General features: G+C 36.6%; 1 non-coding gene and 2 pseudogenes across 1 annotated transcript; 1 reads left to right on the plus strand and 2 right to left on the minus strand.

The window, feature by feature from the left end:
* Positions 1-20,300: 20,300 nt before the first annotated feature.
* LOC136120154 (uncharacterized) lies at positions 20,301-39,243 on the minus strand (annotated as a pseudogene).
* A 17,073-nt stretch (positions 39,244-56,316) lies between these two features.
* On the minus strand, positions 56,317-56,390 carry LOC136121761 (small nucleolar RNA SNORD28). Its single transcript, XR_010655773.1, has one exon. It is a non-coding gene; the product is annotated as a small nucleolar RNA SNORD28 (small nucleolar RNA).
* Positions 56,391-69,022: 12,632 nt separating this feature from the next.
* LOC136121577 (HIG1 domain family member 1C-like) lies at positions 69,023-69,315 on the plus strand (annotated as a pseudogene).
* Positions 69,316-72,089: the final 2,774 nt, after the last annotated feature.

The following is a 72,089-nucleotide window of genomic DNA, read 5'->3' on the forward strand; positions in this document are numbered from 1 at the left end:
TTGCATGTATATATAAAATGTGTGTGTATGTGTGTGTGTATATATATATATATATATATATATATATATATATATATATAATGCCAGTGTTTGTATCACAGTGAACTATTGATGCAGTGAGAATACCAGTTTATTCTCTTAAAACTCAAGGAATTTGAAATGTTTGTCTTTTTTTTTTATGAATTGGTTCCTTCCCTTTTTTCCTACCCTTGATTTCCTCTTATTAATTTTTGTAAGTCAGATATCATCTACTGACTTTGAAATTGTACTACAGAAAGGAACATCTCCACGGTGTCTTCTGTGCTCTCTGGCTTCTCACAGGCATACAGACCATCTTGCTCTTGGCTCATAATCTAAGGCCCCTTCTGCCCAGTACCTCAAATATAAATATTTTTATTAAAAGACATGAGAAAATTTCCTGTTCAAAGTACTTCCTCAACAGTAACAGTGTTTCAAAATATATTGGAAATATTCTATAATTTATAAACATAGCAATGTGAATTACTTACATATAAAAATGAAATTCTTTTTCTAGAGATTTCCATATCCCTCTTTCAAGCTGCTCTATTTTTCTTACTTTTTAAAAACTCAGTTGCAGGAAATTGAGTTAATTTTACTCTGAAAAGTATTATCAGCACAGAAAAGGCCTTCTCTTGGTCTGTATTCATTTTTTCCTATGAGCTCTGGGTCCTGCCTTTATCACCTTTCCCACCGCACCACCTAAGCACTTTGCTGGATATCTGGTCTTAAATTACCCTTGAAGGGCAACAGAATATGCCACTCCAAAATGCGCCACTTTGCATAAGGATTATTTTGAGCTAAAGGTAACTGAGAAGAAGCAAATATAAGAATAGCTCTCTACTTTCCCTTTATTTGCCTAAAAGTGGGACATAAACTTATAAACGCATCTCCCCTCCCTCTGTACCAGGAAGAAAAGCAGTTAATCACAGGAGACAACTCTAAACCCTTATCAGCCTGAAGACAGAACCAGAAGAATCTACTTAGCAAACCTTGCCATAAGAGGCATTATCTACCATTATTTGTCCCAAAATATTTGCCTTCCCACAATTCGTGCCCCTAGAAACTCAAAGTCCTTTGCTTTTTTCTTGTCACTTCTCTAAAAATGTATTGTTCTTTTGTTAAGATGCTATATAAACCCAAGTTCTAACCACCTGCTCCCAAGATACTCATCACTGGGTGCTCCCATATGTATGCACAATGCATACATTAATAAACTGCTTTTCTCTTGCTAATCTGTATTTTGTTAGTCTAATTTATAGGGCCCAGTCAATGAACCTAAGATGGGTAGAGGGAAAATAGTTTTTCTCCCCTATACTCTGAAAATTGTATTGTATTTGGGGAGTGTAGGTGTTTTGAATTTATTAACTAAATGATTGTATTCTATTGGTCTGGCTGTTTTTTTAAAAAATATTTATTTATTTATTTATTTTTGGTTGCATTGGGTCTTAGTTGCGGCATGCAGGATCTTTCGTTGCGGCGTGTGGGCTCTTTGCTTCGTTGTGGTGCTTGGGCCTCTCTCTAGTTATGGCATGTAGGCTTAGTTGCCTCACAGCATGTGGGATCTTATTTCCCTGACCAGGGATCAAACTGGCGTGCCCTGCATTGCAAGACAGATTCTCAACCACTGGACCACCAGGGAAGTTCCGGTCTGGCTGTTTTTTACTTTTTTCCGTTAACATTATTTAAAAATCTATCCATGCTCTTCAAATACATCTAGCTCAGTGCTTCTCTCTGCCACACTGTTATTCCTAGTATACCTTGACCATTTTTAAAATTTATTCTCCTGTAAGAACAGCAAGGTTGTAACATACTTCTTGCTTTCAAAACAATGTTGTAATGAACACGTTTTCATACATGTCTCCTTATGGATCTGGGTAGAAGGTTCTCTAGGAAACTCCCAGGAGTAGGATTACGAGGGCATAAATTGTACAGTTTTAATTCCACTGTTTGGTCTCTGCAATGGCTACACAGGTTTACACTCCCTTTTCCATTGCTTTACCAATACTTGGTGATATCCAGCTCTCAACATTTTGCCAAACTAATGGGTGAAGTCATATCTCGTTGTTGATTTACTTTACCCATCTTTGTTTACAGGGAAAGTTGAGCAACTCTCCACAGAATTCTTAGCTGTGTAGTTTTCTCTGGATGGAAATTGTCTATTATTCTCCTTTGCCCATTTTTTTAAAACTGGAATACTTGTCTTTTTCGTGTTGATTTTCAAGAATTCCTTGCATATTCTAGATGCCAATCCCTAGATTATTTCATACATTGCAACACTTCTCCTAGTTTATTAACCATTTATTAACTTTGTCTCTGTTTTTTCCTCACTGAAATAGCTCTTTAATTTAATGTAATCAAATCCATATTCTCTCTCTCTATCAAACTCTCTTTCTTTCCTTTGTGGTTTGTCCTCCTTGAGTTGTTTTTATTTTTATTAATATTTATTTATTTATTTGGCTTCACCAGGTCTTAGTTGCAGCACACAGGATCTTCATTGTGGCATGCAGGATCTTTGTTGCAGCATGAGGGATCTTTTAGTTGCAGCATGTGGGAACTTTAATTGCAGCATGCGAACTCTTAGTTGAGGCATGTGGGATCTAGTTCCCTGACCAGGGATAGAACCCAGGCCCCCTGTGTTGGGAGCGTGGAGCCTTAGCCGCTGGACCACCAGGGAAGTCCCTAGAGTTTTAATTAATATGATTTTCCACTGCCCCAAGGCAACATATATATTCTTCTGAATTTTTTCTTACTTTTTAAATTTTACTTTTCATTATAATGTTTAAACACACCTGGGGTAGCTTATTTATGGTACAAGGTATGGCTCCAACTTAATTTTCTTGAATTATATCAGTTTCCTAATGCCATCTACCGAACAATCTATCATTTTTGCACTCACTTATAGTTCAACATTATCATATAGAAAATTCATGTATGTGATTTGTGTGTGTATATATATTCCTGAGCTTGCCATTGTGTTCTGTGGTCTTTCTATCTGTGATGAATTCCGCACTGGTTTTATTATTATCATATCATTATTATGGCTTTGTACTATGTCTTGTATCTAGCAGGATGTGTTCCCATTCTTTGCTTTTCTTTAGATAAAAATGACTAAATTATTCATGGACCTTTATTCTTCCATGTATATTTTTGAATATAATTGCTAAGTTCCTCCAAACCTGCATGATTGAATTTTAATTGAAAATAGGATAGCATCTCCTTGAAAATATTGACCATGCATATTTTAGACCCTTATTTTGCCTGGTCCCTTAATCCCGCTGACTTTAGTTTATTGGCTTTCTTTTATAACACCGATATGACAGTTTCCTAATTTTTCCTGGGCATTGGTATTGAGAATCAGCTACCTTGACAAGTCATATGTGCTCAGGGCAGGTTTGAAATTTAGGCCCTAACTTGCAATTGACTGGTGAGTTTAGAAATGGGATGAGTACAGAGAGCTTGTGGTTTAACAATCGAGGCTCAACCATTCTATTTTAATTTGCACCCTTCTCCACACAGCACCAGTATGGCTTAAGGACAAGCTGGGGTCTCTGGTCTTTCTATACCTGGTATCATTCAGTGTCTACCAGGAGAGCTCCAGCACTGTCCTGTATCACTCTGCTGTGTTTAGTTAATACAGCGACTCTTCCATTCTGGGGTCAGCCTCCCCCTGACACTGTTAATGTTACCATTACAGGCCCTGCTTATTAGTTCAGATTATCCAGAAAACTTAATAGTTCACAGCATTAATAAAACACATTTTTAGACTTCTAAGGTGTATATTTGAGGCCAGCCACAAAATTCGTGGCTTGCCAGATAACGCAGTAGAAGCAAGTTAGGAAACTTATCATGCTAGAAAAAAAACTACTTGCTCTCACAGTTCAGAGGATGACTGTAATAAAGTACACACACACAAAAAGAGATTGTCACCCATGAGGAAAGGTAGTGAGTGTGTGTACAGTCTTGGAAGTAAAACTGACTGGATTTGAATCCAGTGATACCTTTGGGTTACTACATGACCTTGCACTACTCAATTTAACCTCAGTTTCCCCCATCTACCAGATATCTATCTCATAGGGTTGTTGTGAAATTAAATGAGTTAATTTCATATATATATATATTCACATTTCACATGTATATCTTAAAACTGGGCCTAGTACATGGTAGGCACCTCATAAATGTTAACTGTTGTTATTATTACACTTGTTTTCAGAGATTCCAGGAGCTTAAAAATTTTGATTGTAGAAACCCAATTATTTATCCTTTTCCCCCTGTTTTCTGCCCTCTAGTGGTAATTTTAAATATGAGTTCTTTGATTTTATATGAAATTCTTTTTATTGAATATAAACCTACTTTGTTTCCCTGATCTTATTAAACCCAAATTATTTCAAGTGCAATCTTATATATGTATGACTACATGCAATTTGCAACCATCTTTTATGGATTTGGTAAGGAATAGTTTGGGGATTGTATTGCAAAAGAAATTTTCTCTTCAATGCTTTTTGGATTCATTTCTCTAGGAAAGCTTTGTCTGAAAGTAATACCTTTCTCTAGAAACAAGAACTCTTCCTTTGGGAACTCCCTGGCGGTTTAGTGGTTAAGACTCTGTGTTCTCACTGCCTGCAAGGGCCTGCATTCAATCCCCAGTCAGGGAGCTAAGATCCCACAAGCCCGCATGGTGCCGCCAAACAAAACAAAACAAACAAAACTCTTCCTTTACCTGACATTCCCCTATAAACTCTCACCCCATTTTAAGCCCTGTAAGAGTAGCAAGGCATTTTTACATTAAAGGTATTATTTCCCTGTTTCCTGAAAAATAAGCATTTATCTACAAAGGTAACAGTGTCCCAGAGATAAAATGGTAGCATCCATAAGCTATTGGAAGCTTAATCAAATAATGATAAAATACTTACTTGAAGTTATTGGTTGCCTTGAAAAAATCTGTCAACTTCCTTCCCTTCTCTTCCTTTCCTTATTAAAACCTTTACTTATACTCACTCTGAATTTAGAGATGAAGCAGAGTATCCTTTCTTCCAGCTTTATTGAGATATAACTTCATATAAGTTTAAAGTGTACATGTGGCAATTTGATACACATATTTATTAAGAAATGATTGCCATAATAAGGTTAGTTAACATCTCCATCACATCACATAATTCCCATTTGTGTGTGTGTGGTGAGAACACTTAAGATCTACTCTCTTGGCAACCTTCAAGTATATAATGAAGTATTGTTGACTCTAGTCACTATGCTGTACATGAGATGCCTAGAACTTACTCATCCTGTAACTGGAAGCTTCTACCCTTTGATCAACATCTCTCCATCTCCCCCATTTCCCAGCCCCTGGCAACCACTATTCTACTCTTTAAAACAGATTATTCTTAACTGTTTTATGGTGAAGGAGATTATTGTCAATTGGTATAAACAACAACTGACCAGTTGCCTTCCTATTTCCCTTTCCGCACTATCAGAATATAAATAATAGCAAAGACCTAACTGGCACTTTTCTTTTTTACAGACAATTTTTTAAGGTGTTTTTTGTTTCACAGCAAGATTTAGAGAAAGTTACAGACATTCCCCATACGCCCCTCACAGGTATAACCTCCCCGCTAACTGGCATTCTTAAGAACAGATCTTAGGTGATTTTACAACATAGCTCTTTATATAGAATTTTAAAATATCGGGCTTCCCTGGTGACGCAGTGGTTGGGAGTCCGCCTGCCGATGCAGGGGACACGGGTTCGTGCCCCGGTCCGGGAAGATCCCACATGCCGCAGAGCAGCTGCAAAAAAAAAAAAAAAGAAAAAAAACTATCATCTTCGACCATACAGCTTTAGCAAATAGACATATCATAAAGAGGGCTATATTAAACTATAAGAAATTAATTGAGTTATTTGAAAGCCCTTGTATTTTTATTTATAAATCAAAAAATGGAGTCAGAAAGGAGAATTGAAGAACTATACTCGTAATAAACTACACGATTTAGTGAGTGGATCAAATATTCAAAAAACAATCTTGAGCTACTTAATTTATTCATAGATTATTTTGTCCTTGATCGGGATAGGACAATAAATATAAGAGAAGGAAAGAACTTCCTGGCTTAACGAGTCTGTTCGGTTTGACTGATAACATTTATTTCAAGCTCCCTAAAACTTCCCTCTTTGAACTTGGAGTGAAAAAACACTTACTATAAAGAAAGTTTTATTACCTGCCCTTTCTGAGTTAGTGAAATAACGAAGACATGTAGATGTCAGAAATGCAAGATGTAAGATTATAATCCTTACCGTAGAGTAAGAAAGATAAGAGCAGAAAAAATGGTAAGACTGACTACTCACTTCAGAAAAGAAATATGAGAGTCACTTTAGGAAAGGCCAGCAAGGGCTTTTCAGGAATAGACATAAACCAGATACATAAGCCGCTATTTTGGGGCAACAGCACCAGTATTAGAAATCAATTTTTAGTACCAGTTCTTTTCAACTTTCTCTCAATTCCAAATTCTACATGCATAATCAGTATAAGCTAATATAGGTGTGTTAAATTTATATTAAATATTAAGATTTATTTAATACACTTAAGTTATTGTAATTCCATTGGATGGAAGAGTTAGCAAAAGCAAAATAAAATTAAAAAGAGGAGATTTTAAAAATTAGTCAAAGAAGAGACAAAGGTTGTCTCCTTGACCAAACTCTAGCCAAGCTCCTCCAAGCCCTCCTCTCTACTAAAGCTAAACCTTGGCCTTTAAAGGCTTAAACAGTAGCATATTCTCTAACAGCTCAAGACCAGAGAAAACTCACAGATGCCCCCCAAATTTACTGTATTCCAGCCAACACCTGAAGAGGGAGCCCCTGTCTGTCAGCATTGATGGAGGATAGGAGCTTAATTAACTTCAATAAGTAATAAAAGCCAGTTAGCAAACCCAGATGGCATTCACATGGGCCAACCCTTCTACCTGCTTTTTGTAATTTTTCACTTCCTTGACTCTACTGAGCCCTCATTCACTTCCGTCCCTATTCACTCCTTTTAAAACTCTGTGTAAACCATTCCTTTTAAAACCAGTCACTTCTATATAAATCGATGTTGAGTTCAGTTCACATCAGACTCTTTTCACTTTGCAATAGTATATTACTGATTAAAGTCTGTCCTTACTACTTTACTGTCTGGCTTCGTTTATCTTTGACAGAGGAAGTGGAAGAAACAGAAAAAAATAAGAAGTGCCCCATACCCACAAAAAGCAGGTGCCCAATCTAGTAAAAATAATAAAACTAAAGGGAAATATATGAACTCACTGATTGAAACATGTTTTATTAGTGCCTATCATAGTAATGTACTACGCTAGGTACTGGAGACAAAATAATGAACAAAAATTTCCTTCTAAAAAAATGGCAGTATGGTGGACTACCCACTTAAAAATAATGTGTAAGGACCATGAAGGGGTCGAGAATAGAGTTCTTCAGAGAACTTGTCTTGGAGAGTCAGTTAAGATTTGCCCATGGAAATAACATCTAAGATGAATCCTGAAGGATAAGCAGGAGTTAGGAAGAATTGAGAAAAGAGTGCTCCAGACAGAGAGAAGAGCAAATGCCAGGAAGCAAGAAAAAGAATCTGCCGGCACAAGTGAATGAGCAGGTTCAAGGAGCTGAAAGAAATTCAACACAGCTGGAGAGTAGAGCTGTGGGGCAGGGAAGAGAGTGATGGGGAAATCCAAAATGGAGGAGGAAGACTGGAGCCAGCGTCTAAAATGTCCTCTTAGGGTATGTTAGAGCTTATACCTTATCACACAGGAAGGGGAAATATGCAGGAGTTTCAAGTTATGGTTAACATGGCTTTTTTGTTGGAAAATGGATTGGAATAAACAAGATAGGAAAAGGATTTATTCAAGAATTATTTAGGAAACAATATATAGGGATTGGGGATTACTTGGCTCTAGGGTATAGGAAACAGAAGGGAAGAAACCAAAGTTGAAATTCCCATTTGGGGCCTGGGTAGTTCAGTGACTGGTGCTTCCATGCTTGTTAAATATGGAAAGCTGATTTGTTGGAAGAATGGGGCAGATGTATTCTGTGATTAAAGATCCACTCCACCTTACCTTACAAGTGAGGAAACTGAGATCTTTATTTTAGTTGAATAAAAAAGCACCACACTAAGATCTTACTATATACAAGGCTTTAGTCAATGAATGTACCAGAGGATAGAAGGTAATGTATAAATCAAAATGCACAACATAATTATTACAACTATATACATTTATTTTGTACAAGACACAATGAAAGGGAGGGAAGGAGTCTAGAAAAGAATAAAAGCAAACAACAAAGACAAGAGAATTTCACTCTATGAAATAAGAAAGCAGATAGAAACATCCAAGAAATTGGATAATCAAGAAGTTAAAATATGTAAATAGGTAAGAAGTGGACAATTGGAATTTTTCCATTATTCTTCAGGAGCTACATGAAAAAAGATTTAGCAAGACAACCATTAAGAAATATCATACCTTAAAAATCTAACCACCAGACATACTCATGCAGATTTTACTTTAATTTTTTTTAAGTACTTTACTTCTTCTCTACACTGTAATTGAATTTTGCAGTCATTTACATTTTTACATATTTTACTTGTTTGGTAATTTTGAAGTAGGAAAAATCTTCATTATTTTCCACCCAGGTTAGAAATGCTGCTCTGAAACCTGCAAATTTATATCAAACATAGGCAATGAGGAACTTCTAAAGTTTGTTTGCTTTCTTCCTCTCTGCCCCAGAATCACAGTTTCAGAAACTTCTTGTTGTTGTTTTTACCACAAAAGTGCATAAGTTCTCTTTTAAAAATGACAATGGAATTATTGGAAATTCTCTTAAATTATCAGTGCTAAATATGACATGTTTTATATTTAACAGTTAACGGGAGTTGTTCTGTTCTTAATGAGATTCTATATTATAAAAAAAAAGTTTCACTTAAGGTAACTGATTCCATTAATTTTCTTCTGATAAATATATATGTATTAAAAATATACATATATGTATTGCTTTAGGTGTATTTAGAAACCTTTATCTTTATCTTATTCTTAATATTACCTGTAAAGTTTAGGTAGTGTAGCAAAATTTTACAAATTAAGATTTTACTCAGATCTTACCTTCTAATGGAAATCTGCCTGGACAGACTCTGCTGAATTCTTTTGGCACACTATTTTGCCATGTATTCACCCGTAAAATTTTTTGATGGTTTACAATAGGCCGGGCACTATTTTAAATGCTGAAAATATAAGGCAAGCAAAACCAGAACGGACCCTTACTTTATGGAGCCTGTGTTCAGTCCAATGACCTAAGGCAAAACTGCAAAATACAGTGCAAAGCACATTGGAAGCTATATAAATCAAGGGCTCGGTGCAATAGAGAGATGAAGTAAAATAGTAATAATGATACTATAATCTACTGTTCCCTTTAAAAAGTAAGCCTCTGCTTCAAATTGTATTACAATCAAAGTACAAGAATGCCACTAGAAAAACAACACTTGAGATCAAGATGGGAATGTATATTAAACTGTTCAAGTTAGTGGGATGGAAATAATCATATTTTAAGATTTCTTGTGAGTGATATTTCATTTTTTAAAAACAAGTTGAATGTATACACTATGCATATACTCCCATAGTATCTTCAGAGAGAGTAGGCTAGTACATACTCATATCTTAATATGCCCACCGTAACTAAATGTTTATTCCTTCGGCTTTGTGAATGACTGTCTTAAAGTATTTCTTTCTCTCAAATTTAAATTAGATAGAATACTGTTATTCATGCTTATAGCTAATTTTCTGGGTTTTTTTTTTTTTTAAGTTCTTGTATGTATCCTCCCTAGAGTATAGCTTAATTGTAGGTCTTTTAACCATTTGATTTTTCTTTCATTCTTTTTTGTTTGGTTGGTCTTGGTTTGTTGTTTTTTGTTTTGTTTTGTTTTGTCTTGTTTTGTTTGCATGGAGATTTAAGAGTAAGTAGTTTGTATTTGAAAGACACTGACAAGAAGCATCCTAAGGGACATATATATATATATATATATATATATATATATATATATATACGAATTTATTATTATAAGGAATTTGCTCATGCCATCATGGAGACTGAAAAGGCGCAAGATCTGCAGGGTGAGTAAGCAAGTTAGAGACTCAGGAGAGCTAAAGCCTAGTTCCAGTCCTTAGGCCAGTGGGCTTCATACCCAGGAAGAGTTAATCTTTCAGTTCGAGTTCTAAGACAGGAAAAACTGATATCTCAGTTCAAAACCAGGCAGAAGAAGTTTCCTCTTACTCAGCCTTTTTGTTCTATTTAGACTTTCAACTGATTGGATGAGGCCCATCCACATTAGGGAGGGCAATCTGCTTTATTCAGTCTACTGATCCAAATATGAATCTCATCCTAACACTGTCACAAGAATATTCAAAATAATATCTCACCAAATACCTGTGGCCCAGTCAAATTGCCACATAAAATTAACTATCATAAGTGACTTTAATTAGTTTCCTTTGTTTTCTCAACCTAACAAATAATGCCATAGCATTCAGAGGAAGGAGAGAGAGTTGACACAAAAACCAAACCCATTGACAACTATTTACTGCATACCTACTGTGTGTTCACAAACTGCCTTTAGACTGTAAATCTAATCCATGTAGTAGGACATGAAGATACATGTAGCAGGAGGTTAGGATAGAATGAAGAGTTTTCCTGGGCAGTCAGGTAGGGTTAAAGGGGGAGAAGTGAGCAGATAGAATGGACAAGCAGGAATAAAGATAGGGATCGATATGACATGTTAGGACAGAGAGTTTAATTTACTTAGCGCAGACTATGCCTATACATCAGTGATGGGAAATAAGGTTAGACAGGTAGGTGGTAGTCCATTTATGAGAAACCTTGAAACTTACATAGTACACTATTCTATCTGTATAGTGCTTTACAATTTTAAAACTGCTTTGAGATACTTATCGTTTTTGGTCCTTTAAACAAAACCACTTTTAACAACTTTGTGAGGTAAATATTATCATTATTCATTTTTATAGTAGAGAAGGCTTATTATTGTACAGATGTTGGAGCTACCATCTGATTCCTATGTCAGTGCTTTTTTCCCATTGGAGTGGCAGTAGAGGACAATTTATGATTCTTGAGCAAGGGATGTTACTATAAAAACAGTATTTTAGAAGGCTTGATCTTGGTTTATGAGATCAAGAGTGACACCTGGGAAGTCAGGAGGCAGCAATAATGCCTTGTGCTTATCCAGGCATTAAGTGTTATCACAGAATAAAGGAATGAAGGAAAATTGACATGGGTGGAGTCATTTTGAAAGGAAAATATGACAAACACTTATATATGTGATCTATGAAAATGTATGTAGTAAGATATACAATAAAGACATAGAGATAAAGAGAAAGTAGATCCCCACTTTAACAATTTAGAAAGATATATTTTATCTATTTCTAAGTTTAAATTTAGCTTAGTTTTAAAGCTATCCAAATGTTCACTGTCATTTTTGACTTACATTATCTTGTGGTGTCCCCCACATTTAAGGGGAAAAAACTCTCACAAGATGTTTTTCTCATAGATTTAAAATCATCTCATGGAACACTCAGCAGATCAAACAACTTGAAAAAAGGTAATTGTTGAAAGTACTTCTACTATGTTGACAGTACTTTTTTTTTTCAGTTCTCTCTGTTCTCATGATAATGACCTCATTATAATACTGCTAAATATATCTCACAAACACCTTTGGACAATGTTCATATATATAATATGATTTTTTTTTCTCTTTTGCGGGATACACAGAAAATTGGAAAATAGGCCCTTAGCTAGAAGGGATTGAGAGAGAAGGCTATTCTGAGAATCTAAAAATGAAAACAAAATAAATCATTAAAATTCTACTTATTTTTAAGGTACATATTGAAAACAAACTTTGCATTTAATTCATTTGACCTCCTCTGTTTCATTTCTGGTTTGATACACAAATACATTTCTCTTAGGATAAGAAATTCCCTAAGCAAATAAAATAAATGTAGTTCTTGTAGATTCAGAGCAAATCCAGTCATTTAAAAGACTCTGTCATCATCCTTAGAGTAATAATCAAAGAAAAATTGGCTTTTACAGGTAGAGTTTATACTGACCAATTCTCTGTTTTATTTGGTTTTGGACACTTTATCTATTAAAATTTAGAGAAGAAATAAAATACTTGTTCTTTATCTTACATAAAGATTCAGGGAATGGAAAAGAAAACACAAAATAAATATAACATAGTTTCTACTCTTTAAGAGTTTTTAAAAAGATTTATAAGGTGGGTGTAAGAAGAATTTAGCTATTGTTGTTTTAGCCAAACACACTACATATGAGGAACAAGTAAGTACAAATTAACAGTTTATCTAAATTGATGGTACAAGTACTGGGGTGACTTAGAGTAGTCATGACAGATATCAGGTGGGTTTAGGAGGGAATGTGCTTAATAAAGCTTAATATAGAGCTGTCCTGCAGGAGGGAACACATCTGAAATGGCAATGAGGAAGGACAAACAAGCTGGGTGAGTGTGAGAAACACCTTGACTGTTGGGAAGTGTGGTGTCAAGGGCCCTGCATATTAATAAAGATTCTCAAACTTAGTGGAGGGGAAAATTTTTTTTTAAAGCGGCATGGAAATATATCATGAGACTTTAATAAAATCAAGATACTTCAAAATGAAACTGGCCAAAATGCCAAACCTTATGTATTTTCCACCAGAGTACAGAAATGGAGATTCTTTCTAAAAGTATGATGTTTAGATTTCTTTTTAAAAGAGAAAGCAAGAAAGAAAGGAAGGAAAAAAGGAAAGAACATTTTGTCGGGTTAAGTATTTTCTTACAAAGCTTAAGTTCAAGATTAGTGGTTATTAGAGGGGAAGGAGTGTGGGGAGAGAGCAAAATGGATAAAGGGGGCCAACTGTATGGCGATGGATGGAAATTAAACTTTTGCTGGTGAACACGCTGTAATGTATACAGAAGTCGGCATATAATTTGTGCACGTGGAACTTATATAATGTTATCAGTGAATGTTGCCTCAATTTAAAAAAATCAGCAAAAAAAACATGTAGTTCAGCCTCAGAGTATCTTTTTTGTTTCCTGTTGGCAGAAAACATAAATAATGCAACCACAAACAAACCTTAATATAAATTTTATTTTCTTCCTCACTTCTTTGTGCATAGTTTAGTCACCTATGGATCATTTATTCCACCTACAAAGTTGCAGAAAACATTTTAAATCTTTTCCCAATATATTACAGAACTAATATCCTATGTGTGCTTCATAGTTGATTGGCTGTATTTATGTTTATTTTCCTTTAAAAAAATTACATATCAACATGTGAAAAACATCCCCTACTCCACTGCAAGCTATATTTAAAATTGCCCAGGTGGTGCCATCATCAGCATTCTACCTGTTCTTTATGCGTATATGAGAATCATTATTCTGTGTTTCTTACAAGTCTTATAAATTTTCCTAAAATACTGATTTCCTGCTGAGATGCTTCAAATGTGAATACACAATATTTTTGTTCTCTTTTACCCATCTGCTAATTGTGCAGATCAAACTATAATTCATATCTAAATAATGAGAAGCAATGTCTGTACATAGTCAGAACTCAGTAACTGAAGATTAAAGGAATGAATGACTGAATGAATGACGAATGAATGAATGGTAAATGCACCCGTGGTGGGAGAAGGGAGATACTGATTATATCTGTATTTGTATCTGAAAAAAGCTCAAAAGATAAAATAAATATCCTTGGTAAGATAAAACTTGTATCTCAGTCAGCATTAAACTAAAATTACAAGCAGAGAGTAGGAATGATTGTAAATTTGTATCACATGTAAGTAATACATTTTTTCTCTGCATAAAAATTTTAAAATATTGTAGATAAGGTTAAGGTCACTTTGAACATAACCCCATAGATAATACACATAATATTGATTTGTGGATATGTGGGATTTTTTTTCCCCCAAGAGAACTCTGAACAAATATTTTGTAACAGGAATGAGGGACAAAACCAAGGCAGACGATCTACATAGCAATAATAGAAATAGCTAATATCTCCTAAATTCCAGTCGCTTTTTAAAATACTTGTGTGCTCATTAGCACACTGAAGCCTTACAAGGACCCGAGGCAGTTACTAGATTATTCTGATCGCGCAAATGAGTAAACTGAGGCAATTAGAGGTTGAGTACTTTCTCCAAAGTCATGGAACTTGCAAGTTGTGTGGTTTGGATTTGAACATAAGTAAGGCTTGGAACTTGCAAGTTGTGGAGTTTGGATTTGAAGCTAATCATAGGCTCCTGCTTCTGCTCAAAACCACCACGTCACATACAAAATGTGTAGAGAAAAAGGGGGCCTATAACTGAGTGCTGATCATACAACCATCATTGACACACAGTATGCACCTGCATTGGAACAAAACAGGCTCCCATCCAAGTTAACTCACATTTCTCACGTGACTGCGGGATACTCTAGCAAATTCTAAGATTTATATTCTATTTTCTAATTGGTTGTTCTTCTCGTGTGTGGGAAATCCACATCAGTTCTCAAATGGGTTTCTTCTTGATTAGTAACTGAATCAAACTCACAAGGGAGGACTCAGATATTCCAAGGTCCTCTGGCTCCAATTCTGTGAATCAGTATTAATATACTCTTATTCAACATAGATGATCCCAACTAAGCATCATTTCCATTAAGGTGCACTCAGCGTGTGAGGCATTTTCTTCACTGTGCCCGCCTGGAATGTCCTTCCCTTATTAGTTAACACGTCAAATTCTGTTTATCTTTCAAATTCTTGCTAGGGTGCTATCTCCTCAGTGAAGTCTTCCTTCCCTGTGTTTCTTGTACGTGCTGTTAGTACCACACCATTATTCTGGGTTTTAATTTTTTTTACATGCCGTTCTCACACTAGGCAGTAAGATGCTTGAGAATAATTACGGTGTTTGGGTTGCCCAGGTCTGAGCACAGCACGTTTTACATGCATCTCAAATGCTTGTGAAATAAATTGAAATGGATTATTACATCAGCATTGTTGCAGTCTGATTTATACGACTACCTTTACAGCTCAGTTTTTAGTTAGGGTATGAATAAACTCCCATTTGTTGAGAAAAATTTGTTTTGTATCTTCCCCAAATATTCCACAGAGCTATATTCTTCTGATATGCCTTATTTTCCCTATTTTCTTGATATTCTTAGTAATATTTTACATTTGGAGGGAGCTTTTTATTTATTTATTAAACTTAGGAAGAATTCTACCAATTCAAAGCCCCCACATGTATTTGTAGTGGCAAATTTTATGTAGTGCCCATTAAAAATATATATATTATACTTTAGCAGTATAGAAAGCAGCATCTAATTCTACCAAAATGTGCTTACTAGCAATTGTTATTCCTACTGAAGGATAAATTCACTTTTCAAAGATTTTTTCCTGACTAAAAAATTCTGTAAAATGCAACTCCTATTTCTAGCAGGAAAGTTGACTAAGAAACCCTACCACCACTGTAAATACCTAGACACGGCAGGTGAAATATAACAAAACTTATTTTAAATGCATAACTAAGTTTTCAACAAAGACGCAAATTGGTCGATACCAGAAATAAACTGGAAACCGAAAACCAAATGGTAAGCATGTGAGTGGAACCTGAGACTGTCCTGTGATGTGCTTTTTCTCCCAGAACTTTAGGGACTCAAGCTGTCCATCCCATGTGAGACGGGGAACAAGGGGTGTGTTCTCCAGCCTACACAGGACGGTGAATTGGAACTCAGAAATTTGAACAGAGCTGGGACCCTCACATGTCTACAAGTTTGGTGGATGATTTAATTTTTTAAATTGCCTAATGTTATGGGGAGATAATAAGAAAGCTTGTCCTGTCTCTTCCTCCACTCTATGTGGAAAAAGAAAAAAAAAAAAAAAAAAATATATATATATATATATATATATATATATCCCCAAATAAAGTGAAATTCTAGTCCTATGGCTATGGTGGGCTTGAGGGAAAATTAGCACGTATTGTTAATGCATCATATTGTTCCTGAGACAGTGATTACCATTAGGCCACCTGGTACAGCTAATGCAAAGCTGTTCCTTAAAGCTGTGCCACATATATAGTCTCACAAGAAAGGGAGGACAAAAGCCCCGCTGGAATAAAATGACAGTTAAAAACTAACAACACATATGGAAATCACAGAAATAAATTGCCATAAAAGAGACTGAGCAGACACAATAGGAAGATTAGAGAGACTCAAGAATTTGAGCTACAGAAAGGTAATCTAAAAGGGAGTATAAAAACAATACATATCAGCCTAAAAAAACTTTTTTAAACACACAGAGGTTTAAACATGGCTGTGTTGACAGGTGACGCAAGTAATGCATAGACCCTGAGTCTGAAGGTCTATGGGAGGGAGAGATCAGACAGTCTAGACAGGGGGAAAGGAGGATCCATTTAGGGGAAACTATTTGAAGGATAAAAATTTAGTAAAAATAGCCTAATTTTTGTGCATATTACAAAATCATGAGGAATAAGGTTGACCAGATAGAATGAGTCCGTTTCAGTAGGCTAAGCCAAGCTGAAGTAAACAGTGTGGTTAGTGTCCAACATTCATCCCATCACTTCCCTGATAAGTGGCTGCATAATTTGGGAATGAAACTTAGTTTTTGGATGGGTCTGCTTTGTCCACCAGTCCCCTCCCCAAACCATATCTGACCTGCAATGCAATACTTTAATTGTAGGGATTTTATCATGCCCATATCCCCTTGGCACCCTGTTGCCTCTGTAAATTCTATTCCCTTGCCTACTTCTCCTTACTTTGTTTTCTGAAATTTACAGTGTCCAACTGCATAAAAAACAAAACAAAACACACAAATGAAGCACTTTTAAATATCCCTGCTGCCTTCAAAGCAGTACCTATATAGTAGCATAACAGCCATTTAGAATTCTGATTGGGGTAATGAGAGGGAAGGGAGTACAGTAGGAGTGATGAGTTGATAAATATTTCATAACCAGTTTGGGGGATAAAGGCTGATTTGTAGCCTTTGATGATTTCTATGATGTAAATATTCCCACCGTGGCTGATTTCAAGCTCCAATGTAACAACCAGCTTGCAAAATTTCTGATAATTTAGCACTTGACTATTTCAAACCACTATGAGCTGGCTCCAGCACACTGCTCTCAACCTACCTTCAGAAGGCAGTATTGTACCATCTGAGATGCACTCTTCCAAGGAAGCTGTCCATTGCATTTTTCTAACTGGTTGTATCAACCTATGGATGGTAAATATTCCTCTCAGATTCTAGCAGTAGGGTTACTGCCATCCTAGGTGTTTGATGGCAATGTGGGCTTTGTCTTTGTCTTTATACATATTATAATGGGAAATTGGGAAACAATAAACCAGAGGCTATTTTAAATTGGACTCCCAAGTTATAAAATATTTCTAAATTTATTATTCATTTATTCAACAAAATGTATTAAGCACTTTCTAGGCACAGTTTGTTTTAAACCAACCAACCAAACAATTCCTTCTCCCCCGCTCCCAGAAAATTGTTCTCTAATGTGGTTTTAAAATATTCCATTTCTTTCCTCTGTGTAAATTGAATACAAAGCAATATCTATACACAATAATCGTATTTTGAATGTATAAAACTGGAAGGAAAGAAATCTACTGAAACGTTTAAAATATGACAGATCATGGTAAAACATCTGCAAGTAGAACTTTTTTTCAACAAGCCACTTGAATTTTCCAGTCACAGGATCAGTCATCCACCTATGATAGTAATTAAAATAACTGATTACAGTACTTTTATAATAGAAAAAAAATCTGAAATGTCCATTAATTGGAAAATAGATAACATGTGATAGACCCATAAAATGAAATGTTATACAGCAGAGAGGACGAATAAATCCAAGCTATACAAACCCATATGGGTGAACCTTACAAATTTAATGTTGAAAAAAATTGCCAGAAAATATATATAGTATGATGCTTTTTAAATAAAACTTTTAAACCCTTTATATATACATATTATACATATATATATAATCTGCCATGCATGGTGGTAATAAACAGCAATTTCATGAAAGAAGTAACCTCAGAAGTTGAAGGAAATGTGTTGCTATTAAAAAGAGAGTCATAATCAGCTTTAACTATATCAGAATGTTTTATTTCTAAGCTGGCGATTAGCGTATAGATTGTTGTTAACATTTTGTTCTTTTGGAATGTATAAAATATTCCATAATGCATTTTAGTAATTAAAAATTTAAAATCCATCAACTAAACATTTGTAGCTTCACAAATATTTTTGTGATTTAAGCATTAGTCAACAGAGTATTATCTTGTGCATAAAAATCCTCATTAGTCTTTCCTATTTTTATGTGTGGAAATTAATTTCTTCAATATTTAATTAATAATATGTCATTAATGTTATTAAGGATATTCTACCCCATTCAAATCATAACTTGCAGAGTAAGACATGTACAAAAAATCAGAATTAATAATTAGGAATGAGAGACCCGTGTCATCTTACCTGGAATAAGTATAACAGTGACACAAATTCAATCTCTCTTTGTTTTCATCATCCACATTTCATCCCAGGAAGATGTACTGTATTTTTCATAATCAAGATTTGTGATGTCATGTGAATGTGTATGCTGCTCCATGTGTGTGCACAAGTATGTGTGCTCATGTATGTGTACGCAGAGAAAAGTGTCTGTGGTATAATTTTTAATTATGGAAATTGATCCAAGGCACAGAACACAAACTGTAATCAAACAGGAATATTTAGTTTCTCTGAACCTAACTAAAATATTGATTAAAGAGACTCAAAGAGATTGATTTTCTGACCTAACCTCAGAATTGAAATTATATATTGGATATAAACACTGTTGAGATAACTCTGAATGAGGCTAAGGAGACTATTTCTTCTCCTTCCATTGAATTTTAAGGTCAGATCTAGACAAAAATTGTCTTGCAGTAGGATGGGCTTTGAGGTAAACAAAAACGTAGTTAGCCATAGATTTTCAAAATTCTATCCCCAGTGGTCTAGTGGTTAGGATTCTGCGCTCTCAAAATTCTAGACCTTCTTTGGTCACTGACCAGTTTTGTGACCTTACTTCTCTGATATTATTTTTCTATTTCATTTTTTTCTCACTTGTATAAATTATCTGGCATTCTATGTATAATTACATAATCCATACTGATTATACTTGTTATATTTAGTAGAATTAGTTTTCCCTAGGCAACCCATGACTTATGTGTGCCTCAGAATTTCCCCCTGAGATACAAAAAAATTTCCTAGCACTACAAAAAATGAAAAAAGATGTTTCTCTAGTTCATTCTTTGTGGGGGGAAAAAAAGAAAACTTAGATTACTTGCAACCTAAAAAAACAAAGAAAGTGCATGCAGATGTACTTTCCCCAAAATGAGGAGAAATAGGATGATTTACTAATGCCTGAACTTTTCTACTTAGCAAGGGCCATGCAGTTTTTCTTGTATAACGAAATTGGCTTTATCCAATTCTAGCACAACTGTATTTTAAAGAAATAAAATATTTATGACCCTATATGGAAAAATTTATATGCCAAAAATTATAAATTAAGTAGGATTTGTTTACTTTCAAATGGATTTAGCCTAACATTTAAAATATTTAATTTATAAACATTAAATCTTAATTCAAATTTTAAGGTGAACATTTATTGCAGAAGGTGGTATTCAGCTTTATTTGAATTAAAATGTGTATTAATTGACATCTTGCCTACATAAAAATGATGATATTATGGTGATTCTTTTTATTTTGTTTTGTTTCATTTTTAATTAAGGGTTAAGTTGCAGATGTGACCAAACCCGAACCTTGTAGATGAATGAATATTCTGAAATGTATAACTGTAGTTTAATAAGTAGTGCAGATGGGCTCATGGTGGAAATAAAATATAGCAATACCATCAAAAGACATTTAATCGGTACCTTCATAAGAAATATTGACTTTTTTAGGTTAAAAGCACAGTTAGTTGCCAAATATCGTTATTAGTTTGAAGTAGTAAACTCCCTTGCCAAAGCAGTCCAAGAGGGAAAAGTTTCCTTTCTTTCCTCACCACCACCACCAAATTTCCCCCAAACTTAAAGGACAAATTATCCTACAGTTACAAATGCTCAGTTGGCTTCTAGAGTCTTCTGACCTCAAGTATAGAACCCACTTCACATGCCTGCCCAGGTTCCCACGTTCACATCTGCCTGCTAGGCTTCAACAGGGTGCTCACTGGAATGTCCCCGCTGTCACCAGCAGTGCTTCATCTGCCACACCGCCAGTATTTCCGCCCTCCCAGCTGCCAGCTGGCCCAGCACAGTCCTCGCACACCATCCACAAGGGGAAGTACAGTGGCCCACGCACTCAGGCCCAACTTGATAGGACTCACAGTAGCTCTGGTTCTTCCCATCATGGCCAGACTCATATAAAGTATTGTGCAGTGGGACCTGGGACAAGGCTCCACCAGCACCTGATAACACAACTCAGAAGTGTGGGGTTTAACACCCATGGACAAATGTAGGCTAATTAGAGTCAGGAAAATGAAAGAGCCAGCAGATAAATTCCTCTCCTTTCCTTCTCTTTCAGACTGTTGAGTAGCAAGGGTTCCATAAAACCTTCCTCAAAGACTTCCGTACTGATTATGAGAAATATGTTGTGCTTCCTTCTGAAACTGTGGCTTCTGGACAGTGAACCACCTTTCCTCCTTCTGTGACTCACCTCTTTTTCCCCTCACTCTTGTTGCCCGGGCATTGACCCTCCTCATAAAGTCTTAGGACGTAGTCTCTATTTTTCAGGGAGCTTTAAGATATCAAACTTTGGGGCATATCTATTCTTAAATCTGTAAGAAATCTAAAATACTATGATAATAATTAAAAATCGTTCTGTAAAATTCCACTTGGATATCCATAGTTTTCACCCTTTAACAACAATACCCCAAGTTTAAAAAAAAAAAAAAAAAAGACAAAGTTCTCCTTAATACAGGAAATTAACCTAGGTCAGGAAAAGATCCTATTTTTCTTATAGCTCTGTACCATGTGATGTAAAATACCAATCAGTTTTTAAACTTCAGTCAGGACTGGTAAAGGATAAGAAAATAATTAAAAAATATGTTTTACTACTAGAGTTAATCAATGAATTTGGTAAAGTAGCAGGATACAAAATTAATGCACAGAAATCTCTGGCATTCCTATACACTAATGATGAAAAATCTGAAAGTGAAATTAAGAAAACACTCTCATTTACCATTGCAACAAAAAGAATAAAATATCTAGGAATAAACCTACCTAAGGAGACAAAAGACCTGTATGCAGAAAATTATAAGACACTGATGAAAGAAATTAAAGATGATACAAACAGATGGAGAGATATACCATGTTCTTGGATTGGAAGAATCAACATTGTGAAAATGACTCTACTACCCAAAGCAATCTACAGATTCAATGCAATCCCTGTCAAACTACCACTGACATTTTTCACAGAACTAGAACAAAAAATTTCACAATTTGTATGGAAACACAAAAGACCCTGAATAGGGCCTCCCGGGTTGCGTAGTGGTTGAGAGTCCACCTGCTGAGGCAGGGGACGCAGGTTTGTGCCCCGGTCCGGGAAGATGCCGCAGAGCGGCTAGGCCCGTGAGCCATGGCTGCTGAGCCTGTGTGTCTGGAGCCTGTGCTGTGCAACAGGAGAGGCCACAACAGTGAGAGGCCCGCGTACAGCAAAAAAAAAAACCCCGAATAGGCCAAGCAATCTTGAGAAAGAAAAACGGAGCTGGAGGAATCAGGCTCCCAGACTTCAGACTATACTACAAAGCTACAGTAATGAAGACAGTATGGTACTGGCACTAAAACAGAAAGATAGATCAATGGAACAGGATAGAAAACCCAGAGATAAACCCACGCACATATGGTCACCTTATCTTTGTTAAAGGAGGCAAGAATATACAGTGGAGAAAAGACAGGCTCTTCAATAAGTGGTGCTGGGAAAACTGGATAGCTAAATGTAGAAGAATGAAATTAGAACACTCCCTAACACCATACACAAAAATTAACTCAAAATGGATTAAAGACCTAAATGTAAGGCCAGACACTATAAAACTTTTAGAGGAAAACATAGGCAGAACACTCTATGACATAAATCACAGCAAGACCCTTTTTGACCCACCTCCTAGAGAAATAGAAATAAAAACAAAAATAAACAAATGGGACCTAATGAAACTTAAAAGCTTTTGCACAGCAAAGGAAACCATAAACAAGATGAAAAGACAACCCTCAGAATGGGAGAAAATATTTGCAAATGAAGCAACTGACAAAGGATTAATCTCCAAAATTTACAAGCAGCTCATGTAGCTCAATATCGAAAAAACAAACAACCCAATCCAAAAATGGGCAGAAGACTTAAGTAGACATTTCTCCAAAGAAGATATACAGATTGCCATGCCAGCAAACACATGAAAGGATGCTCAACATCATTAATCATTAGAGAAATGCAAATCAAAACTACAATGAGATATCATCTCACACTGGTAAGAATAGCCATCATCAAAAAATCTACAAACAATAAATGCTGGAGAGGGTGTGGAGAAAAGGGAACCCTCTTGCACTATTGGTGGGAATGTAAATTGATACAGCCACCATGGAGAACAGTATGGAGGTTCCTTAAAAAAACTATAAATAGAACTACCATACAACTGAGCAATCCCACTACTGTGCATATACCCTGAGGAAACCATAATTCAAAAAGAGTCATTGTACCACAATGTTCATTGCAGCTCTCTTTACAGTAGCTAGGACATGGAAGCAACCTAAGTGTCCATCACCAGATGAATGGATAAAGAAGACGTAGCACATATATACAAAGGAATATTACTCAGCCATAAAAAGAAATGAAATTGAGTTATTTGTAGTGAGGTGGATGGACCTAGAGTCTGTCATACAGAGTGCAGTAAGTCAGAAAGGGAAAAACAAATACCGTATGCTAACACATATATATGGAATCTAAGAAAAAAAAAAAATGGTCATGAAGTACCTAGGGGTAAGACAGGAATAAAGACACAGACCTACTAGAGAATGGACTTGAGGATACAGGGAGGAGGAAGGGTAAGCTGTGACAAAGTGAGAGAGTGGCATGGACATATATACACTACCAAACGTAAAATAGATAGCTAGTGGGAAGCAGCTGCATAGCACAGGGAGATCAGCTTGGTGATCTGTGACCACCTAGAGGGGTGGGATAGGGAGGGTGGGAGGGAAGGAGATGCAAGAGGGAGGAGATATGGGGACATATGTATATGTATAACTGATTCACTTTGTTATAAAGCAGAAACTAACACACCACTGTAAAGCAATTATACTCCAATAAAGATGTTAAATATATATATATTTCTAACACCCTAAAAAAATAATTAAAAAGTATGTTTTAAAGAAATACAGGAAACATATGATTAGTTTACTGTGGAAAATAGATCTGATGAACTATAACAATGAACGTTAACAAAAATTAATTAGCTTTTTTTTCTTTCTCATGAACTTTATTGAGGTATAATGTATATACAATAAAATGTACCCATTTAAATTATACAGTTCAATGAGTTCTGACAAATATCTATACCCATATTACCATCATCACAATCAAGATTTAGGATATTTTCATCACCCCAAATAGTTCTCTCCTGACCTTTTTCGGCAACACTTTCCCACTCTTAGCCCCAGGCAACCACTGGTCTCATCGGCTTTCACTTTCTGTCACCATAGAGTAATTTTGTTATTCTAGAATTTCGTATGAATAGAATTATCACACACACATTTGTGTTTATATGTATGTCTAGGTTCTTTCTCTCAGCATAATGTTTTGAGGTTCATCCATATAGCTGTGTTTACTGGTAGTTTGTTTCTTTTTGTTGCAGGGGAATATGCCATTATATTGATACACCACATGTGAATGGACCTTTTCATTGTTTCTAATTTTTGCCTACTACCAATCCAGCTGCTATGAGCATCTGTGTGCAAATTTTTCTGTAGTTATGTATTTTCATTTATTTTGGGTAAATAATTTAGTAGTGGAATTTCTGTATCATATGGTAAGATATCATATGGTAACTTTAGAAGAAACTACCTAATTATTTTCTAAAGCAGTGTGACCCACAAGCAATGTGCAGGAGTTCCAGTTGTCCTGCATCTTTCCCCACACTCGACATTATTAATCTTCATAATTGTAGCCATTTTATTGGGGAGTGTTATCTCCTGGTAGTTTTAATTTGCGTTTCTCTGCTGAGCAATGAGGCTGAGCATCTTTTCCTGTGCTTATTACCATGTCTTATCTTCTTGGAAAGTGTCTTCTCATCTTTTGTTCATTTTTATTGATGTTTGTCTTCTTATTCACTTTTAAACAATGAGAAGCCTTCAGAATCCACTGAGGGGTCTTGTGGTTTACAAATATGCCAGAACATTTTAATTAAATTCATGAAATAAGAACAATTAATTACCTCATTTTCTGCTTTTAGCCTCCTTCCTCAGGAAGCTCCAGCTATTCTTGCCTTCTGTCTGTTCTTAGAACAAGCCCAGTTTTAACCAGCACCTCACATTGCTCTTGCAATTCGCTCTGCTTGAAATTCTGCTTCCTTGTCCCCTCATGTGATTGGACCCTTCTCACCTCTCACGTCTCAGCCCAAAAGTCATATCCTCAGAGAAACCTTCCATGACCACCCAATCTAAAATAAAGCCTTTTATGCCAGTTCCTATCACAGCACCCTGTTTCATCACTTCTCATAATCTACAGTTATATATTTTTAATTTATTTGCTAAGTTGTTTATTGTCCCCACACACACACAAGCCCTGCTCCATAAGAGTAGACACCATGCCCAACCTGTTTTCCAGGGACCCTTCCAGCGCGTTACACAGTGCAAAGCCCACTTTGGGAGTGGAATAAATATTTACTGCTGAATGAATTAATACCTCAGTTCTCCATGGGTCATTAATTTGAAGGTCAGTTTACACTTAGAGAAATGATTTACTCCCTAAAGTTCCTGTTGAAATTTTAGGCAGCTGTCAGTAACTCAAAAACGGGGATAATGCTTGGACTCTCTTCCTGCTCACCTATTCATCAGGGGATTCCTAGGGTAAAAGAGGCTTCGTGAGCTTTCCTAGATGACTGTGTGCAACTACAGGAATTCCAAGGAGCCACAGTATAGTTCTTGGCTTTTTGAGACTTCATATCAATGTTGAAACTTTTCAGAATAAGTTTCTCAAAATAAACAGGATTATCCAAAGGCTACTGAACTATTTCTGGGGTCACCAAGAAACTAGGCAAATCACACAATGAGTAAAGTAGGCCCAGTAGAAGACAACAGAGAGTGGTGGGTATCTTGGTGAGTGCCAAGTGTTGTCATGCTAAAATGAAGGATCAGTTTTTCCCAATCTCCTGGTTATGAATGATTAAGTGAATGAAGATAGGTTCACTTGTAGGCTCTATCTCTTAGTAATTATATTAATACTGGCAAGTTACTTAATCTCTATTTTAGTTTCTTTATCATTAAAGTGGGGATAATAAGACTTAATGTTTAAGCTGCTTTCTGGATTAAGTGGAATGCTAGTAGAGTGCCTGCCAGATAGTAGAAGTTTTATTTTGGTTTTTGTTTGTTTCCCAATTTAAATCACTTAAGCTTACATGTATTAGAAAGCAAACATTTTCCAAACACATACTGTATTTAGTTCTCCATTCAACTAGCTGCCTAATGAATATTCACTAATAGCAATAAAAATTCAATGGGTCTTGGAACAAATAGGTAACAATTATATAACCTAGAGACTGTAGCAGCAAATGAAATAAAAAATGTATTAAAAAAGAAAGACCTTAAATTCATATTACTAAGTGAAAGAAGTCAATGTGAAAAGGCAACATACTCTATGATTCCAACTATATGATATTCTGGAAAAGGCAAAACTATGGAGGCAATAAAAAGATCAGTGGTTGCTAAGGGTGGAGTAAGGGGAGGAGAGATGAATAAGCAGGGCACAGGAGATTTTTAGAGCAGTAAAAATACTCTGATATAATAATAATGGGTACAGTGTATATGTCATTATACATTTGTCCAAACCCATGTAATGTATAATACCAAGAGTGAGCCCCAGGGTAAACTATGGGGTTTTGGTTGATTATGGTGTGTCAATATAGGTTCATCCTTGGTTTAAAAAAAAAAAAGTACCATTCTGGTGACCGATGTTAACAATGAGAGAGGTTATGCATGTGTAGGGGCAGGGAGTATATAGGAAATCTCTGTACCTCCCTCTAAATTTTGTTGTAAACCTAAAACCGTTCTAAAAAAATTGTCCAAAGAAAGAAAATAATTCAAAGAAAAAAATACTTTTCATAATCAATTTAATAGAGCAGAGACTCAGACAAACTTAAAAAATAATTTTTTCAAGATATTCTTATTAAACATTCTCTAAAGAATAAGAAATATAATTTATGCTTGACTTTAAAAAAAGGTTGTAGTGCATTTGTTTGGCAATATTATAGAATTAGATATTGTATTTTCCAGACAGTCAAATCTTACTCTGTGATATTTCCTTTTAAAATAACTTTGTCTAAATATTATATAATATCTCTTACATATGGAATCTAAAAAAAAAAAAAACAGTACAAATCAACTTATTTACAAAACAGAAACAGACTCACAGACACAGAAAACAAAATTGTGGTTACCAAAGGGGAAAGGGGAGGGGAAGAGAGAAATTAGGAGTATGGGATTAACAGATACACACCATATATAAAATAGATCAACAACAAGGATTTACTGTATGGCACAGAGAACTATATTCAATATCTTATAATAACCTATAATGGAAAATAATCTAAAATTGTATACCTGAAACTAACACAATATTGTAAATCAACTATATTTAAATTTAAAAATAAGTATATAAAAATAACTATAAATTTATAAATGTGATGCAGGTATTATTATATAGCAACTGGGCATCAGAGATTAATCAAACTGTACCAAGTTAAACAAACAAGAAGTTCCTATTCAATCCTAGGTCTTTCAGGATAGAGAAGAAGAGAAATTTGACTAAATAAAATAACTTCAAAAATCACGTCTGAAATCAATGGGTATATAAGTAAAGTCAGCACCTGTATACAGATGAGTCTCATATCCGCCTGACCATATACTCCATCTTCATGCTGACCGTACATATTTGTATATCCTGTTGTCACCTTAAACTCAGTAAGCCTAGAGGAAATGTCTTTATCTCTGCAAAAATAGTTTCTCAATTAAAATCCATTTTATTTCCTCAATCATTAAGCCTTCAAAGTATACACTTGTCTTCCAGTCTTTGATTTTGAACCTCATGTCTAACCAGTTAGCAAGTTCTAAAAATGTTTCTAGTGAGATAAAAGATCGTTGGTTATTTCTTACTTCCCTTCTTAAGCCTCAAACCAGAAAGGGGAAAGGAAATTCTAAATGCAACAAGCAGAGTTCGATCATTTGCTTACCATGGGAAGAAGGAGCCTCTGAATTTAAAAATAACCCTTACCTAGAGTCCAGTGATCAAAATCTAAACTTGTCTCAGCTACCAACTAGCCTTGTGACATCAGATAAGACACTTCCCCTCTCTGCTTCAGTTACCTGATCTTCAGAATGGTGGGGAAGTCGGTGGTATTCTAAAATAGATTCTAAAATTCTGTGTGATCCTCCCTCTTGTCATATTTGTCCCTTTTTTTCCATCCCCACTGTAGCCAGTCCAAATATAGGCACTTATCACTTTATTTGTAGATTTTACATTACTTCAAAAATCACTGCAGCTCTTTGCCCTAAAACCCATCGTTGACCTTATGAACAGATTTAACTTTCTAAAACACCATTCTCTTTGTTAATTCCTTACCTAAAACAGCTAGCAGTGTTAATTAAAATGATATTCTAGATCTTTCTAAATCACCTGCCACTGAAATTTATCATACAAACCACTTACATAATCAAACTTTCTGCCCCAGTCAACCTAGATCACTCATTTATGTGAAAACATGAACTGAGTTTTCTCATTTCTTCTTTTTTGCTCACTTCGTGTATACTTGCTTCTCTACCTGGAGTGCCCTCTTCATTCCTTACTACCCACTGAAAACTTGCTCTGCTCGTATTTCACATCCTCCAAAAAGTCTGTTCTGATTACCCCAAACCAAAATGAGTTGTCTTGCATCTGAACTCTCTAATCAAATGAAAAGACTTGAGTGTTAATAGGTTGGATGGGAGAGGGGGCTCTCAGGCCCTTGGGGATGGAGAGGCTTCCCAAGTTGGATGCCTGGTGGTGAGGGACCCCCATCACTGTTCTCCTCCAGCCATCCTGCTGAAGTATTTAAAAAAAAACAAAAAACAATGAATAGATACTTCAGCACAGGCTGTTGGTGCCCTGCCCATAATCCCTCTGTACTGTGCATGCCAACTACTGCTTACTAGGAGCACTTGGAATTCTCTGGTTGCAGACTCTTTGGCTCTGTGCAGAGCAGGCCATAAGTTCCAGGGAACTAACACCCCCAAGAGAAACCCTCAACAAAGGAAAAATGAGAGTTTGTGGATAAATAGCCTAGTTTCTTCGCTCCTCAGGCACGATAATTCTGAGCGGTGTTCTACACAGCCTTCCAGAGTCTCCAATGGGATTGAGCCCCAGTTGCCCTCAGCAGTAACCCACACAAAAACTTTCTTCCCAGTACTGCTTCTCCGCTTCCCAGTCAGCGCTTTGGGAGGTCAAGTCCCGTATAAATTACTCGCACCCAAATGCTTGTCTTGGAGATCTGCTTCTGAGAGAAATTTTAGGTCTTCTATATATTTTGGGGTTTTTAAAATCTTTTTTTGGGGCCTCGTTTTGACTTACATAATTCAATCTTTTGAGGAAATTGCAGTTTCATTTATGCTTTCAAAGGTGTTGATTTTATTTTTTATCAGATGGATACTTTATTAGAGTTATAACACTTACAAAATACATTTCTTTTCATCACGGAGTTACCAGATTTTAAAACCAGCCAACACTTTCTCATTTTTACAGCTAAGATATATAAAGAAATTCTCAAATGCCATAATTTTTGTTCAAGTGCTTTGTCAGTCAACTCACAAATCTAGATCGTGATTAATTTACAATTCTAAGTATTCACAGTTAGATGAGTTTTAGGCTTGGTTCTTAATGATCTAGAAGCAATCCATTTACAAAAGTGTCACCAAGCAGTTTCATGAAATCATTTAATTTAAAGCCACCAAGCTTATACCTTGGAAACAAAAATATAATCTCACAACTATATCTAGCAGACTAACTTTTAACAATTCCAGCCGGAATGGACAATATATCCTTATGGCACATATATGACTTTGTAATATACAATTCATAATTCAGGGTTAAGAGTGTAGTGTGGAGCTAGAAAAACCAGGGAAGTTGGATATTATAGAAAAGCTATAACATCAGTATAAAGTCACAAGACTGATTTCCTCTTGCCACATAGTAAATATACCTTTTATCTCTGTAATTACATCACAAACCAAACCTTAATAAGATTCTTCTTTCTAGGGGATTATCACATAAACAGTATTTGATCATTGAGCATTGATTATGCTACTCATTCAGTATTGTTCTATGTTCCATGAAATCTAACAGCCCAGCTTATACCTGGCACTTGTAGTAGATGATTCAGCCAAAAAGCAAAGGGTTGAAAGTATAAAATAATCAAAAGCCCTCTTTTCCCAGAGGTTGCCCTCTCGAGGCAAGAGATAAGTATCTTGTTCGGATGGGTGGTGTGAGCTGGGGGCCTAACTCTATCTTGTTCTCCCATTCAAGCCATTTTGGCATCTTGCCACGGCCAGGGTCTCTGAGGTGGGTTAAAATACGTCTCTGTGCTATTCATATTCAGTAGATGTCAGGACTGTTCTCTAAACATGTGAGGATCTACAACTTTAAGTTATATTTCATATTCTATTCAAATTTAACTCAGAGTCATGTAAAAGAATTAGAAGTAAAAAGTTCACCCTTTGGAGAAGTCTATTGGGTAAAGCCTCACATATCCACACATAAATATCTGTATTTTCATGCACTGGGCGAACAGCTGTATTTGAAGCATAAATAAACCCAAAGTAAGACATCAGGAGCTAGATACCAGTTCCAGGAGTGGTTAGTGGTCTCTGGGGCTCTCGTCTTAAGGATGCCAGATGAGCAGTTTGCTTAGTTGTTAGGAAACACTTAGGTGGATTAAGCAACTAGGGTTCACTTCATAAATTACTTTTTCCTGTACCCAAGACTCTGCTTGAATTAGCTTGAGAAACTATAGCCCCTTCAAGGGTAAGTATTTGACCATTAACCCAAAGGCAATGTGATTACTGCATGAGACTAAATGCTATGTGGCTTGTCTAATTCGCTTTATACCTTTCAGGATCAGTTCAATAAAATACGGAACCCATAACCAAAGTTTTACACCAGAGGTCAGCAAACGATAGCCTGCAGCCCACAGGCCAAATCCAGCCTGCTGCCGGTTTTTGTAAATAAAAATTTATTGGAACACAGCTACACTCACTTGTTTACTTATTGTCTATGGCTGCTTTCACGTAATAACAGCAGAGGTGAGTAATTGTGACAGAGACTGAATGGCCCACAAAGCCTAAAACATTTACCATCTGGACCTTTAAAGAGCGTCGATCTCTGTTTTACACTAAAACACAGAGTTCAGTGGGAAGCTTATTTGAAATGTGTTTTTCTTCAGGAGTTTTAGTTACCTATTAAAATTAAGGTTCAGGTGACTCAGTAACTAAACACAAGAGATACCCCTTTTTTCATGAATGATATCTATGTATTTTATGGGTGTAAAGGGTTATTTTCTTTAAAATAAGAAAAGAAAAAGAGAAGGAGATGTAAAACTAAAGGCTATTTCTCTGTTTAACATCATACTAAAATTAAAATTCCATCCGTGAAATGAACCAAAACTTATACTTAGATTCTCTGCATATACTAAACAAATTACTTTGGGGATGTTGTTATATCTGGACAAAATGGTATCCAAATTGATCAGACATAAAAAGTACACAAATGAAACTAACACACAAGCAGTCAGTTTGTAAGGGGTGTTACGGTCACCATCGTTGTAAAGCCAGACCCAAACTGCAACTGTAACAAGCTGTCATCACAAAGGCAAAAATTTGTTAAGCAGTGGTGAGACCCCTAATGTGGTACATATTCAAAACTTCACGATGAGATGTCTATTCGCACAGTGATCTCACAGCCAAGCAAAGTGCAGCTATCAGGACTTGAGGATGTAGCAAATCATTTCTGTGACAATGGAAAGTGACCTTAGAGTGTGGCTGCCACATTTATGTTATACTGGTTATCGTTCAAGAGCAGCTGCACAGCCATGCTTCTATTGCAACGTAGATCGTGCAGTGATGTGGCGGGTGCTTCCAACAAAAAGGCTCCAAAGTAGAAGACGAACACTGTAAAATGGTAAGCAAAACCCAGGAAGTTCCAGCTGGCATTAATCAGAGTCACCACGCCAGAGGGGAACACGCCCAGGAAGAGGCGGGAACAGATGAAAGCCGTCACAGACACGAACATGACCCATCCATGCAGCAGAGGTAGAGAAGCATTGGAGGAGGCGACCAGGATCCACACGAGTACCCCAAACACCTGCTAGTGTTGGAGGGTCTCCTGCAGAGGGGGCGGGGGTGGCAGTGTCTCACCGCGGGGACAAGGACGCTGGCAGCAGAAGTTCTGGGAAGTACTCCTTGGCGTGAGCCCTCCCAGAGTCCGCCATTAGCCCCACCAAAGAGCCCGGGTAGGCTCCAGTGCTGGGTCACCTCAGGCCAAGCAACCAACCTCAAATGTGTTGATATTTATGCATTATGTTCTCTAGCTTTATTTACCAGGCTTGTAAGAATGTTTATTTGTTTTTCAATAAACTATCTCTTAGTTCTGTTGATCATCATTTCTGATATTTGGTTATTATTGCTTCTGTTACTCTTGTCACTTTCTGTATTATTAGTGTCTACTTTTACTTTTGGTATTTCTTGGTTTACTACATTTCTAACTGTTTGAGACAATTGCTAAGTTTATTTATTCTCGGTTGGTCTTATCTTTTAATTATGAATATAAAATTATACATTTCTATTCAAATATTAATTTAGGACCACTAGTTGAAGCATAAAGTGCCTTTTCTGTTTATTAATTTTAAATATTTTAAAATCTCCATTGTTACTTATTTAGCAGTGTGTTATTTAGCAATATGTTATTTCATTTCCAAAATTATTCTGTTTTATTAGATATCTTTGGTTGCTGGTTTCTAATTTTATTTATTTTGACTAGAGAGTTATGGACTGTTTAATGTTATTCTTTTGAATCTCTTAAAACTTTTGATCAGACTAATGATTCATTTTTATAAAGGTTGAAACTATGTGCTTAAAAATATACATTCTTTATTGGGTGAATAGATCTCTAAAATATCTATGGACTAAAAAGTATTAACCAAGTTTGGATATTTGAAGACTTGCTTTTTGTGTGCTTAATCTATCAGTTTCTTAATTAGTTGCTTAAAATATCCTACCATACTTGTAGATTTGAGATTTTTCCTCTGTAATTATATCAGTCTTGCTTTATATATTGCAAAGTTCTGGTTCAGTGCACACAAGTTTCAATTGTCATATTTTGGTTGATTTTTCATTTTATCATTATGAAATTTCCCTTTGTCACTTTGAATGCAGTCCATCTTCTGGCTTCACAGATGGTTCCAACTTCTGATTCCCCACTGTACATGGGGCTTGCAGACTTGGCTTCTCTCTCTCTACAGGTGCTGAGGCCTCAGCTGCTGTGGATTTTTTAGGTGACAGTCACTGCACAGGTCTAATGGCTTCAAATATGGCTTATTGCTATATGTCTCTTTTCTGTTTCTGGCAGCTAGACATCTAGACACTTTACTTCCTTGTTCTGATATTAAAAATTCTATATACCATTTTCTACATATCTATTAATTTTTCTGTTTTGTGTGTATATATATATATATATATATATATACACATACACATTTTATACATACACACATATATGTTACATAGCAGGAAGAGATGCATATATGTATGTGTAATGTATACAGAGAGAATGCACACAAGAATTGGTGTATTAACGTGTGTTCCTTCTGCCATCTTGACCTTGAAGTCTATCTAATCTTTTCTTAAATAGAAAATGTGATTAATTGGCATTTCCATTCAACTTCTTGAACTTCAAATGCATTTCTTTCATTTGGAATTAATTTTCCTGAGCAGTTTAGTGAATACCTCATTGCTTTCCTATGAAAGCTGCCCAAAAGATTTCAATATAAGTTAAGTTGCTAATGACTACTTAGTCCTTTCACTAGAAATGCAAAGCTCCGCTTGAGTGATACTACTGATGTATTTCTATAAACACCTTGTTAAATGCTTACTGCTTTTAGAAATGGTACCTGGGCTGATGCCCAAGCTTACATTAAGAAGGGAATGATACTAATGTGTCCTTTAAAAAAGCATCTTTTATAGCCTAGCGGGAAGAAAAATCACTTTACTCTCATAATTTGCTTTATGCATTGCTGTTATCATTGCTAATTACAGTATCCCAAAAAAGCATTCATTTATTAAGTCTCTTCGGTTTAGTTTCCTCAATTAGTAAAATTTATTTTCCTCTCTCAGTAAAATTTCTTTCTCCCTATTAAAATTTTTATATAATTTGATTGGATAAAGAATATAGATGGATGATCAAAATAACTAATGATAGAGAGATTGGTTAATACTTTATTTTCTTTTATCATTCTATTCAGACTTAAAAATTCCAGATCTCTTTCCTTTCTAAAAGTAAAAAAGGCTTAAGGAGTTCTAAATCTCATTTAGCCAGACACATCCACTTATGTCTTTAACAATTTAGAATGTGTTTTGACAGACTTTCTTCCTTTCTTTGCTGTCTGTATTATAATTTATGGTTTCATTGCACAGCAGTTAAATATTATAGTCATTTTCAGGAAGAGAAGAAAAGTTATCATAATCTAGCTACCTTTATACTATCATACCTGAATCATTTAGAAAATTTTAGGAATCTATCCAACTGCATTTCTCATAAAACAACAAAACACTCCCATGTCTGTATGCTGTGCAGTGCCAAGACTTACATCTGTGTAGCTCAGAAAATTGAGATAACTAAGTAAAACAAAAGAAAAGTAATTAAATAGAGCACATTTTGCAGTACCATTGTGACCATGCAACTTGAACAAAGCCTATGAAAGCAAATTTTGTTCAACTGCAATTTCTTACATAACATTTTCCAGCATTTTACATAATATAATATGAATTAAAGATAAAGTAGATCTTTCACATATAAGCCAAAAAAAGCTGACTGATTGTCAATGACTGCTAATTATAGTTGATTGTCAATGACTGCTAATTATAAAAAAGATACAATTTGGGACTTTGCTGGTGGTGCGGTGGTTAAGAATCTGCCTGCCAATGCAGGAGACACAGGTTCGAGCCCTGGTCCGGGAAGGTCCCACATGCTTTGGAGCAACTAAGCCAGTGAGCCACAACTACTGAGCCTATGTGCTCCGTGCTGCAACTACTGAAGCCCGCACGCCTAGAGCCGGTGCTCCATAACAAGAGAAGCCACCGCAATGAGAAACCAGTGCACCGCAACAAAGAGTAGCCCCCACTCACCGCAACTAGAGAAAAAAGCCCGTGTGCAGCGATGGAGACCCAAGGCAGCCAAAAATGAAATAAATAAGTAAAATAAATTTATAAAAAAAAAGATACAAGTCATTTTCTCATCAAGATTAGAATTGTTATCCCAAATATGACTGAGGTTACGATTTTTAAAAGGGTAAAATGAAATAAATTAAGATTAATTATAGAATTATTATAATAGCATAGCTTGCTTTTACAGTATTTTGAATCAGATTTACACATATTTAAAAAGCGGTTTTATATGGGAATATATGTATAGCTGATTCACTTTGTTATAAAGCAGAAACTAACACACCATTGTAAAGCAATTATACTCCAATAAAGATGTTTAAATAAATAATTAATTAATTAAAAATTAAAAAGGGGTTTTGTGGTTCAATTTACTAGATCATTCCGGTTATAAATCAGAAAAATCTTTTCTTTAGCATGTGTCCCTTCTGACATTTGATCTTGAAGTCTATCTAATCTTTTCTTCAGTAAAACAAAGTTATTAGTTGGTATTACCATTAAAAATACCTGATGGGGCTTCCCTGGTGGCGCAGTGGTTGAGAGTCCACCTGCCGATGCAGGGGACACGGGTTCGTGCCCCAGTCCGGGAAGATCCCACATGCCGCGGAGCGGCTGGGCCCGTGAGCCATGGCCGCTGAGCCTGCGCATCCGGAGCCTGTGCTCCACAACGAGAGAGGCCATAGCAGTGAGGGGCCCGTGTACCACAAAAAAAAAAAAAAAAAAAAAACCTGATGAACTGGCTATTATTAGTCTATTGGTTTTTCTGATTTTTTGTTTTTGTCTTGGCTTGATTATCTTAATACATTCTCTTGAGAAAATTGTTTCTTCATGTATGCTTTCAAATTTATAGACATGTATTTATTTATTATGTTCTCTTATAATCTTTAAAATGTTTAATATAGCTTTAGTTTATGTCCCAATTTTCATTTTCAGCAAAAATGGTTATTATCATTTGCAATGTACAATAAAAATAATTACTTTGGTCATATATTAGAACATATTAGTCTCTTCCAATTGTATCATTGACTCTCTTTGATCTTGAAATTTTAACAGTTTCTGACTTTTTTTATTATAAAATGTGTTTATTGAAATTATTTTCCTATGTATTGAATGCTTTAAGAGCTTCAAATGAAAAGATATAATAAAGCAGTTTCACTTTTGATTCATCAAAAGTGTGGATTTCCTCCCAGATGAGTAAAATTTCTGAATGCATTGCTTGTTTTTATAAGTAATCATTTTCCTTTATAACAATGTATTTATAATTGCTTGAAAATATCATGGTGTTATTTTCTTCAGTGGATTTCCCAATTTCCAAATGGTTTTCTTTTGACATCTATAACTGCAATGACTCATGAAACTCCCTCCATAACAGGATATAATTGTTCAGTGGGTAAGAAGACTCAAAGTGAGATAGTGGGTCAAGGATTAAGGGGAGAAAATGAGCATATCTTTAAGCGCAGAGCTCCACAGAACAGTTCTGAAAATCTAACTGTATCCATGGTTTTTGGCTCAGTGGTAAAATGACACAAGGAAAGTGCCTACAGAATGAATAAAAAGGAGGAGAACAAAAAGAAGGAAGAAGAAGAAGGGGAAGATAGAAAGGTAATTGGTGATTCCATTTAAATTCCTTAAATTATATTACAGAATTTCTTTCAGTTCAGGCTGTGTCTTCGAATGAATGCAATCATAGCTTTGACAAAAAGAGCTTTGTAATTTATAAGTAAAGGGGAAGACATCATGCTTCGCCTATTCCAATTATTTTCAGCATTAAGAATAGGCAGCGCAGAGACTGTGGCAAATGTGGACGCCATTATGCACTAAATAGGCTTTGCCACTGAGCTTTTACTTTGCTTTATTTTTTGATAATAGAGAAGCTGCTGGCTAGTGCCATACACACACACACACACACACACACACATGTATTTGAATGCAAACGAAGAGATGCCTTTGAATTTGAAACAAAGAATAGTCCTGACAGTGTGAAAGACTACTCATTTTATGCTCTTATAACTACTCTCAAGTAAGCATTTGAAACAGTTTGCAATCTCAACATATTATTAAATAGTCAGGTTGATGCAGCATATTTTAAAATAGTTTGACATTTCTAACGATTTGGACTTGAGCTTTCGGCTTTAACACAAATTACTTGGACGTTGAAGTGATCTATGCTCATCTTCCAATACAGTGTCTACAACAGTTGTTTAAAAATATAAATGTTATTTCACTTTCCAGCGTAAATCCTCCAAGGCCAAATTTCTTAACAAAACATTAATAGTAGGGCTTCCCTGGTGGCACAGTGGTTGAGAGTCCACCTGCCAGTGCAGGAGACACTGGTTCGTGCCCCGGTCCGGGAAGATCCCACATGCCGCGGAGCGGATAGGCCCATGAGCCATGGCCGCTAAGCCTGCGCGTCCGGAGCCTGTGCTCCGTAACAGGAGAGGCCACAACAGTGAGAGGCCCGCATACCGTAAAAAAAAAAAAGAAAGGACCTTATCAATTTTATTCACCATTTTATCCTCACAACCTAGCACTGTACTTTGGATCGAGTAGGAGGTGCTCAAGAAATATTTCTGACTGAATGCATGAATACACGGCATGATAGTTGTAGCTTTTAAAATATATGTTGATGAAAATATATTACAATCACAAATAAATAGAACTTTCATCATTTTGTAATTTATATAGGTGAATTCAGGTATTTTCAAGAGTCCTACAGTGTTCACAGTGGACGACATAAGGTTAAGTTTTCTGAAAATTGTGGCAACATGTTTCCTTTCTGTGTTCTTTTCTCTCCACCATATTTAGAAATTTTAAGTTACACGAGAAAATATATATGAGAATATGTGGTAGTATCTTATTTTTACTCCCCTGACAAGTAAACCCTGAAAAAGGAATTCAAGTGTAAATAGTTTAGATAGGAGATGACCTCAGGAAACACTGGTAGCAGAGTGAGAAAGTGAAACAGGGAATGGAGACAAATTTAATAGCATAAAAATGTGATAACAGCACAGTAACAAGGGTGTCCTATTAAGCAAGTCACTACTTTGGGCTTTGGGACCCATTGTAGAACATGCACCTCAGCCTTATCCCAACTGAGGGGCAAGGGAGCTGGGGTATTTAAATACTATCTCCTATCAGTTGTGGTTGAAAGATGTTCCCAAGGGATGTAAATTTACCAGGACTTCCAGCCAGCTACCATGCACCAGCATAGCAGCCTCCAACTGCCAGAGAAAACCCACAAAGAAATGTACATGCTGTTCTTGGAAGTCTACTGGCGTGTACTACAATGCTAAGAACCTGGGGTACATGGCAGGGCACAGAGTTTGCTTGCAGTAGGCTTCATAAATATTTCTCAGTACACTATGCTATATTTTGATGATTCCAAAGACTGAGGGCGTCTATAATCTTGTTTTAATCATGATATTCCTGAATTGCGTTAAAAATTCTTGGTGGTCCATTTTTAAATATAACAATAAAGAACATGACAGGAATGGACAGGTGTAGATGATAGCAAGTGGCCTTGCTAAACCTATACAGAAGCAGGTAGCCTTTAAAAATACTTGGGGAAAGGAATTAGCACAGTATTTGAAGGCTTAATCTAAAATGGTTATAAAAATGCTTCCAGACATGTGTGAATACAATTTGAAAAACAATTTGGCAAACAGTAGACCATTTCTTTTCTGTTCTTTTTTACCTCACATGTTGAAGTTGACCAAACTTGCTCTCCAAGTGGAAGCAAACAGAGAAAGATAAATAAGCATATGGGTCCTAAGGAGATAAAAAAGAGCTGAAATGGAAGAACATCAAAATATAGATATTGGTCATCTTGTGGTGTTTTCACATAAATCTGATAGACTTTGTAATTATTGTATTGGAGTTACTCTTAGACATTTTACATGATATACCATTACCTTTCCACCCTAAAAATAAACTACCAAAAGAGACTGTGTATGAATGAATATTATATTGTATAGTGAAATAAAATATTGAATTTATCTTGTGATTTTAAATAAAATACAATATTTTATATTTATTTATTAGTCTCACAATATCTCTAGATAATAAATACTGTTACTTATCTGAAAACAAGATTTGGAAACAATGCCACACATTAAAAAACCTTTCTGATTATTAAAGAGGATACGATAGTATCCAAATTTACAAGGGTATATCTATAATGAAAATAATTATTGTAAACAATACTTTCAGTTTCATAGTGCTCTCATATTCATTGTTTCAACTAATCCACAAAACATTCCATTTTAAAGGTAGGAAACTAAGTCTGACACTAGATGTCTAATTATGATGTCTCCCATCTTCAAAAAAAAAAAAAACAAAAGCCATTGGATTGGACCTACCTCAGTTTCTCCCCAATAAATCCACCAATGTTGTCTCCTTCTCCATTCATCTTCTCCTCCTTTAAAGTAGAATAAAGGAACTGACCCTCTTCCTGTTGAAGACCAGTCATTTCACTGGCACTCTGAATCAACTTGTCTTTTGCCTTCTTAGGAAATTGACACTACCAACTATCCTTCTTGCCTCAGCCATATCAGCTTTTAAATATCTTCATGTCTTTTCCATATTTAAAACCAGGCAAAACAAACGCAAACAAAACAGAAAACCTCGCCCCTAAATCCCTCTCTATCTACCCTTTCACAGCCAAACTCTTCTAATAAGTTGTCCATATTTGCTTTCGTTTCCTTCACACCCATTCACTCCTCACTCCCCATTCTCTCCCTTATTAAATGATAAACCTGACAGGTTTTTTTCAACTTCATCGTACTTAATCTCCTTGTAACTTTTGTACTTGTTGACCATATCTTCCTTCACTTGGCTTCATTAGTACTGTTCATTCCCAGTCTTCTTCTCATATTCTGCCTGCAACTACTCAATTTCTTTGTCAAGTTTATCCTCCTTTACCCACACATGAAGTACTTCAAGGCTAGTACTTTCTTTCTCCTCTATTTTATCAAAGCAGAGAAGATTGTGTCTGGGGAACTTGTAACTAAAGATAGATGTTTAAGTAATTCAGACAATAGTGACTCTTCTGTTGTGAAGACATTAATTATATGAGACAGTCTGTGGACTTCCAATGTGCCTGAGTTTTGTAGACAACACATTAGAAGAAATTGAAAAACTGACTGCCATCTGTTTTTTTGTTTTTTTTAACTGTAAACCATTCTAGAAGCATTAGTAGCTACATTTAGAAAAAACCTTATATTTAAGAAAGCTCTAGTTCGTGGGAAGAGATATTACCTTTCTCTCTTTCTTTCTGGGACTGGCCATATTAGACACAGTCTGACCTCTTACATTTCCCCAAATGGACTACTTTTACAATTAAATGCAGCTGCAGTGACACGATCCAGCTGCACTCCTCACCATGTGTAAAGGAACAATCTTAGTCTCACTTTACTTCATTGCTGACTACTCTGGAGATGCTCCTCGACAGATCAAATCCCAGTTATTCTTTATCCTTGCCTTTGAATTCCAAAATGTAAAGCAAATTCATGTATATTAACTGTCTCACCTACAGCTGCTTTGCAAGCACAGCATGGCTTGCTTGTAAGTACAGATTACAGGTACAAACACAACTGAAATCAGTATCAGTTATTTTTCTGAGGATATTAAGAACACTGAATAGGTGAACTGCTGCTGTGAGTATTTTTCTATGCTAGAATGTATGCAGATATCACTGCTATCTTTCTTTTGTTTTATTCCTTACGAAATAGGCTTGAAATGCAGGTTATTGTCGTAGGATACTGGTTCATTTTTACAAGAGTTTCACCATAATATTAGATATTTACAGAACTTGAGGAATAGTGATATATTAAGACATTTCCTCACAAGTATTGGCTGGTGCTAAACTTGACAATAAACTGATATGTTAATAAAATGCATGATCTGAAGAGTTTGCTAAACTTTAACAAAATATTTATGAAGAATAATACACAGAGATACATACTTTATGCTGCTTGTTTTACACAGATATAATGTACTGGGAAAATATTTAACAAATATTAATATTTATAATATTTATAATAAGGCTAGAAGTGAAAAATTTTGGCATGCCAAACTTCCACCAAGGCTTTTATAATTCTTACTGAGAAAGGATGATGATAAACTTTCACAAATGTAAATCACTTAATGTAATCCCTTAAACTAGACATTCTTGATCTATTCTACTAAGTTTTGCTGGCAGTATTATTTCTTATTATTATGGTTATTTTGTTTGCACATTATCAGTAAAGTGTAGAATCAGCTAAAAATGTTAACTATGATTTTTTTCAAGACTGTAGATCTTAGATTTATGAGTCTCATTAATCTCAATGTCAGCAGTCCATAACATTCTAGATTTTTTGTCTAAGTTTTCTAGTTAAATGTTTATTTGTATATCCTGTGCTGCTACACAGTCTTAATAATTAAAATTTTAATAATTAAAATTTTAACTGCCCTGAATAATGGTATTCTGAATAATAATATTAAAAATATTATTAAATATTCTAATTAAGTTCCAATAAATATTCTAATAAAATTAGAAATGTAACTGCCCTGAATAATGTTATTCCACACTGAGTTACCTTAATTTGACTATGCCATCACCCAACTGCTAGTTACATAGTTTGTTTCAATTTATTTATTTGTTTGTTTTTCTGTATTTGGAAACACTAAAATAATTAATTTCCAGCAAATAATTGTTTATAAGATTTGCAAATAACTGTTTCAAAGATTTATTTGAATTTAAAGTACATTTTTTAAAACAATCAACTTTGAGATATAATTTATATATAATGAAGTGCACATTTTAATTATAAAGACCAATGAGTTTTGACAAATGTACACTTTTATATAACCACCAATACAGATATAGGAAATTTTCATCAGCTCAGAGACTTTCTTTGAGCTCCTTTGCAGCCAATCCCACCCTCCCCCCAACTTCCCATCCCAAGGCCACTTACAAGCTTTCTATCATCATATATTAGTTTGGCCTGTTGTAGAACGAAGTATAAATTAATCATACAGTAGTTATTCTCGTGTCTGGCTTTTTTGGTTCAGTATAATATTTTTGAGATTTATCCATGTTGTCATCTGTCTTGGTAGTTTGTTCATCTTTATTGGTAGGTAGTATTCCATTGTGTGAATTTGTTCATTCATTCATGTGTTGAAAGACATTTGGGTTGTTTCAAATTTGGGGAGATAATGAATGAAACTGCAATTAACATCTTGTACAAGTCTTTTGTGGACATAGATTTTTATTTCTCCAGGATAAATACTTATTAGATTTTTATTTCTCCAGGATAAATACTTATTCTGGAATTTCTGGAGTGTAGCTATCTTTAATTTTATAAGAAATTACTCAACCATTTTCCAAAGTAATTGTACCATTTTACATCCCAACTGGCAATGTATGAGCATTCCAGTTGCTCCACATTCTTAACAACATGTCACTTTTTCTAGTTCTTGTAGTATTACAGGACAGTGAGACCTCACAAATTTATGTCTTGGAGACCACAGGATTTCTGAGATCAGAAGACAACAAAAATAAGAGAGTTTTAAACTGTGAGATTGCAAGGTAATGCCATGTCTTTCGATTTCTGGATTTGATTACTCAGTAACATACTCATGTAAGAGAATTAACTGGAAAGAGCATTTTCTTTGCATCTGAGACTTCCTCAGACTCAAAGCCCTCGCATCAGCTCTGAGGTTCAAAGACATTTGGCAGGGCTTCCCTGGCGGCGCAGTGGTTGAGAGTCCGCCTGCCGATGCAGGAGACTCGGGTTCATGCCCCGGTCTGGGAAGATCCCACATGCCGCGGAGCGGCTGGGCCCATGAGCCATGGCCGCTGGGCCTGCGCGTCCGCGTCCGGAGCCTGTGCTCCGCAGCGGGAGAGACCACAACAGTGAGAGGCCCGTGTACCGCAAAAAAAAAAAAAAAAAATCTGCCAAAAACGTTTGGCAGGTGTCCCTTACTCAAAGCAAAGATTGTCCTTGTTCTGGAGGCTTGCTCCTCCACCTGTCTTGTCCCCAGCCTCAGCAACTGCACCAGGTAAAAGTGTTCTCTGTCTCTTGTTCAACTGTGAAGAGTTTATCTCTCTGGACAGTTTAGTTCTAGATTTATTTGTACCAAATAGGATTTTCACAAAATGGTGGTTTTCAACAAACACATCAGTTTTCAATTTATTGGGTAACTTGTGTCAGTAGGAGTGAAGGTCTTTCACGTTCTTTTACATCCTAACCATAAGGAGGGCTGTTACAAAAACAAACAAAAAAAATTTTTTTTGCTAATTTGAATGATTTCCTAAGGATATATTCCCAGAAGAACATTATTAAGTCAAGAATAATAAATGTTTTTGTAACGATTTCCAAAAAGAATGATAATATGATGAGGGTACTATTTGTCAAAAGAAATCCTATGTTCCTTTTTCCACAAAGAGTGTTACTCCACAGAGTTGAAACAGAATCCATTGAATTTTATTGCATTTGTTCTGTTACAATATTTGTGTATTGTTTTCAAACTTATTTGCATGATATACTCTCCCCTTACCCACTGATCGTTTATTCAACACTCTTTTTTTCCTAAGGGCAATCTTACGACCTTTCCCCCACTTTTGCAAGCAAAATGAAATAAATGAGAATAATTGCTAGTGGGTACGGGGTTTCTTTTTGGAGTAATTAAAAGTTTCTAAACTTGATTGTGGTGATGTTTGTACAACTCTGAATATAATAAAAATCATTGAATTATATGTTTTAAATAGATGAATTATATGGTATGTGAATGTTATCACAATAAATCTATTACCTAAAAAATGAACTAAGGGAAGGAAATGTGAATGTCAGTAAAGCTTCTATGTCTCCAACAACTGAATTCTCACCCAACTGAAAACCAAAATCAATTTTATGGGGCAACTTCCTAGCACATTGAAAAAAGAAAGAGAATAATCGGATCTATCACAGCATCATCACAATAAACACAGTAGAATGTACTAAATTTTTGTTTGATGCCAGGTACGGAGCTAAATATTTTAAATGAATTCTCTCATTTAATCTTTATATCAACTCTAGGAAGTTACTCTTATTTATGATACTTTTTGTAGGTGAGAAAACTGATATTTAGATCAAAAAAAGTAACTGAAAGAGCTACAGCTCAAATCCTAGGTTTGTCTGATTTAATTGTTTTAATCTATTGCTTCCCAACATTAGAGCATAAGATTCCACTGCTGTTGGCCAAAAAATCTGCACATGCAGAGTCTCACACTCAGAGTTACTCAAAGGCCAAAAAAGTAGTATGGACACATCACAGCCTACTCTGCTGAAAACCCAGATCCAGGAATCCTAAAAGCCTAAATTGAGAAATCCTAAATTCTTCGCAGATTAACTGGAAAGCAGAGGGTGCCGAGAGATCTTACACTTAACAGGTATGCTCCCGTTCAACATCAGTTTAAAACCTCATTGATCCTGTGTCCAGCCACAATAACGATACTTTAGGTTCTATGACACTTCATAGTCAATGAAGAGATATGGTAATGGTTAAGATAACTTATGACCAGCCTTTTGAGAATTACTGAATATAAGTTTTGCAAGAAATCTTTGAAATTTTATTTTATAGGTAAGGATACAATTCCCAGAGAAGCTAAGGCAATTTTCCAAGGTAAAGCAACTTTTTGGAAAGAAAATCAGGGAACTATCTCAGGTGTTTTGAGCCAGGGTCCAAGAATTCTTTTACCACATTGTATTGGTTATTACTGATTAATAAGTATTAGTTCCCTTTTTTCTCTCCAGTCCTTTGTGAATGCCCAGACACTGGGCCAATAATCATTTGCAATACTGCCTCCATGGTCTCTAGTATAGTCTACTCTCTGACTGCAAACTCTGGAAATAAACTTGGCATTATCCCACCTGCTCCTGCCAAGTCCAGTTTCATCAGAGAATAATAAAGAACAACAATACACATTTTTACTTTAATGTTCAAAGAACACTTCTGGATCATTGAATTTTGGACAGCATTTCATCTGTGGGATGCAAATTATTCTAATTACAACAAGTTTACCTTATAAAAAGAACACCTGCTTTTTCAGGGCAACATCCCCTAAACAATATTGAAATGAATAAAATTAAATTTTGCTTGCACTTAATAGTAGTTAGGAAAGGATGCAAAAGAAGCAAGGAATTATATTTGCCGCTAGGGAAAGCACTGGATGGTTAGAGAACTTTATGGATTTTAGAATTTTAGAATTTTAGAATTTTATACTGTGTGCCTTTGTACCATGTGCATTCAATAAAAAAAATAAATAATAGCATGTAAAAGTTCTTCAGTGTTGACATTCTAACAATGAACTACTCCTTTTAGAAATAAAATTAAACAGTAACTGAGGTTTGCATATTTATACATAGTAAGTTTTCCAGCTAACTAAAGCTTTCAGCTCCAAGGTGCATCACTGCATATATTTCACTATTTCCTTCTATAAGTATAAATTCTGTATAAGGCTGCTGTGTTTGCCAGGCATGGGACTAACCCTGTGATACAACCCTGTGATACAAAGGTCCCTGCCCTTATGGTGTTTTTATAGTGTTAGAAGGATCATTACTAAAGACATCTCATGTTTGCCTCTTTAAACCAAGGGTAATCTATGCACATCCGTGTAGTCTTAATGACTTTTGATGAATATCCATTATTGAAATAAAGCACTAGGACTGTATTTTAGACTTTGTGTCTCTTCCTTCTTAAATAGAAGGCTGTCAACCTCTATGGCACTGAAGGTGTCCAAATTTACCAAATTTCTAGTATTTTTCATTTTTATAGTTTTTAATCTTCGATGAGAGGTGAAACCAGATAAGTAGACTTGTCAAAAATTGTATGCTCAGTAAATGAGACTCTGAAATATGTCCCTGTAAAGTACCTGGCCACTTAAGGGGACTCTAGGAAACTTCGTCAGTGATTTTAGGAGAACCTTGGGTTCATGCATTTGCTAAAAGTTAGAGCTCCCCGTAAATGATATTACCAACTGTTAACTCCATTCTCTTTGTGAGGTTAGCAGAAGGGAAAATTGGTAACTGGGCCGCTTTGACTGCCATGACAAAATACCATAGACCGTGTGGCTTAAACAACAGAAATTTATTTTCTCACAGTTCCAGCAGGGTTAATTTCTAGTGAGAACTTTCTTCCTGGCTTGCAGATGGCCACCTTCTAGCTGTGTCCTCACATGGCAGAGAAAGAACAAGCTCTCTGGTGTCTCCTCTTATAAGTACACTAATCCTATTGTATAATGGGGGGGCACAAAATTCAGCCCACAGCAGATGGTTAAACTAAATAATCATCTTTATTTTTCATATCATTTTGTGTATAATTTATTTTATTATATTATTAATTAATCATATTACTATTATTATATTAGATAGTGATGTGTATGGAAATTCTCCTGAGACATCTATTTTAGTGTTATTTGGTTGAGTATCAATTTGTAGTTCAACTCAGAAATAGCATCTATTCTTTGACTATCTCAAAAGAGGATATCAAAGTACTATGGCCTGTTGTTAATTTGTAGACTCAAGGCTTTTGGTTTTCATTATATATTTTGTTAACGCTATAGACCATCTGTAAGTTCAAATAACCTTTACTATTATCAAACACGTATGTCTCTCAAGGTCAGAGTAAAAGCTTTGTTAAACATTTTTGTTGTGAGATTGATATTACTGCTTGATGAGGGGAATGAAAGAGCAAACTTCACTGATCAAATTCGTTTTTCAGTACAGTCTCCAAGTAAGAATGAGGCTTGGTTGCTAAAAAGCTTTCCTCTGGGGTTTTCTTTAAAGGGTTATAATGTTAATTTTCAATGACTGTCCTTAATACAGTAGTTGTGAAACCGATCAAGTGTAATGATCCTTTATCTGGAAATTTCTCAGACTTCATCTAATGGATCTTTAAATTGTTTGTACAGATCATGGGTCAGTGAATTAAGCTAGTGGCTTTGTTCTTGGTAGTGGTGTTAAATGGGACAGTACAATAAACAGGAAACTCTATGGCTTTTCTTCATAGGAAAGTAAATATACGTTATGAATATTTTTCATTTATACATTACAGTGAAACCACTAGTCCCTTCCTTGCAGCGTGACTATGAAATACTTGTCTTCAATCAACAGACAGCCGGGTGTGCAACGTTTGCTAAACTAGCTGAGTTCTTACACTTGTAGTACTTCCTAAACTGTAATGTGTAAATGACCAGTTGAGGATAATGTTAAACTGCTCTTTCTAACTTTTAGGTCCCTTAGGTGTAGGGTGGTCCAGTAGGTGTTGCCTGAAAATTCTGCAGTTCTAGGAGTGATACTGACGTTGCTGTCCCAGACCATACTTTGAAGAACAAGGCTCCGAAAGGCCCAAGGCACAGTCATTTCTCTTAAAAACTTACAAAACGTGAACTGATAAAAATAACATTACCATCCTACTCTCTCTGGGGGCTTTGAGGATTGATGAGATTACATATGTCAAGCAACTGGCACAAGATAGTTCAAAAATGATAAAACCTGTTAGTTGAATAAATAAGAGATATTGTCTATTATGCTTAATTTTACGTAGCTTTATTTACCTAAGGCAGAGAACTTGGAGGACTTGTTATGTCAGCATGGGCATGTTGATGTAAGTTTGTTAGAAACAGTAAACTCTAGAGATGTGGGACTTGATTTCCAAAGTGGGAGTGAACTCATCGGTGGCTTCCAGTCACAGTGATGACAAAGTAAAAGCAGTAATTTCATCTGGTAAAATTAAAGTGTTGGGAACCAGTGTGGATGTTTTTGCAGTAATATAGATGTGACTTGATGAGAGCATGTGGGTAATGGTGGAAGTAATGAAAAGGGTGGAAGAGAGGCCAGTGTTTATTGATTGCCTACTCTCAGTCAGGTAGCGTGCTTTCTGTTACACTGGTTGCATGTCAAAACCATCTGGGAGACTTTCAAATGTGTACACACACCTAGGTCTCACTCCCAGACCTTACCAGAATCTCTGTGGGACGGTCCAAGCAAATCTTTTTTTTCTTTTTTTTTTTTTTTTGCGGTACGCAGGCCTCTCACTGTTGTGCCCTCTCCCCGTTGCGGAGCACAGGCTCCGGACGCACAGGCTCAGTGGCCATGGCTCACGGGCCCAGCTGCTCCGCGGCATGTGGGATCTTCCCGGACCGGGGCACGAACCTGTGTCCCCTGCATAGGCAGGCGGACTCTCAACCACTGCGCCACCAGGGAAGCCCCAAGCAAATCTTTTTAAATGCTCTTCTAAACCTTCTCCTCTGTTACGGCTGGTGCACCACTGCCTGGAAATCTTCCTCTCCGCAGAACTCCCACAGGGAGACCTCCACTCCTTCCCTTCCCCGCTTCTCCTCCAGCCTGGCCACCTTCACATAACATCCCCCAGGGAAGAGATAAGTAGTTATGGCAGACATCTGTACTCTGCTCCTCTGACAGGCTTCTGTTTTACTCTCAAAAGTCTAGATTTAAAGTAAAAAACGTTTGAAAGTTAACTGTTGTTTCTCTTTACCTCTCTGCCCTACCTAATAACTCTAAGGCAAAGTAGATGCCTCTGTTTATGAAGGGAATCCTCAGGAAGCGCAGACAAGAAAGAGATGCACACAGTTCAATACTGCACGATCCTCCATCACTACAATAAATGGCCTGAGCCAGGGTATGATTCCAGGTCTAAGTCCCGAGCACATATCATTCCTTCTCTGCCTTGCTGCCAAGCATTGCAAGCTCTCCAGGAAAAAGCAATTAAATTAATAATGACTTTTGCTCTTCCTTTTCTAAGACAGGAAAGAAGTAAAAGTCATTATTTCATCTCACCAGAACAGTACGCTGAAATGTTTAGATATATAGTGCAGTAATTGTAGCAACATCTTTATCTTGAGCTACAAGGCTCTCACCACAGATCCCATTTTCATCACACATCTCTAACTCCTCACTTCATATTTTTGGCCCAACTCGGATTTTAAAAATCGAACATCATCCTTTCTTATAGATCGTTCTCTCCCACTTCTGCCTTTTCAAAGGTTCTCTAATACTTCTTACCTGTCTTGACTGGATTAACTCCCTCTTCTGTCAGAGCACCATCTGTAAAGTTTTAGCTTCCCTGAAAAGAAGAATTGAGTTGACCCATGTAAAAACTTGTATGTATTAATAATCCCATCACAATTCTGAATCCCTTTTCAAAACTGGCATTTCCTCGATATGTGCATTTTCTTAATGTATGTGTGCTCTTTTAAAGTTTTAAATGCATGTAGTATTGCATCGCCCTCTGTTCTCTTCTCTGGAACTTCTCTAAAATATATCTGTTATGATTTCCTGGAAACAGTGATTCTCAAGCCCCACTTACACATTAGAATCTCTTGAAGGCTTTAAAAAATATTGTTGCTTGAGCCCAATTAAGTCAGAATCTTTGGGGTGGTATCAAGGTGTGAGTTCATTTTTTGGGAGGTTTTTTTGTTTTGTTTTGTTTTTTGCGGTACATGGGCCTCTCACTGTTGTGGCCTCTCCCATTGCAGAGCACAGGCTCCGGACGCACAGGCTCAGCGGCCATAGCTCACAGGCCCAGCTGCTCCACGGCATGTGGGATCCTCCCAGACCGGGACACGAACCCATGTCCCCTGCGTCGGCAGGTGGACTCTCAACCACTGCTCCACCAGGGAAGCCCCTGAGTTCATTTTTTAAATGTCAGAATTGAGAATTGCTACTTTAGGTCATGCATTACTTTGAAGATGTTCCTTCTCTTTTCCTTGAAAATGACCACAACAACACAACAACCCTAGGGCATGGGTTCAGCGGGAGGAAACCTAGCAAGGCTTGGAGGCCTAGTAACTGGAGGGCTCCCAAGAGACAAATTTGGAAGTCACAAAATAGGAAGATATAACTCAACCAAGGATATTGAATCAGTTACTAGCTACTGTATTTATAGTCCTTGCTTCAGCTAAATCTCCTATGCCTGTAGGAAATACCTGTTGCTCAAAATCAATGTTTTAGATGATGGAAGATCAACGACTTGTGTTTCTCTGGTGTGCATGGAAGGCTATGGGGAGAAGAGCAGAGTCAGGCATGCCTTAATTGTCTTCTCACTCTGTCATCCATATGAACCCTAAATTTTGCAGGATAAACATGTTCTTTACAGATTTATCAATAAAGGGCCCAGAATGTGTAGCTAAACCCCTGCCACAGGGACCCCTGGTACAGAAGGAGCACTGTAGGCTAGTCTGTGGTTCTGAACTTGAGACTAGGCACCAGGCGCCTTGCTCATCATAATATTGCTCTTTATTTCGAACACATCAGTAAGCAATCTGGACCTCAGTTTCCTTACTGTCAAAAGGGTATAAGATCGGGACTTCCCTGGTGGCACAGTGGTTAAGAATCCGCCTGCCACTGCAGGGGACATGGGTTCGAGCCCTGGTCCGGGAAGATCCCACATGCCGCAGAGCAACTAAGCCCGTGCGCCACAGCTACTGAGCCTGTGCTCTAGAGCCCACGAGCCACAACTACTGAGCCCACAGACCACAACTACTGAAGCCCATGTGCCTAGAGCCCGTGCCCCGCAACAAGAGAAGCCACTGCAATGAGAAGCCCGTGCACCGGAAGGAAGAGTAGCCCCCGCTTGAACCAACTAGAGAAAGCCTGCGCGCAGCAACCAAGACCCAAAGCTGCCAAAAATAAATAAATAAATAAATTTGAAAGAAAGGGTATAAGATCAAGTGCCATACATACCTCAAAGGATTTTGTAAAGTGAGACAATCATATAGCTAAGTGCTTGAAAAATTACAATGTACAATTCAAACAAATGATTTTTATGACTGTGATTATTTATGAATGATGAATTTAGTCCATGTGCTTCTATTTTCTGGCCAACTTTTGTGACAGAATGAAGTTTAAGAAGTACAAACAAGAGGAAAAACAGCCTCACTGCAGTACATTTAATGATATGAACACAATGAAAACAAAAGAATTCTTAAAAGAGAAGAAGAGGAAGACATCCTGGGTATTTGTGATGACAATGAAAATGTGAGGGGAAGGAGGGGAAGAGTGTCACTCTTTTTAATTTTGCTGTTTTGTAATGTATACCTTCTGCTGAAACATACTTGCTCTCCCTTTAGCAACCCAAGCATTGTTTAGGGCAGAAATGGCTGACTTTTCATTTAAGTTGACTCCTCGAAACTCCAGAAGGAACTTTTGTTTCTCCCTAAGCCAAAGTAAAAATTCAGCCTTTATCCTTATTACATTCTTCCGGGAAATGTCAGCTCCTCAGTACAGCCCCTGGGACACTGCTGCAAGGCCGTTTGGCTGCTCTAGAGAAAAAGATCTCAAACTTCCCTCGAGATGCCACCAGAACTGCTCATTTCAGATACTTATACACAGAATGTTTCATTCCCAAAATAATTTTTCAGAGACATGTTTTCCAAAGAGATTGTTAATATTAAAATTCTATATCAGAAATTACTTACTAATAAAGAGGTTAACCTCATAACAAACCAGGAAGGTTGTAAAACGCTTTATGAATACCTAAGGCTTCTGCCACAAACAAGAAAATGGTAATACACAAGAGAAAATGTATTCCATCAGGAAGAATTGTGTTCCATTTAATTCCTCCCATGGTTACTCCTCTATTCGGTTTTCCCTTAACATTTATGAAATTAGTCAATGCTATATTATTTTACTTTTATGATTACCTTTGGAAGAGTGTTTATTAAAAAATCCATGAAAACTTTTCCTCAAAGGCAAAATTACACATTATTCAGTATGCAGTTAACACTTGCTAAATACTTTAAAATTATGTACTACTTTGAATCACATGATATTACCATTTTCATAAGTCAAGTGTAATTTTTTTTTTTTTTTTTTTTTTGCGGTACGCGGGCCTCTCACTGTTGTGGCCTCTCCCGTTGCGGCGCACAGGCTCCGGAGGCGCAGGCTCAGTGGCCATGGCTCACGGACCCAGCCGCTCCGCGGCATGTGGGATCCTCCCAGACCGGGGCACGAACCCGTGTCCCCTGCATCGGCAGGTGGACTCTCAACCACTGCACCACCAGGGAAGCCCCGAGTCAAATGTAATTTTATATCAACAATCTCATATGCCTGATTTCATACAGACTAACTCTTGTCAATCACTTTTTCAAATATTAGGTTGTTTGTATTTCATTTGTAAATATCTAAGATTTTCCCATCCATGTCAGAAAAGGTTAGATAAGGTTTTTTTTTTCCTATTTAATGTAGATATTTACACTTTACGGCAATTGAATAATATTTCTTCATTCTATGATGGTTTCAAGTCTCTAAAAATATCTTTCTTTCTTTCTGGCTACGTTGGGTCTTTGCTGCTGCGCACAGGTTTTCTCTAGTTGTGGCGAGCGGGGGCTACTCTTCATTGCGGTGCGTGGGCTTCTCATCACAGTGGCTTCTCTTGCTGCGGAACACGGGCTGTAGGTGTGTGGGCTTCAGTAGTTGTGGCACGCAGGCTCAGTAGTTGTGGCTGGTGGGCTCTAGAGTGCAGGCTCAGTAGTTGTGGCTCACAGGCTTAGTTGTTTCGCGGCATGTGAGATCTTCCCGGACCAGGGCTCAAACCTGTGTCCCCTGTATTGGCAGGTGGATTCTTAACCACTGTGCCACCAGGGAAGTCCCAAATATTTTTCTTTATAAGTCTTAACATTCTTTTTTTGTTTTTGGAGGCTTTGGGGTTTCATTTTGGAGACAATATCCAGCTGCTGAAGACTTTTGAGCCCAAGAGTGATATAACAAAAGCCATATTTTAGGAAGAATAATCTAGCAATGGTAAATTGGTAGGGAAGGGATGGTATGCAGATAGGTCAGACAGAAAACTACTACAATTGTCCTATGTTCCTGAGCCCAGTAAGTTTTTTAATTTAATTTTTATTTTATATTAAAGTATAGTTGATTTACAATGTTGTGTTAGTTTCAGGTGTATAGCAAAGTGATTCAGTTATACATATACTTATGTCCATTCTTTTTCAGATTCTTTTCCCATATAGGTTATTACAGAATACTGAGTAGAGTTCCCTGTGCTGTACAGTAGGTCCTTGTTGACTATTTATTTTTTCTATAGCAGTGTGCATATGTTAATCCCAAACTCCTAACTTATCCCTCCCTGCCACCTTTCCCCTTTGGTAACCATAATTTTTTTTTTGAAGTCTGTGAGTCTGTTTCTATTTTCTAAATAAGTTCATTGGTATCATTTTTTTTTTGATTTCACATATAAGTGATATCGTATGATATTTGTCTGACTTACTTCACTTAGTCTGATAATCTCTAGGTCCATCGATGTTGCTGCAAATGGCATTATTTCATTCTTTTTTATAGCTGAGTAATAGTCCATTGTATATATGTACCTCATCTTCTTTATTCATTCCTCTCTATGGGCATTTAGGCTGCTTCCATGTCTTGGCTACTGTAAATAGTGCTGCAGTGAACATTGGGGGGAAGTCTTAGCATTCTTATCCCTAATTTTTTATTTTAATTACATTCCCTTGATATCTTGTAGACAGGTATGTTGAACCAGAATGTTTCAGCTTCATTTTTTCTTGGGCTCAATATGTCATCTCTATACATAATTCACATGTTAGCTAACAGCATTCTTATTTCTTTAACACCATTTTCAAATTGTGTTTATCCAAACTTGAAAAGGCAAATCCCTAAATTTCCACTGCAACAGATACTCAGGCAAGTTTTTTCTCACCATTTCAGTTACTCAGTCCTACTCTTCACTTGCCCTTCCTCCCAATGAAAAACAATGTTTAAAATTTTATTTCACTGTAAGAAATATGGATTTCCCTTCTAAGTTACTACTAGAAATCACAAACGTTAATAATATCTAACAAAGACATACTTAAGGTGATTGCACATCGTTCAACGCTGGTTTAATTCAACTTTCATGACTTTCTTCCCACCACCACACCAACAGAACCTCCACAAATATTAAATAGCAAAACATTATAAAGACTGCATACTCAAATTGTCACTGCCTTTTCCATTCTATTTTCTAGCATGTAGTTCACATTTTAGGATCATTTGTTGACCAAACCTTGTACATAGCAATGCTTCCAAAATACTGATATCCCAGAGAACCCATATTTCCCAGAGAATAATTGTAGTTGTTTCCCTTTATGTTTAATAAGATTCTTTGTCAATATAATGAGTCCACTCTTCCCCATCCCAATTTTCTACCCCTTAATTTTAGTTTATGCACATTTAGAGGTTGTTTTGCTTATTCTCTATACCCTTCTCTAGGGCAAATGCTTTTTCCCTTCCCTAGGAGTTTTATGTTGACTTTTTCTAGTAGCTGTGTAAACACTTTCACGTGCCAATTCAGCATTGTTCTAGTTCCAATCTCAGCAGTCCTTTGAAGGTGTTTGTCTACAGATCTAATCATTTCTTTCTTGCATAGAAGAATCACCCTTGATGTCTCTTTGCATGTATTTATTTTCCATGGGAGGAGGTGGGGGAGAGTAATTGTGAATGTAGTTTGAATAAGGAAGAGGGAGGAATGGAGGGTTGGGAAGGGGAGGACGGGAAGGAAGGATGTGGAAGAGGAGAGCAGAACAAAGCTGGGGAGTTCATTTCTTCCTCTGAGTCTATTCCTTGCTAGAAGGACCCGCTTTCCAAAGGTTCTTAAGACTAAGGGAAGGAAAGACATGAGAAGAAGCACAAGAAAGTGGTGACTGCAGTATCAGTGTTAGTCTGACAAAGAACTATGTAAAGAGGGTAATCAAAGAAGGACCAGATGTTATGTGCTCATTTCTTCACACTTTTAGACGGTTCCTCCTCTCCCTCTCCCACCCGTGGCCCAGCTCCGGCTCACGCGAATACCCTGGGTCATATCTGATCAGTTGTTAGAACTTGTCTCCAATGTGTTTATTTTCTCTCTCCTTTATATTGAAACTCAAAACCAAACTCTAAAACAATCTTAAACTGATTTTTCCTAGTCATTAATCCATGTCTTCATAGCATAATTTTGAATAACAACAACATAAATTCACACTGTTTTTCTCTTGAATTGTTAAAATAAAGCTGGTTGTCAATGGATATAGCTATTTTCAGAAGCTATTAACAGGAAAATTCAAGTAGAGTTGGTTCTGTAGATGTGAAAGGGTAAAATCTGTCTGGGACTGAAGGACTGAAAATCAGCTTGGACTGAAAAAGAAAAAAGTAGTCCTGCCATTAATCATGCTGGGAGGACAGACACAGATAAAACCAGCTGCAAACTTAACAGGAAACATTGTTTCTTCCAAGGTCATGCAGCTATAAAATGCCATCACGAACTCCCCTCTTTGTGTGACCACTGCTTTGTTACTAATGATGCCTCCAGCCCTGCTTTTCTATCCTCACCCATCTATTACTGGAGATACTCAGTTACTAAACCATCCCTGCCTCAGGATAGCACCCAGTTCCTATTTTATCCCTGCTTCTCCTAATCCTGCTGCAGAAACAGCATCCAACCCAGAACTGGTCTCCCTTCCCTGAGAGCTGCCTCAGAATCCTTCAGCAGAAACCCAAACCTTACAGAGATGACACCTTCTTCCCCCTCTGGAGAGCACCATTCATGTTTCCTCTGCAGTGCGCTCCCATGCTTGCAAGTCAATAAATAAGATTTTGTCAGACTACAGGTTTGAGTGTGGTAGACTGGATGATTGAGCCTTAACAGATGTCAAGTAGAAGTTGGAGAGTTTGAATGATTTTCTTGGATATTTGGAGTTTTAAAATAAGATTTCCCAAATGCCAGCTGTTGTTTTGGTGATATATAAATTATACGAAAAAATGTCTTTTAAAAAAATCAAAATCCTTTGAGACATAATGAAATAAGTATCTGAGTGAGGTTTCATGACTTCATCTAAAGCTGAAAATTTTCAATAATAAAAATTCTTTCAATGATAAGAGACATTACTTTTCTAAAAGACATGACAGTTTTGCTAAGAAGAAATAAATTTCCATCAAGTGTTTAATTTTTAACAAGTTGAATGATCTCTGGGGTTCCTCTTCTGTATCAAACCTTGAATCTCCTTGGCAAGTACCCAATACAAACATTTATTTGCCTTCACTCTTCAAACAGGTATTGTATTGCATATACACCAGTAGTATTTGATTCAGAAGAGTACTACACGTATGGCCTATTTCTGACATATCTACTTCAGTTCTATGCATTGCAGCTTCAAAATTCATTTTATATCTGATGGGAAAATCCTTTCCGACCATCCCCATCTTTTTTCAAAATAGTCTAAATTGTTTAGACTGTTTATTCTGCCAAACACATTTTGTTAAAATGTGGTTCAATTCTAAAAGAAAATTATATTAAATGCTCCCCATGGTAACTTTATTAAAAATAACATTAAACTTCTAAATTAATTCTGAAACAGTTGAATTTGTAGTCTCAGGACTTAGCATGCTTGTGTTTTTCAAATATTATTTTGTTTCTCAGTAAAGTTCCTTTTATAGATGTGTACCTAATAGTTTTACTATTTTAAATACAAGGTTTATTGTTTTTCTTTCTTCTTAAAAATTTTTTCATTAACAGAAACTGCCTTTAGAACTCTAACATGCTATTAACTGTGGTACCTCACAGATGATAAAAATGTCAATCAAATTATCCAACTCATTATTTTTCTTTAATAAAGATAATACTCATGACAGGAAAAGTTATAAAATGCAAAAAAATACATAGACCATCATACTCCCAATAGGCCATGGTATCATCTTATTATCTAAACATATTAGCAATTATATCCCAGCTTGTTAAAAAAGTTCTCCCTTCTATTCTTGTCCCATGTTGTGGTAGGCAGGATAATGGCCTCTCAAAGATGTTCATGTCCTAGTCTCTGGAACCTGTGAATATGCAAAAGGAAACTCAGGTTTCAAATGGAATTAAGGTTGCTATTCAGCGGGCCTTAAAATGGAGAAATTGTCTGGATGGCCCCAGTCTAATCACAGCAGTCCTTAAAAGCAGAGAATCTTTCTCGGCTTCAGTCTGAGAAGGATGTGAAGACAGAAGAAGGTCAGAGAAATGAGACATTAGAAGGGCCGGGCACTGCCTGCTTTGAGCCAGGGAATATGAGTGGCTTCTGAAAGCAGGGAAAGTCTCTGCCACAGCCTCCAGAAAGGATTGCAGCCCTGCCTACCCCTGGATGTTTTCTCAGATCCGTGTCAGACTTGTGATCTACATAACTGTGAGATAATAAATTTATGTGTTTTATGCCACTAAGTTTGTGATAATTTTTTACAGCAACAATTGAGACTAACACAGGTCTTTACATTGATCAGAACAGTACTGAATAATAATGTCAAATCTGGGGTGGAGAAAGAGACATTTAGGTCCAAAAAAACAAATGAGGCTGCCTTCCCTCAGCAACAAACGATACAAGAATTCTCCCCCCACTTCATTAAATTTCTAATCTAGTTTTATTGATCTGATTTCTAATGATATATTTTAATGCCTCATATTTCCTTTTTCTGGTTTCCTTCATTTATTTTTATTTGTTACTTTCTTGACATACCATTTTCAAAGGATTATACAAGATTTCTCTACATCCATTTTTTTTTTTTTTTTGCGGTAAGCGGGCCTCTCACTGTTGTGGCCTCTCTTTGCAGAGCACAGGCTCCAGACGCACAGGCTCAATAGTTGTGGCTCACGGGCCCAGTTGCTCCGCGGCATGTGGGATCTTCCCAGACCAGGCTCGAACCCTTGTCCCCTGCATTGGCAGGCAGATTCTCAACCTCTGCGCCACCAGGGAAGCCCTTATTTTCATCTTTTGATTTTTCTCACATTTAAGTTCTATGTCTAAAGATAGATATTATATACTATATATAGTATATATATATATACACTACATATAGTATATATATATACTATATGTAGTATATATAGCTAATGACCTTGCCCCATTCTCCTCAATTTCTCTCTGTAGAGATCCAATGGTCGTGGGTAGGGTGAATATAAGTCGTTGTCTTTCCAGTAGCCCTTTCTCCTCCTTTTTTAATGGCAAAGTGCTCTTAGACTAAATCACAGTGACCCACCCCTTCCTAACTAACAGGTAGTACATAAACCAAGATTCTGTCTCTCCTGGGAATCTGAGTCTTGACTAGAATGCCATGGTGGTCTTAAAGTTGAGTTGTGGGCACTCAGAAGAAACTGTCTCTGAATTTCTGACTGAGATGCCGAAAGCTGTCATAGTTCAATTTTTTTCTGAGGCATGGTTATCCTGTTTTCCCTTTTACTGTGTGAGCTATGCAACATCTTCCTTTTAAATATGTTTATTTACTTAATTTAACCAGAGCCAGTTTCTAATTAGCCTCAGACGATAAACAGAAGATGGTGATTAAGATGATATATAATATTCTCCCCTATTTCTGTAGATTAGTGCAAGTGTTTCTTTATATGCTATCTTAGTTAAGAATCTTTTAGTTCCACTGTAAGACTGGAGATAACAAGAAGAAAGAAAATATACCAATAAGTATGAAAAATAAGAATAATAACACATTCTTAGGGGATCTCCCCAGTGACTCCATTGTCACCAAGTGTGCCTTCCAATTAACTCCTGTTTTCTCCAACCTGTGCGGCTGCACACAATGGATGTTGGAGTGAGAGTGGTGTACCTTTTGCTTCCTGTTTTGCAGTAAGGATGTCAGCAAACCTCTTTCCCAAGTCAGTCCTATGTAATCTCAAATTAAGTAAAATCTTCTAGCAGCCATGGGTCTATGTCAACCCACTCCAGCCCTCAGCTGCCAAACGGTGACATATAAATGAGGAAAATGTCCATGTAATAATGTGACTTAATGGTCTACATGGCAAACAGGGCAAGACATCCAATGACAAGGAAATGAGTGGCAATGAGGGCAGTCCTTGAGGGAAAAGCCAGAATGACATACTGGCATCAGCTATGCTAAGTGATAGATACTATCAAGTAAGATTTAATAGTGAGTTCTTTTGGCCAGAAGAACCTTTCTCTAAATCATTAGAACACCCATTACCTTGCCCCACCCCCCAAATGCACATTTATAAATCTGAGTTGCCCCTATCGCCTTTACTGGAATTAATCTTTAGGAGAAAAATTTCAGGGCCCAGTCACCAATGTATATAAAACTTCATTTACCCTGAAGGGAGAATAAAAGAATTTTTTGAAAAATTACTCAGGCATCTCTGAGAATCTAAAGAAAAGTTGGAATACCTAACCACAAGAATTGCCTCAGAGAAACTGAGAAGTAGGAGTGCGTGTACCTTCCTTCTGTAGTTCTACCAGGAATTTAACTTAATCTACACAGCTGGGGAGTTGTAATCTCCTTATGTGAGAAATGGTTGTGAAAAGACTTTAGAACAACAATCCACGGTAATATGTTTGGCAGACAGAAAAGACACATCCTACCTCAGGACCCTCACAGCTGTAACATTTTTTAGTTTCATTGTAGTGCTTCTTTTCTTCTTTGTATTTCCTCTTTTCCCATCTAACCTCCATTGTTCTGATTTTCACTTTCTCTGCCTTTTGTTTTTTTCTATTTCTTAGATCATTCAGTTGCATTCTGTAATTTTGAAAATTTATTATTTTAATATCTTTTGATCACTTTTTCTCTTAAAACTTTTATCATATTTAAATTGTTTCATTATTCTCCAAAATTTTAAAAGTTAAAAAGGATCAATGGTTTCCTCACCAGTGTTAGCTTTCTTTTATACATACGATATATGAAGTGTGAAAGCAAGTTACAAAAACTAGAGTGAGAACATCTTATTGTTATAGAAATAATGTGTATTATAATAAATTTATACACCAATGTCTAAATCTAACTACCAAATTGCAAAAAAATTTGAAGGAAAGAGGAACAGAGTAAGTCAAATGACAACACAAAGGAAGCAATCAACCAAATCCAAACTGTGGGAAATTCTTCAAAACAATGGACCTAATTTCTTCAACCATACATGTCATAAAAATAAGTGGAAGGAGAAACGATTAAAAACTTAAAAATTTGGTTTGTTACAAAATTCTTATATCCTCATTTGCAGACAAACACACAAAGACAACTGTTAAAATACATTTTTGAGAAAATCGTGGAAATTATATTAAGGAGTAATTAACTTTGTTATGCGTGATAATGGCATTGTAGCTATATATTTTTTAAAGCCTGTCTGTTAGAGATGCACACTGAAGTATTTTCTGGTGAAGTGTTACAATAGGTGAAATTTGATTTAAAATATTCCAGCCCCGCTTGTCAAACTGTATGCTTTGGGATCGGATGGGGCAATAGATAACAAGATTGACAGGATATTGATCATTATTAAACATGGATGATGGGTACAGGGGATTCATCATGCTCGCTCTCTACTTTTATATATTTTTGAAAATTCCCATAGTATGGATGGTGAGTTTATAGGTGATTAATCTCTTCTTTTCAGTATTTTCTAATTTTTTACTACAATGAATAAGTATTAGTTGTGCAACAATAAAATTTTTAAATATTTTAAAGTTATGTCCTATATTTTAAATGCATTCCCATTTCTAATAGAATTTGTTCATCTTTTATGTGCTCCTGCCAGTTATTCAGGTTTTGAGAAATGAATTTTGACATTATCAGGAAAGGTGCCATCTTCCATCACAAGGCAGTTTTTTTGTTTGTTTTTTGTTTTTTGTTTTTTTGCGGTACGCGGGCCTCTCACTGTTGTGGCCTCTCCCATTGCAGAGCACAGGCTCCGTACGCGCAGGCTTAGCGGCCATGGCTCACGGGCCCAGCCGCTCCACGGCATGTGGGATCCTCCCGGACCGGGGCACGAACCCGTGTCCCCTGCATCGGCAGGCGGACTCTCAACCACTGTGCCACCAGGGAAGCCCTACAAGGCAGTTTTGAAGTTCAGTTGAGATCACATTTCTGAAAATATAGTGTAGCCATCACAATATTATCCAAATGTATTGGTAGTTGTTATTGACTTGCTTCTTGCTTTTCTTTCTGTTTTCTTTTTTCATATTACAATCCAAACTGTAAGCACATATACACAAATACATGCGCTTTCACCTTATGTTCTTCTCCCTAAGATGCAACTAAAATCTCCTTTGAATAACTTCTAGATGCAGGGAAATTATCCTCAGATAACTTTTCATATTTCCCTTAAGAGTATCCCTATTAGAAATTGTCATGTTCTCCTCTCAAAAGAAAGCAGCACATTCTCAAGAGATAAATGTAAAATATCTTGGTGCATGGAAAATACTGACTAGTAGTAGTAGTAGTAGTAATAATAATAATAATTCGCTTTCCTCTCCACGCCCTTCAGTTTCCCTCTTTCTGCTTCTTCCATTTGTCTCAAGGCTTATTGTTATTGCCCTGCCCCTATCCTCCTAGTTCTTCCAGGCATAATGGTCCATTTCATTGGGCCTATTAACTTTATTTCTTTGAGCCTTTTCCTCTGTTGCTTTCCTCTATTGATGTATCCATACATTCTTTTCCTCTTTCTACCTTTCCACTGCTAAACTTAGATAAAACTTCTTTACTAAAAAGAGCTATGGTTTAGGTGCTCTCTTCTTTATGCATATAGTTTCATTTGCAGCCATATTACCTGTCTTCCTTCACACCACCTCTATCAACAGAAATCTATTTTCTTTGTTTTTGGTCTCATTTCATTCACTGCACTACACAGTCTCATGTGGCTTTAAAAAAACAAATAACAGTCATTTGTTTTGGGCAGAGTAGCCAATCTATTTCTTTAATTTCCCATTTTATTTTTTGGTTTGAAACTGGCCTGTGTCCCTCTTACTTTGTTTTCACCAGTTACTTAGAACCCACAGAGCCTACAAGGGACCCTTGGGGATTGTAAATCTAACTCCTTCATTCTAATGATGAGAAACCAGAAACCCATGTTTCCTGATTCCCGGTCCAATGCTGGAACTCTTTTCATGACACCTCAATTCATCATACATTTTAGTAGTCATAGTTTATATTTGCATAATACTATTGCCTTTGTAGTGACTTTCACATCTATCTTCTCATTTGCCTATAGTTTAGAAGCCACTCCTGAGCACTAACTTCTAATCATATCAGCCACACCTTGGGATGCACCTGTGACTGCACCTCCTCACTCTAGGCCCTCAGGTAACAGCACAGAATCCTACACGGCATTTTCTTTAATGCTTTCTCACCTTGTTGTATGCTCTATTGTCATGGTAATATTTGCCTTCAGTTCTCTGTGGAAGCATTAAAAATGTGCATAATAGATATCCTTTTAAAATATTATCTTAATAAACAGCACTTGGGGTGGAGGGGAGCTGAATGAGTAAAGGAAGGGTATACTTCCTCCCAAACAAACCCACCAAGGACCTCCTGCAAACAGCAGTGACAACAATCCAGGTGCAGGAGGTTCACTTCAACAACAAAAGCGTAAGAGCCCGGATACTCCTAGATAGACCACACATTACCTTTCTGTGGCACCTCAGTGTTTCCTAAACCTTTTCACACACTGTCTCTTTTTTCTTCTCTGGGGTGCCCCTTTCTAGTCTACACATAATCCTTTTTATATGTATATAAATTTATTTATTTTTGGCTGTGTTGGGTCTTCATTGCTGCACGAGCTTTCTCTAGTTGCGTTGAGCAGAGGCTAGTCTTCGTTGCGGTGCATGGCTTCTCATTTCGATGGCTTCTCTCATTGCAGAGCATGGACTCTAGGTGCATGGGCTTCAGTAGTTGTGGCTCGCGAGCTCTAGAGCGCACGCTCAGTAGTTGTGGCGCACGGGCTTAGTTGCTCCACGACATGTGGGATCTTCCTGGACCAGGGCTTGAACATGTGTCCCCTGCATTGGCAGGCGGATTCTTAACCACTGCACCACCAGGGAAGCCCCTACACATAATTCTTTTTTCTAGAAATCAGTTACGTCCTTTTCTGCCAAACATGCAGCACTTTTTGCTTTGTTATTTTTTTCTCAGCCTGAGTCAGAAGGTACAGGGAGGAAAAATACAGCTTCAGGTCTGTTCCTTAAGCCTGCAGAACCAGTAGGACCAGAAGTGGTGTTTTTCACCTGGGTATTCTTAGCATCTTGCACTGCTCCTGCCACCTGCAGGTGCTCAGCGTGTGTAGAACGATGAAGAAATGTAAGACCTCAGTGGGATTTCCACTCTTCACACGTTCTCATGCAGCCCACCTCCCTCTAGAGTGTGTTGTTCTACCTGTTTAGGTAATTTACCAGTTGCTTTTAGACACATTTATCACTTAGACCATGTTGTCTTCATCTCACCAAGTATTGATTCTTAATACAACCCCCGAAGGAAAGCAGGGAACTTTACAGAAGTGGTTAAAAAAGAGAGAAATTAAGCCATTTGTTTAAAATCACATAACAAGTAGGTGACAAATCCTGAACTAAACAGAACTCAGGTCTCTGGCTGAAAGTTCAATGCTCTTTTCATTTCAGCTACGTTGCTTCTCAGGAATAATAAAGATTTCCATAGCACAGTCCAACTAATAAGATAATGGATGTGGAAATCGATCCGTTGCACAGAAAGCATTTGACCACACGCCATCATGGTCCTCCTTGGGTGTTTTGTTTATATACTTTAGTTGGGTGGCAGGCAGGTAGCACAACAGCTCTCAGAATGAAATGAGGCCACAGTTTTATGTGGCTGAATGTGTTGAGTCATTTCCCGGAGTTCACACTTCTACCTCACTCTGTCTTCTAAGTTATTATCATGGCTTTAATCTCGCCTTTATTTTGACAGTTGGGATTTGTTTTAGCCGTTATCCAAATGAAATATTGATTCTCACTTATCAGCCCCTAATCCTTCCCCAATGGAATTGGCTATTTATTTGATACAATAGCTAAGTCAGTAGGATTAAAAACACTTTACAAAGACATTAAGGAGTTGTTTACAAAAACGACAGTTAATTTACAGAAAATAGAAACTGAAATTTAAGATGATTGCCATCAGATTTCTCTAATATGTACTCAGCTCTTTATCCCCTGTGATATAAATTAAAAGCCTTTTTTAAAAAGACTACTACCATTCAGGTGAAAAAAACCCAGCCAAATCACTGAATTAGCTGGTAGACATGGCTTCTGGGCTCCAACTATTTTTATATTCTTTTGTAATATAGTCGTTATTTCTTCAGGGCTCTATAATGTTGTACTTAACTAATACCCAAGAAAGAAAACTCTATCTAATTTCATTATTTATTACTCCCTGATTTTAATATTTTATTTGATAAAAACTCAGCTTGTTTTATATGTAAGTATTCTTAGTAGCCTAAAAATGCATTTCTGAATGAACAGGATGAATCAATTTGGGGAACAGAGAATCAGGTAATCACTTTCAGGGGAATTAGCAAATAGAAGGAGTCTATCCAGCTGGAGGGTAGGCAGGCAGGTCGGCAACATGAAAATATTGGAGAAGCTTGTTAGAAGGACAAGACCTAACACAGTGGATCTTTACACTTGAAAAATATTTTGCTTCTTGCCTCCGCTTGAATGCCCTTTGTCATTTATTATGACTGGATTTATTGTTCCAATAGGGTTGTACCTAGTGTTTTGACCACAGTCAGAACAAACAAATCACTGGATCAAGCTGAAGCCTTAGATAAATTATATAGTAGGGATTCATACACAGATTTGCTCTATTGCCCTCTCAAATTTCTCTTACCATCAATCCATCCAACTGGTGTTCTCTGAAGGTCATCAGCGGTCAATATAATTTCAGTAAGGTTTTAACTGAAGGTGGCCTTAACGTTCAGTGACATTCAGCCATGTTTACAACTGAGAAGCCACTCCCCCTGTTGAATGGTCACCTTATTCATGAGTTACCCAGTTTGTGTCCCATTTCCCAACAGCGCTCATGTTCTGATACATTAACCATTGATTTCCATAAGCCCAGCTCCCCCCAACACTGATGATCTGAAGAATCTGAATTATTTCCTTGTCTTTGTCAAAGCCATTTCATTTCTTGTCGTCACATTTTTGCTTACATTGTTTCTATCTGGAATGTCCATATGTATCTACTTCATTTTCCATTTCATCATTCCATCATCTACATGCTCTACAGATTACCTATTATAACTGATCTTAGCTGACTCTCCATCAAAGTGCTTTCCCCGAACTCACCCTGAAGTAACATTTTTCTCTGCTAAATTACCACTTGTCCTACGTTAGTGCATGGCTTCTCTAACTGTCATGAAATGGAGTAGATGGGGAGAAGATGGAACTTGAAGCAAAATCTGCTCGTTTAAGGCAGACTCTGGGAGAACAGGCCTAGCCGGAGGTGATGTACAGTCTAGATGATATTTTCAGAATCTGTAGATGGTAACAACCAAAAAGCAGTGCGAACCCAGGCAAGCTGTCAGCGCAGGGCCAAAAAGTAGGTATTTCAAAGAGTGGATAAATCAACTTGGGGAACTGTGTTAGTAAATAGAAGGCAGACAGGCAGGGGTGTGGTACAAAACTATTGAGGAAAATGGCTGAGAGATAGCAAGACTGATGCATGGCCTAAGTTGTTAAGAAATTAAGCCTATTACTGAGTCACTGAATCAATTATAGGGGCATAAGACAACATAAGAACATAGAGGAGGTCAGGATTAGCAGCAAGGGTGAAATACTATTGAGTTCTGAAGTAATGAGCTAGAAATACTTAAAGCCTTCTTGCCAAAGGTAAATATAAAGGACATTCGTTGGTTCTGGGTGAATTTCAGGTCTTTTGTTAAGAAGCCTAGAACAAACATATTCTCTTCCTTTGAAAGTGAACAGCGAAGCATAAAATCCCAAATATAGCTGCAGGTTCCATCACCTACTGATTTGTGTATGGAGCATGAAAGGAAGGCTCAGAAACAAAAGCACATGGAAAAACGAAGGTGGCATTTGCTTGCAAAGAAATATGAGGAAGTCAACTTCAGAAGAAGTAGCCCAAGAAAATAAAAAACAGGACCAGTTTTTTAAAGTAAACAAACAACATTATAAAGACTGTTAAGTGTGTTCACGGTGGCAAACAGCAATTTTATCATGGTCACCATACTCACAAAGTTCATGATATATCTTCAGACAATCGCCTTGTCGACAATTAAGTCATTTTTATTGAGTTAGCAATTTAAAGAAAATACTCAAAGTTTTATTTGTTTGGGAGACTAGATAGAACCAGACAGACAGAGCCTTTTATTTTTTATTTATATCAGAGTGAAGTGTGAGGGTTTTTTTTTCTTTCTTCAGTGGTGGGATGTGGTACATGTGCTTACAATGGTGGCAGTGCCAGGTGTCACTTCTGCTTTTACAGTCCTTCCTGTGGTCATGTTTCCTCCCCATAGGACACATTTGCCTACCTACATTTGCTTAACATTTTCTCAATCAGTATTATTGATTTTATATTTTACTTTGACTCATTTTATTTGCATAGATGTAACAAGAAATGTTGATTAATATGTAATTATCTCTTTGTATGGCTTTTTAATGGAACAATATGATACTAAGATTCAAGAGTTTACTTCTATCTGTAGGTTTGTAAGGCCCTATGGTTTGTTTTTGGTTTTTGGTTTTGGTTTTTTTTGCGGTACGCGGGGCTCTCACTGTTGTGGCCTCTCCCGTTGCGGCGCACAGGCTCCAGACGCGCAGGCTCAGCGGCCATGGCTCACAGGCCCAGCCGCTCCGTGGCATGTGGGATCCTCCCGGACCGGGGCACAAACCCGTGTCCCCTTCATCGGCAGGCGGACTCTCAACCACTGCGCCACCAGGGAAGCCCAGACCCTATGGTTTTAATTTATTTCTATGTGCTTACTAGTTCAGTTGAGAGCAGACTAACCCATCCAATTCATTCTACCTGATTCTGTCTACAGTACTTATAATTTTAAGGGTGTCCTTTTTATAAAAGATACTCAAGTTTCTCACTGTCCTTGTCCTGTCAAGAAGTGGCATCCTTTTCCACCTCCAAGGCTGAGTTCCCTAGTCCGTAGAGCAAGTACCAGATCAGGTTCCTGAAGGATGCTGTAGGCATCACTTCTGCATGCAAAACATAGAACATTTTTTTATTACTGGGTCTGTCTTGTCTAATTAAATGGAATTTGTAGCATGGTAATGGTAAACGTTTGATTTTTCCAATTATATTCAGGTAAAAAAGAAAACCAGTTCTTACTGAACCAATATAAATAACTACATTGTCATGAAAAGTAAAGGTCTTTATTAAAAGTAACTTTGGAGGGGGGGGAAGTAATTTTGTATAATGTTTAACCATTACAACTAATTTCATGAGTGTTTTAATAGACAAAGCCAAATGTAGCATAAGACTTTACAAAATCATTAACTGTATTTTTTCTTGGAAACTTATTAGTTTCAATTCTATATAAAGAATTTTCATAAGGTATATTTTTCTCAACACTGAGAATTCCAATTCGGAGTGCTCCATTTAGTTTTTACAGAATTTAATCTTAAATTGAGGGTTAGAAATAGATTCAGAAGAAAACAAGGGGTTCTCTCGTGTTCATTAAAATAAAAAATTAAATTAACCCCAATTAAATCACTTTATTAAGTCCCTTTAGTCCTAAGCCATTACTTCTTCTTTTACTGGTCTTGAGCTGTGCAGTCTACCTTTATGAATTCACCTGCTTCTACATAAAAGACTTGGAAGTCCTGACTCATTCACTTGGTATAGTTAGAATATTGTTTGTGAGAACAAGGTCAGCTCATTTGGGAGGCTGATATCCATGAGTCAGTTTCCTGTGGTATCAAGAGTATCTACCGTGTCTGGTACAGTTCTTACTGAAGCTCTTTTGACATTGCTTCTAGAGGCCTTTGTTTTAAAGAGAAAGAAGATGTTGCTAACAAGACCAAAAAGTCTGGTTTATTTTGTGTCATAGTAAACAACCTCACAATGAAGGAGAATGAAATTCTCTTTTGAGGTATAATACAAATTCATTTAATAAAACTTTTATCAGTGAATGCCATAAAAGAACAAGCATATTAAGGACAATAAGAGAATTCTAATACATCTCTACCCCATAAAGTATATATTATTACTGTCACCAGTTGATAAGGTTATTTAAAAAAAATTAATTGGTGGACAGTTATTATACCAGTCTTTGTACATGACCATAAATATGCCTCAATCCAACCTGAAAAGTACATAATTGTTGCAATGTAGCCACGGTAATTTTAAATAATTATTGTGTTTAATTAATCTAGGACTATTTTTACTTGTTAGGTGTTCTTATATTGTGGGCTTGAAAAGCAGAACGACTCCCACTGGGAGTCGTGAGCTAATTAAGAATCTGGAGAATGCAAAATACCACCTTTATTTCTTATTTCTTCTTGTATATGGCTAGAAAGCAGATCTCTGGGGTTGCCCAGTGGTCATCTAGGAAACCTAGAGATATTGTATTCATAAAAAAAAATCTTGGGCTTGCCTGGTGGCGCAGTGGTTGAGAATCTGCCTGCTGATGCAGGGGACACGGGTTCGAGCCCTGGTATGGGAGGATCCCACATGCCGCAGAGCAGCTAGGCCCGTGAGCCACAACTACTGATCCTGCGCATCTGGAGCCTGCGCTACACAACAAGAGAGGCCGCGATAATGCGAGGCCTGCGCACCACGATGAAGAGTGGCCCCCGCTTGGCACAACTAGAGAAAGCCCTCGCACAGAAACGAAGACCCAACACAGCCAAAAATAAATAAATAAACTCCTACCCCCAACATCTTCTTAAAAAAAAAAAAACAAAAAAACTTAATAGTCTGCTATTTTCAGTTGGAGGGTTAAATTTTGGAAAAGTAGTATCAAAAAGAGTGTCAACAATAGAGGTTGCAGAGTCAAGAACCCTGCCATCAGGTAACCCCAGGTGGGCTCCCAACTTAGTTCAGCATCCCAGCTGCAGTGGTGCCACTCTGGGAAAGCACATCTCCTAAAAGGACAAGAATTTTTGCTAGCCCCCTACAACTCCACCCCAGCCTATTACACCCCTGCGACCGCCTTCCCCTTGAATCTCTGTCCAGGGATCAGGTACTGGGGCTTAAGTTGGGAGCTGTCCTGTGAAGGGCAGAATTAAGTAAATTCATCTTCTTCTGAAGCCTTAAGTTTGATTGTGGCCCAGGTGGCACTACCCGTGATTTTCCAGCAGAGGTTGTGGAAACCTTGACCAGTAGCTACTGACCACTCCCCCAAGGGGTTTGTGAGACTGGGCTTTCCCATTGTCAATTAGTGGGAAAGTTCACGTAAATGTGTCCCTGCCTCAGACTGTACTGATATATGGGGCTTCTGTCTGTCAGAAGACAGACAGCAGGTGATGGGACACTTCAAAGGAAAAAATGTCTTCAGATAACAGTTGATGTGCAAATGATGGGGAAAGCCAATTATCCTAAACTAATCAGGAAATCGAGAGCTTCCCCTTTGGCCCCTGAGGGTTACCAGTTTTGTAACTATAGTGTCCAATGATCTTTACAAGTTAAAGTACAGAAGAGGTCAGAAAATGTTCATTCATTTTATTCACATGAGACTTGTTACCCAAGGATTAGTCACAGAAGCTTTGATTCTAGGTTTTCTCTATTCTGCAGGTAAGAATTACATTAGACCTCGATTCTTCAATGTGACTAAGAAATGAAGCTATTTTCTGGGAGCAGGAAGACAAGACACTTCTGAACACAATTTTTTATGAACAATGAATTTTCAATATGTAACAACTTACACTGCATAAGTTATCAGATAGAATTCTCATAGCCTTGGTATATTAAATCTCAAAGTTTTTAAGAAGTTAATTTCCAAATCGACAATCATAAATAGTCAACTTAAAGATATCCTTTGTTGGTGTCTTTCAGAATTCAGGACATAATTTTCTGACTTGTAAATTTTTTACTTTCTAGTTAATGGCAGAAAATAATCTGTAATTATGCCAAAGCAATCTGAACATTAGAAGTTAGTTACATAATGGATGCAGAAAATTTTTCTATATCTATGTTAAATGCATCACACCGTTCATCAACTTAATGTTCTCCAAAAGGCTTTCTTAACTCCTTTTTAAAATGACCAAAATGACATCAGAGGAGAATGGTCGTGTTGTCATTTAAAGTTGATTCACCACTCTTCACCTCACTCTTATATGGAAACATGACTGTTTTACCACAAAAATAAATATATCAGAGGATATAAATAGGAGCGTCAGTTTTAAGCACCTAAGGACAATGAATAATAAAAGGCACAAAAAAAGCACCGCAATAAGAAACACTGATCATTAGAAACAGTGAGACAAAATGGTTATTACAAATGAGATTTTGTTAAAGAGTATTCAAATACATAACAGAAGCAAAAACATTGAGTGTCTTGACTAAATGAAGAACCTTTGCTATCTGGAAGACAGTAACTTTACTATTTTTATTAAGAGCATGCTAGTATACAAACATTGATTTATCATTTTATGAAAAAGAAAACCCAAATATTATTACTTTTCTTAGATCATCTATATAAGATTTTGCAATAAGAGATTCAAAAGCCCTTTTACATTTTATATATAAACTCATTAAATTAAAACAACTTAGTCAAAAAATTGTAAACATTGTATTGCTCATTTAAACTCATTATATGCAAGTATCATGAACTATGTAGTGAATAAAGTTTACTTTCCACAGATACTCTACAATTGTTATATACCCTCAGATTTGTATTTTAAAGTCTAATTTGGTATTATGGCAAACCATAACAATTTTACTATTTTTTAAAAAGTTACTCCCTTTTTGCCTTGATAAACAAAAACACATTATCTTGCATGTGCTTTGCCTACATTCACACTGACTTGATTTCTTAAAATAGAACAAATGGGCACACCAATAGGAGTTAAAGATATTTGTACATACTATTAATTCTTTTATCTGATAGTCATTCTATAACATATAAAAATAAGGGACAGGGATATATTAAAAATTTTGCTTGAGTATCCAGAGATTATTTGTTAATTATCTCAATGCAATATTAATCCAAGTTGTTAAAGTTAAGTGGTATATTAAAATTCAATTTATGCCGACCCGTTACAGAGAAACAAAAATGTATGTTAAAATTTTGTTAGGTATGAAATTTGAAAAGTTTTTCCCAGAGTGTGTAATTTCGCCTAAACAACGTAACGATTTGTAGCCCTACCTCAAGTTCCAGGAATAAAACTTTTTAAAAGACAGTACTTACTATAATTCAATTTAGTTGAACCATAAAACCAACATGGGACATTTAGAGACTTCTGATTAATTAGGGTATGTTATAAATTAGAAAAAAAAATGCTAACATTAATTCTAACATTGTGATACAAACAGGAAGAAAACATATGATTTATTTAGAACAAAACTATCAAACCATATGCATTTATTCAAGAATTTCCCGTGATTAGAAATATTAGTAAGCTTCATTTTAATTCAATAGTAAAACCCTTCAAATTTTGTTTTAAAGTACCAAAGTCCTTAACATTATTTGATTCCTTTTACCCACCTGCCTTCCTTTGCTTTTTCTCATCTCACGTAGCAGTGAAGTCCATTAATTCAACTCAAAACTAAACCTCTGTATTTTTTCCTCTGAGCTGTACACAGGTCAGCAAGTTAGTTTATATAGATATGCCAATGAAACCAGGAGCTTCATTAAATTTAAGAGATTGTTTACCTTAATTTATTAATTTTCTCCAAAGATGGTAAAATATATAAGAATTTGTCTAAAAGATATTTATATCACACAACAGAAGGTCATTATCAAATTCTGGGCCAGTGATGATTTTCTCCCTATTTTATTGTGTACCTTTATGTGCTGTTTATTTATGGTCCTCACCCAGTCAGATTGTGGGTCAAGTTAGGGACGTAATTGTTGAGATTTAGCAATACCTTATTGTTGGCATACCGAATATCCCTCACATCTTATTTTGACTCGTTTTTATATTTCTGTGAGATTTTCCTGTTTTCTTTTGAGAGAAAGGAGAAAGTTATACACTCCAAACGCTTTAGAGTTTTCAGAAGGAGATGCCACTTCAGACAAGTCAAAAGCAACAATTCCCACTACAAAACGTACTCAGGCTCACCAAAAGCTTGGTTTAGACAAACCAAGCAAAACCCTCTCAAAAGTTAGAACTCTCCATTTTACAAGCCATGCAGAACTGTCTTCATTAGTTACTGCTACAACAGTGATTCAACGTGAGTGTGCCGGAGAATCACAAGTTCCCAGGTAATGCTGATAGCACTGGACCAAGGACTACTTTGAGAACCACTGTCCTAGAATGTTCACAAAATGACTGATTTTTGTGCCCAATTAATCTGCCAAAGATTTCGGAGAGAGAGAGAAAAAAATGAAAGAGTAGTAACACTTAAAAACAGACCACTTTAAAGGCTAATTAACCTTTTCTCATAAGAATAG

This window comes from Phocoena phocoena, chromosome 3 (genome assembly GCF_963924675.1).
Source record: "Phocoena phocoena chromosome 3, mPhoPho1.1, whole genome shotgun sequence".
Classification (NCBI taxonomy): Eukaryota; Metazoa; Chordata; class Mammalia; order Artiodactyla; family Phocoenidae; genus Phocoena; species Phocoena phocoena.